At 39.9% G+C, this 72,089-nt stretch overlaps 1 protein-coding gene across 3 annotated transcripts; it reads right to left on the reverse strand.

Annotated features, from left to right (window-relative positions):
* Positions 1 to 280: 280 nt before the first annotated feature.
* Positions 281 to 56,460, reverse strand: KDM3A (lysine demethylase 3A). Of its 3 annotated transcripts, none has more exons than XM_036076171.2 (26): positions 56,335 to 56,460; positions 55,510 to 55,725; positions 48,858 to 49,013; positions 47,617 to 47,727; positions 44,201 to 44,303; positions 43,353 to 43,477; positions 43,029 to 43,101; positions 42,828 to 42,916; positions 36,255 to 36,418; positions 33,834 to 34,351; positions 27,973 to 28,177; positions 24,422 to 24,593; positions 21,227 to 21,374; positions 20,991 to 21,086; positions 20,476 to 20,603; positions 18,479 to 18,674; positions 16,563 to 16,735; positions 15,947 to 16,183; positions 14,505 to 14,676; positions 12,142 to 12,229; positions 11,348 to 11,478; positions 6,293 to 6,412; positions 6,074 to 6,213; positions 4,476 to 4,652; positions 4,258 to 4,392; positions 281 to 3,300 (listed from the first exon to the last, which is right to left on the reverse strand). In XM_036076171.2, exons 2-26 carry the CDS (start codon positions 55,693 to 55,695, stop codon positions 3,220 to 3,222), a joined length of 3,924 nt encoding a protein of 1,307 aa, XP_035932064.1. In that variant the 5' UTR covers positions 55,696 to 55,725; positions 56,335 to 56,460; the 3' UTR covers positions 281 to 3,219. The 3 variants fall into 3 exon arrangements, with proteins under 3 accessions (XP_035932064.1, XP_035932062.1, XP_035932063.1); XM_036076169.2 differs by having other exon boundaries at positions 21,227 to 21,379; positions 24,379 to 24,593; XM_036076170.2 differs by lacking the exon at positions 56,335 to 56,460 and having other exon boundaries at positions 21,227 to 21,379; positions 24,379 to 24,593; positions 55,510 to 56,304.
* Positions 56,461 to 72,089: the final 15,629 nt, after the last annotated feature.

The following is a 72,089-nucleotide window of genomic DNA, read 5'->3' on the forward strand; positions in this document are numbered from 1 at the left end:
AACCAAACAAAAAACACTTCCTCTCTGGTAATACTCTTCATCTTAAAATCTTAAAATTGGAATCAATATAGCCATACTTACTTTCATATGACTAGTGTTTACATGGTATAATTTGTTCTGTACTTTTAACCTACAGTCAAACCGTATCTTTCATAAGCAGCAAACAGTCGAGTCTTTTATTACAGCCGGACCATCTTTATCTTGTATTTGGAATATTCAGAAAAGTCCCATTTGTTCCTTCTTTCCTGACTTTCTAATCAGTTTTTAAAAAACAAAAATGTCATTTTCTCATTCAACTCCAAAGGTTTTCCCTACTTGGGAGTTGATTTTTATTTTGGTAAAATATACATAATAAAAAATTGAGCATTTTAACCATTTTTAAGTGTACAATTCAGTGGTATTAAGTACATTTACAATGTTGTGCAACCATCACCACCATCCATCTCCAGAACTTCATCCCAGACAGATACACTCTGTACCCATTAAACAGGAATTCCCATTACCCCTTCCTCCCAGCCCTGGCGACACCATTCTACTTTGTCTCTATGAAATTTGTCTAAGATTATGATTATTTCTCATATAAGTGGAATCATGTATTTATCCTTTTGGGTCTTATTCATCCATGTTGTAGCACATGCCAGAATTTCCTTTGTTTTTAAGACCGAAAAATGCTCCATTGTATGTATATGCCACATCTTGTTTATCCCTTCATCTGTGATGCACTCTTGGGCTGGGTCTTGTGAATAACGCTGCTATGAACATGCACGTACAGGTATCTGAATCCTTGCTTTCAATCCTTTTGAGTAAACCTAGGTGTGGAGTTGCTGGATCATAATTCTGTTTAACTTTTTAAGAAAAATTATCCTGACTTCTAAAAATATTGTTTAATGCCATTATTGCTTAAATGTATCCAGGAGTTTGTAATTTCCCTTGTCCTCCATTTTTTCTTGCATGCTGTGGGTTTTCTTTCCTAAGGATATCCTTAAAATTTCCTTCAGTAAGGGCCTGAAAATAAACTCTGGTTTTTGTCTGAAAGTTTCCATAAAGAACAGGGAAAGAATTTGGCTGTGTCTGTGTTGCTGTTTCAGGCTCTGGTCTTCAGCACAGTGAGAAAAGCGTTTACTTTCTTCTGACCTGCACTGTTGACGTGGAGAAGTCACCTGTTAGTCTGTCACTTCTTTGAGGATCATGTTTTCTCCACTCTGGCTGCCTTTCTTTTAATTTATTATTATATGTGGATTTTTTATTTACTTTGCTTGATTTAGATGGGCTTCTCCAATCTGATGACTTCATGAGTACCGGGAAACTCTTGTCTCTGGACAGCATCCCCCACCCCCCATCCCTCTAGGCTTTCAGCCCCTGATTACCAAATCTGTATTTTTTGGCATTCTGCTTATCAGTTAACACCTCTTTATAGAATCCTGTTGTTCAATGCTGTATTCTGTATTTTTACCAATCTCCCAGTTCATAGAAGAACTTTTTTTGTTGTTTAACTCATCTGCTAAGTTTCTAATTTTAAACATCATGTCTCATTTCTTCCGTATCTTGTCATTTCTAGAAATCACATTCTTCATATTCCTATACTCTCATTTCTTTTAACAGAGAAAACATTTCAGAATATAAAATAATACAGGATCATTTCAGTCTATAAACCTCTGCAGGTTTAATATGGCAATCTGAAGGTCCTTGCTGATCTTGTTCATGGTGGCTTTCAGTTTTCATATTTGTTTTTACAATCTATTTGATTGTGAATAACAGTCTTGGAACTGTCACTCCCTTGAGGCCTGGCTTGAAGCTGATTTCCTCTACAGAGGATCCAAGTTTTCCTATTTCAGCTGAGGGAGATTTCTAAGTAGCAGTGCCAATTTGAGAGCCAAACCTGTATAAAGGAGCTTCTGATAAATTCCCAGGGAAGATGTTTCCCACTGATGTGGGCAGATAGGTCTACTTATTTTTTCCAGGAAATTTATGTTTTACAGGTTTTGGCTTGAAGAGGGGGCTGGCATTAGGCAGGGATCTTTGACCTCCTACCTGAGCACATAGGAAAAAACTCTAGGCCTTGTCTCTACTACTTGATTTCAACTTCATTCCTTTTATTTAGTATAACGATAGCTGTCTAAGAGAATCAGGGAGATACAGAAAGGTGGCTTCTTGATGAATTTCTTCCATCAGAAAGGACTATTTTAGATACTACTACTCTAAAACTTCTAGTAATTTCCTTTTCCTTTGTAAACTTACTTTATGAAAGGCCAGAAAACAATGTATTTCGATCTCTCTGAAATACCTTTTTAGAAGAACCATTTAACCAGTCACTATTTGTTTTTTGTTGTTGTTGTTGTTAACTTCCACTCTGAATTTAGCTAATTGGTGATGTTTCTTTGTAGAGGTGTGACAAGGTTTCCACTTGGCTGGGAAGAAACTTATTTCCATGTTAGCATTATAATAACCACAAATCACTATAGCATCTAATTTCTTTGCTTTTAAGATGAGCTCCTGCAGCAACCTTACACTTGTAACATTTGAGAAAAGTCTGTTGAACCTACAACCAGAGGATAACAATGCCAATAAGTGGAGTCAAAGTATTATATGAATACTTTAATGCAAAATGCTTAACACTTAAAATTAGCAAAGCTTCATTTAAATTAAAACTCCATTGAACTAAATAAAGATGGTTAAACCCAAGAATTGTACAGTAGTTGATTTCTGCTATATAATGCCAGTCCTAATGCAACACAGCAGGAACTGCATCATTAGCTGTCACTTCCTCCGTCGCTCACCTGAGCCCTACAGGCTGAGGGAGAGGGTACTCAGACACACACAAAACAAAATACAACCAAATAAACTGCGCAGTGATTCCTAATAGTTATAAACCCATTCTGACTAAGCTGTCCAACCCCACAGCTGGGGAGTAACTGCAGGTATTATTCCAGAGCGGACAAGAGGTTTTGTTTTTACAGAATATGGTAGAAGTTCTGCACTAGGTGAAAAGTCACAGTTTAAGGATGCATGTTCTGTAAATAGTTCCTACATATACACATTTAGTGTGTGTAAACACTAGAAATATACATTAGACAGAGTACCCTTACCAGTTGGGTACAGTTTAAAAAAGAAGCTGAGGTAACATGAATCTCAAAGTCCACAGGAATCCTGCCTGAAGAGTTTGATCAGCTGCCAGGAATTCACTTCCAATGTACAGGGGTTAAGGCGTCTCTGGGACCCCTAGGGTTTGCCAAAACTGGATTCACTGGCTTTCAGCATAGCAACTGCATCTTTCACTGCATGGTAGATAACATTCTTCACCTAAAAGAACGGGAGAAATTATGGTCAGTTTACCACTATATCTAAAATCTGTCACTAAGACCAAACATTTCCCCTGTCAGTTTTACTACCATTCTCTCTAAAGTTAAAACTTGGTATTCAAAATGTCGGTACTTAAAAGGCACCTAGACTCCTTTAGGCCAGTATGTCATACACATTTTAAACCCATGCCTCCTTTTCCCCCTTCCACAGGTTTTGATGTCCCATAAACCTGAGCCTGGTGAGTACAGGGAGAGGCAAGCCCCAAGGTACAATTTTTCAAAACTTTTATGTTCCCTTAGTTTTCCAAACATGAAACTATGTTACGTAATTCACTACTGAAAGCATCTTTAAACCCACTCTCCGAGATCTTCTTTGGATCCCAGAGATTCTGTGCTGCTCTACTCAAGGATGAGAACACAGCACTACAAGTCTTTGTTCAAGACCAATGTCTGGCAGTTGAGCCAGGATCAGAAGTCAGATCTATTTATTCTCTTTCCTTCTTTCTTTTTTAAAGATCTGAGAGAGAGAGAGCATGTGCACTCAAGCATAAGCGGGATAGATAGAGGGAGAGGGAGAGAGGGATTCCCAAGCCGACTCTGCACTCAGTGTAGATCGGGCTCAATCTCACAACCCTGAGATCATGACCTGAACTGAAACCAAGAGTCGGACACTCGACCGACTGCACCACCCAGGCCCCTCAAAGATCTATTCATTTTCAGTACTAAAGTCTTTCTCTTGGGGCATAGTCCTTTAGAGTATAAACAATAACAAACCAAGGTGAGACTTCCTCTATGTTCATTCCTCCTTGGCCTAAGTAGACAGTGAAACTACACATGAAGCCAGTTTATCAACTCACTGTACCAACTGTGACATGGCCAAGTTCACTGACTCTCTTTAGGTCAGTAATGGGCCATGAAGCCAGAGAGAGAGAATGCCAAGAATCAGTGCTATTTTTACCTGTAATTTATCTTCATGATTGGTATGAGTCTGTGACAGATAACGGAATTCCTGAGTAAGCCAGAAACAGTGTTTAACATGCTCTGGAGAAACAAAATCTTCAGCCACTTTAATACAGCTATATAAGTTATGAACCTGGAAAACACAGGTTATATCAGTAACACATATGCAAAAGTTCTCAGTGTAAAGAGAATAAAGAATAAAGTAATGTTTCTTGCCTGATGTGGAGCTCCTGCTGGAATAAATACCACATCCCCAAGAAACTGTACAATAGCCCAGCCTTGAACTCCATACTCTTGATGAAGACGCTTTCTTAGTGATCGGTCTAAATACCAGCTCTGATCATGAATGGGATCATGGTCTGCTGGGTTTTCTTGACCTTGCTCTTCTGATACCTAGAACACATTTGAAATATTATGAAACTGAGCAACACAGTGAGGCACAATGAGGGCATTCCGCCACCCCACCCCCAGGCCCCCGAATAGTGTGGACAGTCAGTAGATGTCAGGCCTTCCTTAACAGGTACCCCGCTGACAGAAAGAGACAGGTGATACTCAAAGACATTAACTGAAAGAACCAAGAGAAAACTGAAAGAAAATGTGGTTTTCCTTCTGTCATTTCCAATAATCTCTGACTGGCAGTCTGCATATTTTTCTAGATACTATGTTTGGACAATATTTTGGTCTAGACTTTTGAATGTAAGTAGACTCGAGTTCCTTAGAAACAGACTGTTGTACTGCCGTTATTAAAAATCTATATTCATTTAACAATCCGAGTTACAGAGCAGTCCCAAAGACAGCTATAAATTAAATCGGTTTATTCTAGACAACAGTATTTGGCAGCAATATGGAGACCAGGAGGTTTTGGAAGAGTCAAATGATCCTAAGTCAGAAATAGCTTGATTCAAACCAATGCTGGTTAAGGACCTACTTGGCACCAGGAAACAGGCTAGGGGTGTTCACATCTAATCCTTATGAACTGAAGAGTATCAGCCACAGATACTGGATGCACCCATCTTTCCAGTTGCCTAGAACTTCCACACACAGCCCTTGCTGAACAACCTGACAACCACTGGAAACTTGGAATCTTAAAAGCCCCTGTATCCTGGGGCGCCTGGGTGGCTCAGTCGTTCAGTGTCTGCCTCCGGCTCAGGTCATGATCCCAGGGTCCTGGGATCGAGCCCCGCATCAGGCACCTTGCTCAGGGGGAAGCCTGCTTCTCCCTCTCCCACTCCCCCTGCTTGTGTTCCCTCTCTCGCTGTGTCTCTCTCTGTCAAATAAATAAATAAAATCTTCAAAAAAAAAAAAAAAAAAAAGCCCCGTATCCCTTTCCAATGGCCCTTTGCAAGCTAAGGGCCACAAGTAATACCTGAGGCTTTCCTGACCTACTACTAAATGAGGGTGGACAAAACCCACAGGGCCCTAAGTAACTCACTCAGAACACAGGTATCAAGGGCCAAGGAATTACACATGAACTTCTGAGGTACTTAGATTTTTAAGGCAATAAAAACAAATAGATGCTAAACAATCAGAGGAATGGTTCGGACCTGAAGGGAGAGCACAAAAATCTCCAAATGCACTATAATGTAAAACACAGACATAACACAAGGCCTCCTCTTTTCAGAGGTGTGAGCCTGATCATTTTGAAATCTTTGTTCCTCAGCAACCAGCTTCAGCCTAGTCAATCTGATACGCAAAGATTAAACTTCTGAGGTTATGATTATTGCCTAGTAGCCAGTCAGTTCTCAACATGGAGTAATTTCTAACAGTGCTATTCTCCACGCCTCTCTTCACAAGCCATAGGATAGAAAGCACACCTTTTTAAGGAATTCTCGTATTTTCTCTGTGTCCTTTGCAGCATATATGTGCCAGAGGGCTCCTGGCTTCTCTTTTCCTTCAATAAATCGCTTTATTGTGAGTTCATCAGAATCTCCATCTTGGATGGTTTTAAGGACTTCTAGAGCAAGAGAAAGCAAATATCAGACCCCAGTCTCCAACTCAGAGAGTAAGCCTCACTTCTACACTTAGCACCCTACCTTCTTCTTGGTCACACTGTCCTTTGGGAATTCCCACGTACACCATGACATTAGCTGCATCAGATACGTCTAAGTGAAGATTTGTGGTTCCGTATTTCCTGTCTTCTGGAGTAATTAATCCTGCCAACAGAAAACACCTTAAATTTACGGAGATGACGAAGGCTGCCACTGTCTCTCCCACTCCCTGTGAGATACCTGGTCACAAGATTTAAAAGCTGCCTCTTATATAAATCATGTAAAAGTAAGAGAACAATATTTAATATTAAGTTCTGTTAACCTTTCAACTTTGAAAGAAAATAATCTCATCAAATATTTAATTATAAAAATAAAAAACCAAGTCCTACCACTAGGACTTGTTTATGATGATAGGCAAAGTAGGTCCCTGATAGACCCTCCTGTGAAGAGCAACTAAAAGTCCAGGATGAAATTATTGAAAAAAATTTTTTTAATGAAACAATGTGCTGGCGAGAGAAGAAGAAATACTCCTAAGCCAAAAAACAAGAAAGCAGGACTCGGGAATGGTAAAGTGGCTCCTAGAGCTGGAATTTGCCAAAAGGACATGTGCTCGACCAGTTCTCAAGCTTTGGTTGTCACAGCCTAGAGTACTCTGGGGCAAAACAAAAGGCCCAGGACCCACTCAAGATGGATAGTCTAACAGAAAGCCCCCTCACATACACATAAAGCTGGGACCTCAAATGGCTATACACTTAGAACAAGACAGAACACTGCCCAACGCATTCCTTGGTTCCTTCAACTGTAAAAAAAAAAAAAAAAAAGAAAGAAAGAAAGAAAGAAAAGTGGGGAGTGGGGGTAGTGAGCCACAGCATGAAGTCCTGGTTGGTGCTCATAGTCTGAAACTTTCATCTCTTACCCCCAGAAAAAGACTCGCCTTCTTGGCAGTCACGCTGAGGCTCACCGAGCCCTGTGCTCACCGTGGATGGCCCGCCCTGATGTGAAGACCCTTGAATGGGCAGTAGAGAGAAGCATGGCTCATAGGGGGCAGGCAGAGGCTGTCTGCTAACCCACCAGCCCCTGAAACAGCTCTGTTTTGTTTGGAGGAGGCCAAGGGACTTCCCTCCAGCTTGCCAGAGCCTTGCAGTTTGAGGAGCAGCTCGACACAGGAGAGGGCACCCCATAACTTCAACCTGGGACGGTAGCCCTAAGAGCCCTGTACTGTAGCGATTTCCTTTCCATTTAGCTGAACTATCAGCCCTAAGAGAGGGCTGAACATTTAAGTATTTAGGCAAAATCAAAGGATAGGCTTTAAAGGAGTTATCAAAGGAGATTTGCTTTATTTTTTGTTGTTGTTGTTTTTATTTTACTTATTTACTTGACACAGAAAGAGAGAGACAGCAAGCACAAGCAGGGGGAACGGCAGGCCGGGGAGAAGCAGGCTCCCCGCTGAGCAAGGAGCCCGATGCGGGACTCGATCCCAGAACCCCGGGATCATGACTTGAGCCGAAGACAGCCGCTTAACCAACTGAGCCACCCAGGCGCCCCAAGATTTGCTTTAAAATGGTAAAGGAAAAACAGAACGGGAGGGAATAATGAAATCATGGCAAAAAATTGATAGCTGCTATAACTGGGGGGTAAGTACATGGGGAGTCACTGTATTAGACTTTCAAGTTCTGAGTGCATTTGGAAACTCTTTCTGTAATAAAAAGTAAAAAAAGTTAAAATGTAAGAAGAAAAAGCAATTAATAGAATAGAAAGAAAACGAATGAAATGGACAGTTATAAATGATAGCATGGATGATGATCCAAAAGTCTGATTCTATTTATATAAAGCTCAAACACAGGTTAAAACTGAAAGAATATTCTGCGGGAATACAAACACATACAGCGGCGTTACAAACGTACAAACTGCAGGACAGCAGGCAACCCTGCGGGAGGAAGGAAGGACATGTGATGGGAGAAGGGGGGGAAGGGCGAACAGGTCTCAGAGCTCTGTCAGGCTGCCTGCTCCTTGGCCAGTGCCAAACGGAGGAAAAGAGTTGTGCCAAACAAGGGAGGAAGCGACACCTACCCAGCTATCAGCCCCACACTCATCCACAGGCAGCTACGGGCCACTGCAAGCTGATAAAACGGTCTCTGAATGAAGAGAGCCTGAGCCTAAACGGAAGCAAGATTATAAAAACATAAAGGTCCCAGGGAAAGGATTCCCAGAATAGAGAAATTCCTGGAACATAACACCATGGACAGTTATGAAGAGCACGCGAGCTGACACAACAGGGACTGCTGGGTGACAGCACTGGGGCTGCAGGGAGAGCAGCAGAACTAGCCTGGAAATCAGGAGACCCAACGTCCTAGTCCCAGACCTGCTACTGACTGCCCCTCATACATCCTGAGCAGGTCACTGTCCCTGCCACTGTCCTGAAGTCCTGGCCCCCATGGGTAAAACTGGTGGTGGTACGGGGGATGGAGAGATGCGGACTCTCTCTCTCTAAAGAGCCTTTTCACCCTACTCTGCCTGAGGAGTCCCAGCTCAATCAATCATCCAACCTTTCAAAATGACTGCTCTTTACTGTTTATGATAAGGTGTAAGATATTTGAAAATGAACACATTTTCATTATTTTCAATCCCTAACCGCTGACTCCGGATGGGAACAATTCTGTCAGAGGTAAAGCTTGTACAGAGTAACACTGCCATCTATCTGTTGGTGTCTATGCTACCAAGCTATTTAAACCAAGCAATTTATTCTGAAACTTCTCAGGTAACCACTTCTACCCCATAGAGCTTCATGAGACCTACAAGGCATGGATAATCACTATGCAACACTACACCATTTACTCTAGTGGAAAAATACTTTCATTCACATAGGTTCATCGCAAATCTCCGCTGGGAGCAGAGTACATCCTGAGACCCCAACCAACTAGCTGCTCCGAAGGGCTTGAGGGAAGGAAACTCAGCAGCCCCACAGCGTGTGCAGGGCTCTCTAAACTGAGACCTGAAAAGTAAAGGGAATAGGCTGGGGGCTTCGCCTGCTGTGTCCTCTCTCTCACAGACCATTTCTCACCCTACCCTGGCAGAATGCTCTCGGGCATCTAGGCTATGGGAGCTTCCCCATATAAACTCCCTTCTCGAAATGTTCCCTGACCCCATTCCAGGTGGATACCCGGACTGACACCATAACAGAAAAACTGTGGGGCTGAGATGCAAGCCCTTGCTCCTCTCATCCCCCAACAGTCTCTGGAGAACACGGCAAAGATGCCAAAGGGTTCTGTCCTTTCTTCAGGAGGGCTGCCACCCTCAGGTCTGAGAGACTGGACGTCAGAGTAATTATGGGAGGATGGAATAAAATCAAAGAAGTAATTCTAGAGGACTGGAAAAATGGGGTCCAAATAGTATAAAAGACTAAAGCAAAGTCAATAAATGATCCAAACAACTGAAACTTCATTCATCAATCAATCAGTAAACAATTCCTTCAAAACAGCCAACTATAATCAAGATCTAAATAAAGACCCAACAGAAAACTGGTCAAGGTCACAGCAATAATGATAAAAGACAACTCTGGAACATTCCAAGGAAATCATTCTCTATCCTGTGCAATCCTCCGTGTTGGGTAGTTTACTGAGTCATGTCTAAACAATGAAGATCCAATTCAGAGAGTGCTTCTGATACTAACTTAAGTAACAAACTACTACCCCCAACACGGGGGTATTTAAGTGTGGCAGATGTTAAAACCAGCTAGCAGACTGACTTTAAAATGAGTAACAACAAATCAAAACCATGATGAGATACGATCTCACACTTGTCAGAATCACTAAGGTTGGCAACAGAGGAAACAACAGGTGTTGGCGAGGATGCGGAGAAAGGGGAACCCTCTTGCACTGTTAGTGGGAATGCAGGCTGGAGCAGCCACTCTGGAACACAGTATGGAGGCGTCTCAAAAAGTGAAAAATAGAGTTGCCTTGTGACCCATCAATTGCACTAGTGGGTATGTATCCAAAGGATACAAACATACTGTTTCGGAGGGGCACATACACCCCAATTTTATAGCAGCAATGTCCACAATAGCCAAACTATGGAAGGAGCCCAGATGTCCATCAACAGATGAATGGATAAAGAAGTTGTGGTGGGGCACCTGGATGGCTCAGTCGTTAAGCGTCTGCCTTTGGCTCAGGTCATGATCCCAGGGTCCTGGGATCGAGCCCCGCATCGGGCTCCCTGCTCCGTGAAGGGCCTGCTTCTCCCTCCCACACTCCCCCTGCTTGTGTTCCCTCTCTCGCTATGTCTCTCTCTGTCGAATAAATAAATAAAATCTTTAAAAAAAAAAAAAGAAGATGTGGTAATATATATACAATGGAATATTATTCAGCCATCAAAAAAATGAAATCCTGCCATTTGCAATGACATGGATGGAGCTAGAGGGTGTTTTGCTAGGTGAAACAAAGTCAGACAAAGACAAATACCACATGATCTCATATGTGGAATTTAAGAAACAAATGCTTGAACATATGGCAGGGGAAGAAAAAGAGAGGGAAACAAATCATGAGGCTTTTAACTACAGAGGAAAAAACAAACGGTGTTGGAGAGAGGCGGGTGGGGGATGGGATAGATGGGTTGTAGGTATTAAGGAGGGCACTTGTTATGATGAGTGCCGGGTGTTATATGTAAGTGACGAATCACTGGATTCTATTCCCGAAACACATAGCACTATATGTTAACTACCTGAAATTTCAATAATAAAAAAATAATAAAAATTTTTAAAAATAATGAGTAACAAAATTAATTTAATGATGTACCATACAACCACTAAAAAATTATCACACTAAAAACTATTAAGCAACACAAAGATTTTACGATAGAACATAAGATGTAGAAAAGAGAAAAATAAAAAATCACACACGCCCTATAACTGCAACTATGAAAAGGAAATACACCTACACATGAAAAGGAATGAAAGGAAATATGTGAAACTGAAGCCCACTGCTGTGTGAAGTGTTAGGACTATAAAGGTCTTCCATCTCCAACTCCCCCAAAAGCAATTTTCTAAACATTCTGACATGCTCTATTTCCATTAAAATTTTTTCAAATTAGCCATTTCTTCCTCACCGTAAGCATTATACATCTTGGGACCGAGATCTGGCCTCACGAAGTAGTTTGGCAGCCTGGAGGCCAAATTTAGTTTGCCATCTCTCCGTGTGTACTCAGGCAGTGGAATATTGGCCATCAGATCATCAAACCTAGGACAAGAGAACCAACCATCATTGTGTGATCTATTTTGTTCCTTCTTACCAAAAGGAACAAATAAAAATATCTGTGCTTGTAAAAATGGAGAAAGCTTTCCTTGAACAATATTTAAGAGTAGAATTATAGTAGTTATGAACAAAGATATCTTCTTTCTCTCCCATAGCACTCATCTTTATCAAAATGATCTGAAATACGTCAGTAACTTCCTGATAAGAAGTGACACTCAGGGATGTACTATCCATTAGTTCTAAGGATCCTTTCCAAGGTTCAAGCTCAAATCAGGAAAATGGATCTACCAATTCAGCTGTCTTGCTATCTAATGCAATATCATTACACTGAACCCTGAGAGGTCCAATCCCAATACTGCCTCCAAGTCGGAGGCTGCACAGCTCATGTGGCCTCTCTCTGGCCGAGCACTACAGTGGAAATGTGTGAAGATTCCATCAGTCAGCCAAATCTCAAAGTCAGTAACCTCTTTATCTCATTTAAAACACATATATCCAAAGACTGTAGTCTAAAAATAAAATATCAGCACCAGTAAAACTATTCCGTATTTCATCTTTCCCTTTTGAAAACTCTTTTCTCACCACCTCAAGAAGAATTTATCCTACCAAGTCAAGGACAGAATCATCCCTCCCCCCTGCCAATAATCATACCTAGAAGGCATCATATCTCTAAAATCCTCTCCTGGTGGCCAGTCCTTAAGTTTCAACACCATTGGTTCTTTTTCATTTTTCAAGCGGTCTGAAAGGTAACCAGAATTACTGAATTTTACTATTCATAACTCAGAAACAGACCACCTAGTACACAAATATTATTTTCTTTAATATTCCCCTCCTGCCAACTGTTTTATTTTTACATTGCCAAGAAATCCATTCATACCCAGGAGGCAGCACGGGGGTAGCAAAATAAAAATTACCAACTAATCTTTTCTAGATGCTTCTTAAAATTGCGGCTCATTCTTTGAGATTTCAGCCACCCCCTTTGCCCATTACACATAGTTGGTGTTTTGACAGTTGTCTGTCTCAGATCCAGTATCTTCCGTCTATATAGTGTTCTGGAAGAAGTGAGCAGCTCCTTAACTAATAAACAGCAATGAACTTTAACAGTAAGAGGTCACAGATGTTTAGTAGCCCAGGTTTCCTAAGGCTACCATGAAATAAAAATGACTTGTTTTGTTCAGAGACTGAAACCACCTGACGTTCTGTCCAGGGACAAGTAGGGCCAATAGCACCATGTAGTTCAGTCAGAACTGTTACCCGTTGCAGGTCATGGCAAGGAACCAAGAACCAAGGAACTCTAATCGAAAAAGATGTTGGTAATTATGATCAACGGCAATGACAACTATTATTTCATTTCTTGCTGTGTTCCAGTCTCTGCCAAGTGTCTTAACCATTTAATCCTTACAACTAAACCCAGTATCTCAATGAGATTAGACACCATTTAATATTCCCATTTGGGGACGAGGAAACTGACAGACACACCCAAGGTCATCCAGCTACTAAGTGGCAGAATTGGGACTGGAACCCAGGTTTGACTTCAGACCTGGTACTCTTGAGGACTAACATCTGTATAATGTTTTGTAGTCAACCAAGTACTGTGCCATAACCTAGTTTCAATAAGTGCACACTCCAGGAGGAAACAGAAAAACACAGGGTGACAGGGTATGTTCAGAATACCAGCAGTACGTTAGTGTGGGTGGTGTGCTGGGGGTGTGTGCGACAGAATCGTCAGTATAGAACGGGCAGGCTATAGTTGACTTGGAGCTGTTTTCACCATCTGCCAGCATGAGGAAGTTTGAGTCCCAGGAAAATTAAGTTACCAAGCTCCTATACACAACAAGGACATATCAAGAGACAGGATTTGAACTCAGGCCTCACTGGAAAGCTTCAAAAGACTTGTTGCCCAGACACAGAGTTTAGGGTCAGCTGCACAGCATGGCCTTGCCAGGTCAGGTCCCTTCTCAGGGCACCAGTATCTAGAGACTGAGGGAGGCAGGGGGACAAAGGCCCTGACATTTCTAACTTTAGCCCAACCTGAGACAACGAAGGGCAATACGTGTTTCAGAACTCCCTGCAAGACTGGCCGAGGCTTTGTTGAGTCTGCACTGTGGCTGACTCCTTTTCCTGCTCTCTCCTCTGTTTCGCAGATGCTGATCCCTAAGTAACCATCTTCTGTCTGAAACTCCATTCTCAGCATCTACTTGTGGAAAACCCCATCATGCCTTGTATTAAAAAGTCAGCTACAACTTTGTTATAAAGTTTGTTGAAAGTATGAGCTATAATCTATAAATGTGGGTAAAATGAAATAAGAAAGCAATAGATTAAAAGATGTGTGTCTAAAAAAATGAGAGTGATGAATGAGTGAATCTGAATTACGGAGAGTCTGATGAATGAACTGGCCAAACCCTCCAGTGGGGATGGGGGCCTGTGCTGATGTGAATCCCCAGGGCCCAACATGAACATCAATTTACTGACTGGCCAATACACAGAAAGGGCCAAGCCTCAGCACTAGACACACAAACCTTCTTACTGCAACGGCCCCTAGCCCAGATGCAGTAGGCAGTGATCAGGATACCCCGTGTTAAATGCATTCACATTCCCTGGCATCTTCAGGTCTACTTATCTTGTTAAACAGTAGTTAAAATTTTTAAAAGCAAAAAGGATGTATGAGGGTGAGACACACATAAAACCACCAGCCTTGAGTCCCAGGCCCCAGCTTTGTGCTCCCCTCCCCCTGGGCACAAGTGAAAGCACAGAATTTCTGTCATGGGACAGACGTGGAGCCACCTCGAGTACAGATGACCAAAACCTCACCTCTCTAGGGAACTACAAGGTGAATGTTGCCTTGGTTTGAAAGCATAACTTTTAAAAAGAAAGGGGAAGAAGAGATAAGACACGAATTTTAAACTCCAAGATCACGGACAATGCTGTTGTTGCCACTGAGGGGCTTCAGACTCCTGCTACTCCCGTGCCCTCCTTCCACATTCTAACTCCCTTAAAAGGGCTTTAATACATACTTGGAACATCTTCAAATCCATCCCAGAAGTCTCCTACTGTGGCTCCTGTGATGATTTCATTGGTCCTACAGTTAACTAGGTCGACTTCCTGATTCCCAAACTCTTTCCTGAAGGATTCAGGTTTCCAAAGGTCAGTGTTCAATTTATGATGCACTCCTGACACCATCACTGGCTAAAAGAGAATGAAGACTTTAGTTTGAACTCCTCCAGCTCTGGTCCCCAAACCAGTGGCAGCCCCTTTTCAAACGGCTGCTTGTTTGTTTCTCTGTGGCTGGTCCTCAGTGGCAGATCCCGAGGTGACAGCTTAGTGCTCTGAGCTCCCATACCACTTCTTGTTTTCATGTGCTCCTTGCTCTCAAACTACATTAGTAAGCTTCCAGAAGCAAGGATCCTATCTTATGACTCAGAGGCCATTACTCACAGAATACCAACAGCAAGTCTCAGGACCAGGCAGGGAATGTAAAGGAGAGACAAAGGTGGTAGGAGTGTCCTGTCCAAAAGGGGTGCTGCCATTGGTCTCCAGCCTGTTGCTGCCAGGCAGGAACATGGACCTGCGGTTGCCAAGCCAACCATCCCAATCTTTATGTGCAACAGCCTAACTAAAATATTGAGAAGTTCAATTTTTTTAAACATTATGGAATCCAAACAAAACTTGGCTGGTGGATTATACTCAGCCTGTCGTTGTCACCATGAGCAAATCTTATTAGTTAGTTATACAGGGCTGAAAAAAAATGCAGGAACTTTTTTTTGGTTAAATACATACATTTCTCTATTTGGCAATTCCCCAAGTCCTGGCCTTGTCCAAGAACATAGTGTCCCTTTAGCGAGGACTCCATGTGGCCCCAAAGAGAAGCCAAAGATCCAGAATACAAAAACCAAAACAAGAAAGCAGAGGAGCAGGTCCACAAAGCCATGCATCTCCCAAACCATCAACCAAAATGTAAGCTGGAACAATGCAGGCCCCTGGGAGACCACACACCAGCTCCAAGAGGACAGCACATGGCTCTGGCACACCTAAAATTGCCTTCAGGATAAGTGTTTTAATTCAGGGAAGAGGGACACGTGATTTTGATTGTATTCTGTCTAATCCCCCAAGCCCCATCAGCCTCTTAGTCTTGCTCGCACTCCTCCTGTTGAGGTTTATCACCCAAGAATCACATAGCCCAGAAAGCATTCATTAAAAACCCAAAGATAACTGGTTTAGAAGCAGTCAAAACCTCACTGGAAGAGAGCTCAGGAATGTCTGCTGTAAAAAATAAGACTCAGAGCTACAGTGCCTTAATTATATTCACCCTAAACGATAAAGTACAAAAAGAGCAAATAAGATATATACCACTTACAAATGAAGGGTGGTGGGGTGGGGGGCGGGACTGTCAGAAGCCTACTAAAAGAACTGAGAAAGGGGCTCTGAACTGGATTGGGGGAGCAGAGGCCCCTCTTACCTGCCCTTGTTTCCAGCACTCCCTAAACACATTCCAGTTGCTCTTGTTGTTGGGATCCTGGAGGCAGAGCAAGCGATTATCACATAGCCAATAGTGAGGAGTGTCAAAGCCCAGAATGCTGGGCTTAATAGTCAGTCCTTGAGGCCTCTTAGATAAATCAGAGGAAGTTTTATTTTGCACCAAAGAGGCAAAGATGTCATCAAGGATTTTTGGTGTATTCTTCAATCCATTTTCTGTCTGAATTTGAGAAAGAACACAAGTCTTTAAATAGGTCATTGCCTACCATCAAAAAAACCCATTCCTATAATGCTAGGATAAAGATCAAATATCCAGAAGAGTCCAAGTCAGGACCCTAAGACAAATAGGTAAATTCCCTTCCCCCACTTGACATTACAACTCACAGAAGTAGGTACAGAAAAAATTTAACGAAAAAATGGCCCAGCTCGGTACTATAACCCTGTGAAGCCCACCTGCCAATGAAACCTTCTGTACTTAGGTGGAAAGCCTAAGATTCATATCTTCTTTCTACTGTCTGTTTCAATTTCTCTAGTCTCTTCCTGTTCTGACTCTATTCATTTTTACAAGACGAAATACAAACAATAAGGCAAATGTATACCTTTCCTGTAGAGGAATTCAAGAGATTTCGGAGGAAACCAGAATTGTTGTTGCTTACAGGTGTTAAAATTGTGCTGTTAAAGGTGTGGAGGACTGTGCTGGATTTGCTCAAAGGGGGGAGGGGTGGAAGGCATTTGATTTCATTCTTTAGAATTGGCATCGTCGGTTGTTTTTCTAGAAACAAAACCAAAAACATCCAGATGGAAAAGCATTCTGAAAGGCAAATCCCTTACTTGTCTTCTATTAGTAGAATTACTTTGGAACTTGGTTTTCATTTACTTTAGAACCAAAAAACTTAAGAGGATAAATCCTAATGAAATCATTGATTTAGACAAGGATTTCCCACTGGTATTAAAACAGTAAGTACCCAACATTCAAGGTGATATTGTTTTTTTTGTTTTAATTTTTTTCCCCCAGTATAGCTGACAATGTTCCTTTAGTTTCAGGTGTACAACATCGTGATTCAACTTCTCTGTTATACTGTGCTCACTCAAGTGTAGCTCCCATCTGTCACCATAGGACACTGTTACAAGACCATGGACAGTAATTCCTATTGCTGTGCCTTTTATTCCCATGTCACCTTCATTCCATAACTGGAAGCATCTCCCACTCCCCTTCACCCACCCCTCCACCCCACACCCCCCTTTGGCAATCATAGGTCTGATTTTTTTATTCATTTGTTTTTTTAGATTCCACATGCATGAAATCATATGGTGCAAATGGTATTTTTTAAACTTCCATTTTCTATTTGTTTGCTCCTGGTATATAAAATAAAATTTTTATAAATTAACATTGTAACTAGCAAACTTGATAGATATGTGTTTATTAAATATAGATATTTTAGATTTTTCACAGGTATAATCAGATTGTCTAAAATATCAACAGCTTTATCACTTTCTTTCCAATCCTAACATCTTTTTTTTGTTTGCCTTACTGCAATAGCCAGGACTTCCAGTACATTGTTTAATAAAATAGTGATGGCAGGTAACCTCTTATTCCTGAATAGAGGCACACTGTTAAAAATACTCAACCAATTAAAAAAAAAAAAAATCAATCATTATGATGTTTGCTGTCAGTTTTATTGTAGAAACTAATTAGACTGAGAATGTTCCCTTTTGTTCCTAATTTAAAAGTTATTTTTTTTTTAAATCGTGAATAGGTATTGAATTTTACTACTTTGTGTCTTGGCACATGACTTTTCTTCTGAAGCCCTGCTTGGTCATACTGTAGAATTCCTTTATCTAGAGTACTGAAACTTTGTTTAGGATCTTTGCATGAAAGAAATTAACCTCCAATTTTTCTTTCTTATAGCTAAAAAAAGCAGAATCACATAAATTCTAATTTAACTACCTGACTCTAAAGCCTGTATTCTTTATACTGTCATCAGTATCCTAAGACAACAGCACAAATGAGAAAAATAAAACTGAAGCCAGAACATTCCAATTAGACAAAACAGGAACAACAGGGTAAGGACAGAAAAGTAGAAATCATTTATTAAAACAAACAAGTCTCAGCCCACTCCTTTCTTGCCAAACACAATCTCAGCCTAGAGTCCTACTGTCAGCAGAAGTTCTCCCTTTTGGGACTGCATTTTTCTTTTCTTTTCTTTTTTTTAACATAGGCTCCAAACTCAGTGTGGAGTCCAAGACGGGGCTTGAACTCACAACCCTGAGATCAAGAACTGAGCTGAAGTCAAGAGTTGGATGCTTAACCAACAGAGCCACCCAAGTGCCCCTTGGGGCTGCATTTTAAAAATACTTGAATTTCGGTCCGGTCTCCCTGGTGACTATAGGGAACCACTCCTTTCCATTCCACACACTTCTAATCACACTGTCCTCACAGCAACTGAGGCTGCCAACCCCCTCCGAGAATGGACTCAAGTTCTCAGGAACGCACAGGAAAGCAGGAAACCCTCACCCTTGTTTTCCTTGTTGACATTCCCACTGGTCAGGTCCGCCAGCCAGTTTAAGGGAGAGGTGCTGGCTGGACAAGCAGGCTTCATGCTACTGGCTGGCTTGGAAGCGGCTTCCCCAGCCACAGGCACAGGCTCCAACACCAAGGGATTCTGCTGGAACACGGCACCAAGAGTAGGTTTTTCCCCAGCGAAAGAAGTCTGTGTTGAATTTAAAAAGAGAATTTTCCACAAGCTGAAACATTACATTTCCTTTTCCTTATCTTCTCCCCTAACAGCTCACCAGTAAGAGAGAAATATCCCAAACAAAACCACCTAACAGCCCTGGACATCACCACAATTGCAGTAATCTTATACTAATAGAGCAAAACTATTAAAGTAGAAGAGATTTTAATTTTTTTTAGCTTTTAAGTATTACTGGTGAAAACAAAATACAGCAAGATATCCCTCCCTAACCCTTAATCAACCATTTCCTGCTCATACATATTTCTATCACTCCACCTATCATGTTGCTTTAAAAGGACCAGTTTGTGCCTACCTCCCCTGCGAATTCACAGTATCCTGAATAAGCACTCACAACATGGTTGCTGAATGAATGAATGAGTGAGTGAATGAGTGAGGCAGGGTAGGAAAGGTACAGCTATGATTTCAGAAGGAAATGAGATGCAGAGAAAAACAATGTTCTTTTGTTTTAGCACAGCATAGTAGGCTTTAAAAATGAGATGAACAGCTCTTAAAAGAACTCAAAACATTTAAAAAACTAGACAGGGCACCCCACTTATTTTTGTGTTACTTAACTGCCTTGACTTAGCTGATGAGTTTATACAAACATAAGAAGGAAAAACAGTCAAATTTCTGCTGTGGTCCCAGCCTTTCTTTTACGTGTGATGGATTTCTGTGATACTCAATTATCAGTATTATTTATTATTCCTCTGTTACTTATTTTTTTTTAAAGGAGGCTCCATGCCTAGCGCAGAGTCCAGTGTAGGGCTGGAACCCATGACCCTGAGATCAAGACCTGAGCTGCTGAGATCAAGAACCAGACACTTAACCAACTGAGCCACCCAGGTGCCCCAATTCCTCTGTTACTGATGAGGACGCGGAAGCATATGTAAATCAGCTGATGTCATGCAACTAGAAAATGGCAGAAGAATTCAAATTCAGCTCTGAATCTAAAAAGCACAGCTCTTCTACCTCTACTGCCTTTCACACCACAGCTTTATGAAAATGTGGAATTCTGCTATCAAATACAACATGGGAGAAGACAGTGGGGTGAAGGGGAAGAAGGGAGAGAGAGCAGGGCAGACATGATGGTGGAGGTGAAGGGAAGCTACCAGGAAGAGGCATATGAGCACCATGGAAATGAACATTTTTTATGGTGAGTGATGGGTATTTAAAGTTCATTTCAATATTATTTCCTTTAACCCTTCAAATATAAATATATTTTTAAAGATTTTATTTATTTATTTGACAGAGAGACAGAGAGAGCAGGAACACAAGCAGGGGAGTGGGAGAGGGAGAAGTGGGATTCCTGCCGAGCAGGGAGCCCGATGCGGGGCTCGATCCCAGGACCCCGGGATCATGACCTGAGCCGAAAGCAGACGCTTAATGACTGAGCCACCCAGGCGCCCCCAAATATATATCTTATATAGATAATATATACTCAATAATTTTAAAAGATTATCTTAACTCTGTAAAACATGAGTTTTTTAAAAACCCACATAAAATTCAACAGCAACTCATTAAGTAAACTAAAATAGAAGACATTTTTGCTTTTTTAAGGAACAAAAATTAAAACCTACTAAAAGAGGCTACAGATGAGGTCCACAAAAATGTGAAAAGTGAGAATGGGTCCATGAAGTGTCACATAAAATGTAGAAGTTGTCTATTTCCACTGAACACTGTCCCCATGTTCCTTTCAAATATACTACAGAAATCCTTGGGTTATTTGAAAAGACAGACAATAATCTCAAGGATGGTGAATCTAGCATAAATAGTATACCTGTTTTATGTCTTCCTTTGAGGCTGGCTTTGAAAAGAGTTTGAATTGCCTGTTTGAACAGGGACAATTTGCTTTTATTCCCCATTTTGCTCTCACAGAATGAACAATGTCTCCAACATCATAGAGGGCTAAAAAAAGGGCAGAGACAAACATCTCAACAAGGGTATCAGGTACTTTCAACCTCAACATTACAAAGCAGAAATTGGTATTTCCAACAGAATTACTTTTTTTTTTTTTTTTTTTTTTTAAGCAACATGGTGCTTAGATTCTCTCCTTTTCTTCCTAAGTATGCCTTCCCCCGCAAATGCATCATTTTCCTTCCTTCTACAAAACTATTCACAAGACCTTAATCAAAAAGTTTTTGGGGCATGATTTAATATATCTTTGAACAATTTATGGTACATACTAAGATAAATCATCAAGTAATTATACTATATAAAATAAAACCAAACGACCAGCCCCTATGAGCTAACCAAAACAAGGGGGAAAGAAAATCAATGCACCACACGAAATACCTTTCCCAGGAATGATTTGCGTAGGCATTAGGTTCTCTGGTTCATGTATCTGACTCTTCACACATCTTAGCCAAGAGAAAGTCTTGTAGGAAGCACCTGCAAATAAATGACTTATAGTAACTGCTCCTCATGGACTCTGGCCCCAAATATTTCAGAAACCCATTTACCACAAATCAATAAAAAGCTTAATTTAAGAGTGTAAGAGGGGCTTGGAGGAGAATCAAGTCATTTCTCACCTTGTTGGCAATTCTTCCTCTTCATCCGGTAGCAATCCACACACACTCCAAACCCACACCTAGGACACACCCAGTGCAGGTTGAAGATGGTGGTGTCACACACATCACACATTTCCCGAACACCTTTGACAGCTCGCTTCCAAGCAACCTGTCCTACAGAAATCAATAAATCACTTAGTCTTGGGGGAGGAGAGGGTTTTTGAAATAAAACATGAAAGGGGAGGGAAACTGATGTCATTCCTCCCTCTTCTTGGAGTTCCCATCAACTCTGTTCAGCCTTCAAAGACCATCTCAAATGCCCCCCCTTCCCAACCTCTCCACCTCCACCATGAAGCTCTCCTGGATTCCTTCAGCACTCTCATCAACTTGTATTTGTACTTCAGACTCAGGTTTCTTCACACTGTATGCAGTCAGGTGTGGTTTTACCTCTCCCTAGGAAACGAAGCTCTGTACAAGCAGAATCCCTCTTGAAGGGCTGAGCCTGGTCCCCACCCACTCTGCACAGGGATGGTACATACTCAGTACTGCAGAATAAATCACTGAAAAAAGCAGCAGTAATTACAGAAGCTGCAGTTCAGACACAGGTATTACACAGCAGTGGTTCTTTCACCTTTCAGATCATGAGCCCTTTTCAGAATCTGAAGACAGCATGGACCATGCTTTCTCCAAAGGAAAAAAAATGACTCAGATACACAAAGCCAACACAGATTGTCAGATTATTCACACAGGCCCTGAATCCACTCACACACAGCCTATGAAGAACTCCAGGGGGTTAGGGAACCTGGAGGGAGCAGCACATTAACTTAACAATAGTACAAAGTTGGTTTCTTCATGGGCCAGAGTCAGAAACTTGATTTTTTTTAGTGTCAGTAGTGATGCAGGCATCCAGGACTGACTCACACTAACCAAATAACCAACAGGTTGAGGCATAATCCAAGATTCTACAAACTGGTATCTTCTGTAGCAGTGGCCAAGCCCCGGTAACTAGATGGAGGGGCCTTCCAGGACTGGGTAAGACATCAGACCCCTTCCCCCAGTATGGAGGAATGCCAAATCAGGAATCAGAAAGCTTCAAGGAGTATGTGCAAAGCGAAGACATTTTCCTGGGTCACAGAAAAGCCCAATGTTTGTTAACCAGAAAGCTCTTTTCTGTCTCTCTCTCTCGAACAAGACTGGATCAATACTGTCACATTCTTGTTTTATGGAAAATACCTTTTTCCTAATCCAATTTGTGGTTTATTCATTCTTTCTTCCAACTGACCAAAACACAAATGATCAACTTCAGTTTTTACCAAATTAATCCAACTGCTAAATGAACTTCTGCCATTTCATTATAATGTAATAGCTCAGCGTACAATACACAGAGCTTTAGGCATTTTATAAATGAGGTTTTATGAACTTTTCCTTGGTCACTTGGATTAGACTATTTTATTAGAGAGTATTTAGATCTCTTAGCCACCCATTTAATGATTATTTGTCATTGAAAAGACAGGACAAATGTATAAAGGTTGACACCTGCTTCCTAATATTAGGATCAGAGGGTAAGCCCTCTAGGAACATCTTATGGTGCATTTGTCAATACCATTCACAGTGAGTTCCTCTCTTCAACTGACCAGCTTGTCACAGAGGAAAGAGAGGAACAGGATAATCAAAAAGGCAAGGAGGAAAAGTTAATCCTATTTAAACCTTCAAGGACAGAGTTTCTTAATTATACTCTTAAATGACAGCTATCTGTACCTTTTTCTGTACCATTATTCAGATGACTTCTCTTGAGCAAAGAAAAAAACATCAGTTGCTTTTAACAAGTCCTGCTAATTCAGGAGTGAAATTACTAATATATTTCAAAGAAGTGTTTCTACATTCCAGTCATTTATATACCTACCTAAATAACCTCTAGATCAGTTACTTAAGAATTTTTCTTTAACCTCACTACTTTTACTTAAATGTATGTAATTAGGAAACTCTTTATCTCTACTAAAATTAGAAACCAGTGCCACTCATCCTAAATAGAAGATTACAGAAAAACAACTTCAATAAGATCCTTGATTTTTAAGAGTCTCTACTACTCCAACAAATGGAGTGATTCTACAGTGATTTACTTTGGCCGAGTACTCTGGCTCATGACTTTGGCTGCACCCCAGAGCTCACGATCCCATTCTCTTTCTAGCTCTGAATTCCTGCTCCTCAGAATGCCTCAGTTCCCATTCCATGGACTTGGAAATTTAACAGTATCCGTACTTATCCAATAAATTATTTTTGTGAAGCTAGCTTCAATTAGTTTCTGGTACCTACAACCAAATTTCTCAAGACTGGTATGTGTGGATGCTTGTATCGAAACATATTTGGTTATGCAAAGTCTGAAAAGATATCTCTACAAGAAATGAAAGGCTTCACTTTTAAGTTTCAATCATTTGGGAAAGATAAAATGATGGAAGGAAGCGTGAGACTTTAAAAACAGCTGTTCCTGGGTGCTTCTGGCTGGATACCTCACTTTTACAGAAGCATAAAAAACAGAGGTGTGCTGTCCTCCCAGATATCATACGGTTCTCATGTGTCACTCACAGTGATCCCTATGGTTTACTGGGCTGCCAGATCAGTGTTAGAGTGCTCTTAGAGAGGAGAAGACATCGGCATTCACCCAGCTGGAACCTCCAAGTATCCTGTTAAAACCTTGACTCTAACAGAATCCTTTTCACCTGAGCTTATGCCCATTCTCATGCCTGGGACCCAGCCCCCCAGATTCTGATTTAGTAGGTATAGAACAGAGCCTGTCCGTTCTTATTTTCTTTGAAATGCATTCCTGATTATGAACCTTTGTCTTAAAAATAACCCAACCTGAGGCCTCATCCCCTTTTGATGAGCCCACACTGCTGATAAAGGCTGTGCAAATTCTACCATTACCTCACCTTCACCTTTCTTTAAAAAAAGGAGTTTCACTCCTTTGATACCTGCCCCAAAATAAACCCCAGAGATAGGTGACTGACTGTGATGAAACCAACAGGCAGTTATAAAAGGGAAAATGCAACTTCATTATACCAAAGTCATCCAAACTTCTGGGTGAAGATGAAACCCATGCAATTAGAACTTAGGTGTCATTTAGGAACAAAATCAAGTTGGACTCAAAAATCCTACCCCCTAAGAGATGCTCTTACTGTGTGGCTCAATAGTTGACATAGCTTCCTTTTCAGAAATCACCATTTGACAGAAGTGGTCTCCAATGTTGGCCAGGATATACTTCGCAGTGTCCAAATCAGTCCCCACAACGTTTTTGGTTAAAGGCAACCATAAGCCAATTGCTTCACTGTCGTACTTGTTTGGTGTTAAGAAGCCTTCTACCCGCAATACACCATGTTTGTTGAACTGTAACCTAGAGGAAGTGGAGGAAAAAAAGTGTGTTACACACACACACAAAATTGGATTTACATCTTGTAGTTACTATTTAAGATCAACGAATTCCTTCCCAGTTTTCTATAATCTCAATGGCTAATTATAGCCAATTGTTACTTGGCAATGTCAGGGGAAAGATTTAAAAGATTTAAAAATTTCCAAGTTTTCCCTCGGAGGACATGGGGAGGGAGGCAGGGGAGAGGTGTTTTGCACTTCAACCAAGATCTAATCATACCGCCTCCAGGGGCAGCTGTTGAACCTTCCAGACTTGGGACTTAACAGCAAGGACAATCACAAGTCACCAGAGAAGAAAACGGAAAACAACAGAAGGTGATAGATAATCTGATCAGATTTGAATACAACCACTCCTTCAAGAATAATGCTCAGCAAAGGAAGGCTAATCCTAGACAGTCACTGAAGCCATGACCACGTAGATCCATGAGGAATTCAGCACCCATATGAATCCTAGCTGCAAATTATTGTGTAAGCTTCTGGAATGAGAGGCAGTGTTAAGACGGACCTAAGTACCTGAAGTGGAGCAAAAAGGCAGAATACTTTCTCAAGATTCTCTTTCAATATCTTTGACACCTGTTTTTCCTAAGCTACATATTAGTTTTGAATTTTTTCAAAATTCATTCGAAATGACATATGTCAATCTAGTTGGAGACACAGAAGTAGACATAAAATACACAGTGAAGTAGGTAGGATGTCGTAACAATCATTAAATCTTATAGGAGCCCGAGGAGGAAGTACTGACTATGAGTTTTGTAGGACTAATACAAAAGTTTTGTACGACTTCATGGTAGAGATAGTGATTAAGATTGGCCTTACCAGAAAAGGCAGACATTAGCTAAGAGAAGCATGTCAAGGAAATGGTATCTCATACAAAAGAAAGAAAAATGCAGGGTCTTGATTTCTCCATTGGTCACTGGCCAGCTACCAAGTCTTCGAGCCCATGAGATACACCTAAAGTTGTATTTTAGAAAAACCATTTGTCCAGAAGAGTGTAGAATGAACTGGAAGGACACTGGGAGTTGCTTAACAGATGAGAATTAATTTCAAGTGGTCCAAAGGAGAGATGCAAATTTTTAATTGACAGCCCAAATTAAGAGACAGTTTCAATACTAAAAAACGAATTGAAAGCTATTTCAAAGGGGGAGATGGCAAATAGGCTTTGGCAATTGGGCTTTATTTAGTACTGAGACCCTAACCCTCCTATTTTATCTGCAGGAGAGTGTAATTAAGAAACAAATTTGGGGAAGAGGCTAATGACAGCCTTAATCTTCTCTTTAAACATCGGGGGAAAAAAAAAAGGCTCTATTCTTTAAATTATTACATTCTTTTTTTTTTTTTTTAAGATTTTATTTATTTATTTGACAGAGAGAGACACAGCAAGAGAGGGAACACAAGCAGGAGGAATGGGAGAGGTAGAAGCAGGCTTCCCGCAGAGCAGGGAGCCTGATGCGGGGCTCGATCCCAGGACCCTGGGATCATGACCTGAGCCGAAGGCAGATGCTTAACGACTGAGCCACCCAGGTGCCCCTAAATTATGACATTCTTTTTACCCAAGAAATGAATTTGTTCTAATTTCCATTAGACTGGCTTCTACTATGCAACATTAAGCAAAGGCACTTTCCTCTTCAAAGAAGTCAAAAATGGGAAAACAGCTAAGTCATAAAATCAGTGATTTCTAGATGGTTACAAAATAGTGGTTTAAAAAAAAGCTCTAGTAATATTCAAAAGAAAAAGTAATTGTCTCCTCATTAAAAGGCCTCTGCCACTTAAAACCAAAATCAAACAATCTCTCCCCTCCAGTCCACTTATACCTTTCAGAGCAAAGGAACCATAATGAGACTAAGTGTGTAATAGGAATACATAGATCTGTACAAAGCGTTAACATTTTGTGCTCTCTTCAAAACATATGTCAGAACCCATGGCATATGCATCTTAACACACCTACCTGTGTAAAAAATTCTCCGGAGAGGAAGTGGAACTAACCTTTATTAAGAACTTATTCTGGGCCACGTGTTATTCAAGATATGTTAATATAAGGCTACACTAACATGCTAGCAATTATTACAGCTCTAAATACTAGACACATACTTCATCATGGTACATTTGCAATTTACTCAGGAACAAATGGGGCAAGCTACCATCTAAAAGACTCTATAGAGTTCATTAAAATAAGCCCAAATCTAAAAGTTACCAGAACTGATATAATCAATGACCTAAAATACCTGTGCATTTAATTCAGTTCTTCAGCAACTCTTTAATCTTGATAAAACTAAAGGGGTGGAGGTGAATAGGAAGAAATTCAGGTCAACGCTTGTGTTTATGATTAGGACTAGTCGAGCCTGAAAGTATCTACATTTCTGAGAAAGTGAAACATACTTAAAGTTAACCTATACCCAGAATAACACTGCTCATTTATCAAAAAGTAGATGACAACAAAAAAGAAGAAACAGCTTTTTTCTTCACTAAGGATAGAAAAATTTAGAGAAAATTTGACTTAACAAAATACAGTATAAAAATGAAAGTTTTTGCCTATAAAATTAGGAAAGATTTTTTAAAAAAACATATGCCTCTTTCTGCTGGCAAAAGTACACAGAGACAAGGAATGCTTAAACAGGAATGCTGCCTGAGGGCCTGGCCACAGGTGCAAGCTTCCTGTAGGGCAATTTGGCAGAACATATATATCAATGCCTTAAAACACACAAGGCTTCTGACCTGGTAATGCCACTTCCAGTAATCCTTCCAAAGTCAACAATGAGAGACGGGGACAGGATGATCGTGTATTATTTTTAGTGACAAACCCCACAAAATAATCTTAACACCAGTAAGAAAATTGGTTAAGTGAACTTTCAAATACTATTATGGGTTCCTACCTAGGTAATCAAAGTTTTTGCAGAAAAAAAGCTACCATGACCAAGGGGTTCCTACTATGTACTGAGAAGGTAAGATTCAACACAGTATATACTATATACCCAAATAGGTATGCTTGAATATATTTTATGACCATACAAACACTAAAATGCACTGCAAAGTTAAGTGTTTATTTGTAGGGGGTGGTTGTTTTTTTGTTGTTTTTTGGTTTTTTTTAGAAATTTTAGCATTTTTCTATAATGTTTATTAGTTTTAAGAAGAGAAGGTTGTATGTTTAGGCTTCTCTCCTTTAAAAACAAACTGAAAGGGAGATCGAGAAGGAAACAACATGGGATAAGATCTAGACATTCAAAGCCAGAGATTAAAGATGCAATCCTCACCCTCTGTAAGTTCTAGATTTACTGTTGATAGAAGAGGAGGGGGGAAAAGTATGCTATGGGGCCCAGATTACCTGAGCTTTTCCCCGAATGCCTCACCTCCTGAAGTGAAAGAAGCGACAAAACACAGGCGAGTCTTTCTGCTGCTCCTTATCCTTGCGGAGGCTGTCCAAGCGACACTCCCTGCACTTGGGCAGCTGGGCGACAATGTTGACACAGGAGTCATCCTGCACAAAGGCCTCACCGCTCTGCTGCAGCTTCCTGAGCTTAGCTGGGTCTGTCAAAACTGACTTCCGGGAGGGGGCTAAGAAAACAGAAGATTAAAGAAATGAGACCTCAAATTTTTAAGTCACCCCAACATTTGACTGAATTCTTTTCCGAAGGCCAGCTTTCCCAAAGGGAGAACTCCTTAAATACTGATTCAACTGTAATTTCTAAAACTGGCTTAACATAAAACAACCAACAGAATAATTGGAAAGCTTTACTAGCTTTATAGAATAATTCTCATTTGGTAATATCCTTTTGGCAAGGCAACTTAAAACCCCAAATTCAACAACTAGACTCATAATTCCGAGGTAGCGTGTACTTCTATTCACAACCCTAGATAAGAAAAATATTTTAGGAAGACTCTTCCAAATCAGATACTTAAACTCACTGCAACATTAACAATGTCCAGAGATAGATTCACCTCAACAGAGATCTATCTGTGTGCAAGTCAATTCTGTCACTTTTCAAAGACTGTGTTTCAAAGCACACAAGTGTGTTTTCTAGAGCACTGTGCAAAAGCTAACCATTCTAAATATAGTAACAGCCAAATAGTTTTCCCACACAGGCCCCTGGGTCTATAAAATAAGAACTATCTTCTAAATGCTTCCAAGAAGTGTCACTCGACCCTTGATACTTCTTCAATTTCCTTCACACATATGTTCCATTCAGGATGAAGGGAGTGACTAAAGATAGGATTATGATTTTAAGTAAAGGCATGTTTTAAGTCTTAACGTGTAATGGGCAGGAGAACTTCAAAGGAAATGTTAACACAGTTTCTAAAGAAAAAGGGGAGAAAAAGTAGAGTTTTGACAGGGAAGAGTGATCTTTGCGTCAATTGCATCAACCCAAATAACACAGAAATGAATCTATTTATAAATAGATTTATTTATTTATTTATTTATTTATAATAGTCAGGAGCCTTGAGGAGTATTTCACATGAAAACAACAGAAAAGACCTTCCCTTGGGGTCCAAGGGAGCAAGGATGTAGATTCTTTGGCAAACAAACAAAAAACAAAAACAAAACCCAAGAAACAACTTTTGCGGAACCAGCTGAGAGACAGTTGGGAGAGGTTAGTAGTTGTGGAGGAAAAGTGAAAGATCTCAAAGCAAAGAAGGCTTTAAATAAAATAAGCATCTTTAATAATGACCTTAGCGGTATTCTAATCTTACCTTTTATTTTTTTAAAGATTTATTTATTTGTCAGAGAGAAAGAGAGAGTGAGAGAGCACAAGCAGGGGAGGCAGCAGGCAGAGGGAGAAGCAGGCTCCCCGCTAAGCAGGGAGCTCGATGTGGGACTCGATCCCAGGACCCTGGGTTCATGACCTGAGCTGAAGGCAAATCCTTGACTGAGCCACCCAGGCATCCCATCTTACCTCTCTTTTAAAGTAGAGCCAGAGCACACTGCAAAATGCTAAACGGATGCTGACTGTCAGGCCGTGATCCCTTAAGCATTCTTATTCAGTTATAGTGAAAGAAAAGGTACAGCAAGAACAGAAAATAAAAGTGATCAACAGTTCAAGGATGTAATTTTATCACTCAGATACTGAAATAAACATCACCCTCCAGGTTGGACCAGGTTTTCACAGACCATGGGCAAAGAGTCCAAAGGTTATGTGTTCTGCCCTCACTTACAAGAGGAAATACCTATAAATAAGCAAGCTGAACTACCTAAATCTAGCTCTTTAGCGAGGAGAGCAATAGTTGACCCAATCAATGATTCTCACAAATTTGGAGGAGAGCCAGGAGAAAAAAGATATGCCAACTTCTAAGAAGTCACACATTTACCTAACAGAAAAAAGACAGCTGTTCTTCGACTCAGCCTGCTTTTGTTTTCTAGCCCCAAACTGGAGAAGGACGCAGGGGACAAAATAGCCTCCAGTCGAGTCTTTCCATACCCACAAGCAGTACCAGTGGACACAGCGCAGAGATCCTGATCACACTCTCTCGCTCTTCAACCAGACGTCCCAGTAGACAGCATGCACCAGGACATTTAATTAGGTTTTTCATTTCTCTAAAAATCACTTTAGCTGGTGTACAGTTGTACAACACATAAAGAGACAAAGCAAGACTCCGTAACTCATTTATAGACCTATAATGTGCTTATCGATACAGAATTTTTACTGTTTCTTTACACAACATTAATTTGCCTCCAAAAACTATCTGAATGTAAGGCCTGATGACTCAAAAAGAAAAAAAAAAATAGAACAGAAATATGGTTATGAATATTCACTTTCTTTGGGGAGTTATATAATTCAAGAGAAACAGTTTAATCTTATGCAATTAATTTTATGCAAATTAACAGCCCTATCAACTTAAGCCCAAGAATGTAGAAGCTGGGCTGGAAGTTATTACTAGGCAAAGACAGGTTTTCCTACTCCTTTAACTCTGCATCCAAAGACCAACAGTCAAATCCATCCATTTTCTCTCTAGCTTCAGAGGCCTGAGGTAAAAGCTAATTGTGCATACATTTCGTTTCCTACTTATCAAAGTGCATAGTGTTTTGTATTAAGTTTTTTAAAAGCTATCAAAATCCATGCTAATTTTCCCACACAGCTGACAATTATCAAAGGTATTTTTAAACTGTAATAGCTCTGAACCTTTTGACATACCGAAGCCATTTAGTTCTACTAATTCTAACAGGAGAACTTGTGTTAACTACCATCAGTGTAATGCATCCTCAAACTTAACAGAAGCAGTATGAAATACAATGTAGCATCTTCTCTAGAGTACAGGCACACCTTGGGGACACAGCAGGTGTGTGGTTCCAGACCACCTCAATAAAGCGAGTATCACAGTAAAGCAAATCAAATGAATATTTGGTTTCCCAATGCATGTAAACATTGTATTTATACTATATTGCAAATCTATTAAGTGTGCAATAGCCTGGATCCACTGAAAAAACATTATCTATGGTAGCTATAGTCTTACAAAACGTATAAGATTTGAAAGTCAAAATTATTCCTTGATCCATGGGCTGCAGAATGGGTGCTGTTAGCTGACATGAAAACATTAATCTTGTGCATCTCCATCAGAGTTCTTGGGTGGAGAGGTACATTGTCAGTGAGCAGTAATATTTTGAAAGGCATTTTTTTTTTCTGAGCAGTAGGCCTCAACAGTGGGCTTAAAATAGTCAGTAAACCATGTTATAAGCAAATGTGCTATCATCCAGGCTTTGTTGTTCTATTTAGGGAGCACAGGCAGCGTGGATTTAGCATAACCTAAAGGCCTTACGGTTTTCAGAATGGTAAATGAGCACGGCTTCACCTTAAAGTCACCAGCTGCATTAGCCCCTAATAAGAGAATCAGCCTGTTCTTTGAAGCTTTGAAGCCAGGCACTGATTTCTCCTCCCTAGCTATGAAAGTCTGAGCTGGCATCTTCCTCCAATTTGTCGTGTAGTGTAGCCACCTTCATGAATAATCTGAGCTAGATCTTTGGCTAACCTGCTGCAGCTTCTCCATCACTCACTGCTTCACCTTGCACTATTATGTTATGGAGGTGCTTCTTTCCTTAAGCCTCATGAACCGACCTCTGATAGCTTCAAACTTTTCTGCAGCTTCCTCACACCTCTCAGCCTTCATAGAATTGAAGAAAGTAATGGCCTTGCTCTGGGCTAGGCTTTGGCTTAAGGATGTTGGAGCTGGTTTGCTCTGCCATCCAGACTGCTAAAACTGTCTCCGTATCAGCAGTAAGGTTGTTCCACTTTCTTATCATTCACGTGTTCACTGGAGTAGTACTCTTTAATTTCCTTCCAGAATTTTTATTTTGGATTCACAGCTTGGCTAACTGTCTGGCGTGACAGGCCTAGCTTTATCTTGGCTTTCAACATGCCTTCCTCACTAAGCCTAATCATTTCTAGCTTTTGATTCAAAGTGAGAGACGTGCAACTCTTCCTTTCACGTGAACACTTAGAAGCCACTGTGGGGTTATTACCTGGCCTAATTTCAGTATTTTTGTGTCTCAGGGAATACGCAGGCCGGAGGAGAGGGAGAGAGATGAGGAAATGGCTGGTTGGTGGAACAGTCAGAACAATGCAACATTTACCAACTAAGTCATTTTAGATGGGTGCGGTCTGTGGCGCCCCAAAATAATTACAATAGTAACATAAAGGTCACCATAATATAATGATAATGAAAGGGCTTGAAATATCACAAGAATTACCAAAACGTCACATAGAGACTACAAGTGAGCAAATATTGTTGGGAAAATGGTGTCAAGAGACTTGCTTGACACAGGGATACCACAAACCTTCAATCTGTCAAAAAAAAAAATGCAGTTATCTGCAAAGTGCAATAAAGCAAAACACAATACAATGAGGTATGCTTGTACACAGTTTTTAAATTGTGAATGCAGTAGGACTTCCCCTTAGGCAAAGAAACTCTGCCTGGTGTTTCAGTCTGTCGTTAAAATCTTTTTTTTTTTAATTTTTTTTTTTTTTAAGATCTTATTTATTTGCGAGAGAGAGAATGAGAGACAGAGAGCATGAGAGGGAGGAGGGTCAGAGGGAGAAGCAGACTCCCTGCTGAGCAGGGAGCCCGATGTGGGACTCGATCCTGGGACTCCAGGATCACGACCTGAGCCGAAGGCAGTCGCTTAACCAACTGAGCCACCCAGGCGCCCTGTCGTTAAAATCTTTAACCAAAAGTCCTTTTATCTAGAGGTGGTGGTATAATTCTGTCTTTAAAAAAAAAAAAAGAAAAGAAAAAGAAAATTGCAGCTCTGAACTACTTGCGTGAGCATAAAGTATCAATCATCTCTTCCATCTCTTTTTTTTTTTTTTTTTTTTTTTAGAGTGAGGGAGGGAATGGGAGTGGGGAAGGGCAGAGGGAGAGGGAGAATCCCAGGCAGGCTCCATGCCCAGCGCAGAGCCTGAACGGAGAGCGATCTCACAACCCTGAGATCATGACCTGGGCCGAAATCAAGAGTTGGATGCTTAACCGACTGAGCCACCCATCACACAAAAATCAGTGATAAGCTGAAGATGAAATAATCATCAGATTACTTTACATTTTGTTTCAAAATTATCTGCTTACAACCAGAAACTGGGAACCACCTAATTACCCATCTAATAGGAACCAATTAAGTCATCTGATAAATGCATACATAATGGAATCCTTGCAGCCTTTAAAATGTTGATAGACACCTACACTAATTCACAGGATAAAACTGTTGGTATAAACCCATTTGTGTAATAGTTTGTCTGTACTTCTAACATACGTGGGACTAGGTACACCAAGATATTAACGGTAATCATTTCTGAGGAGATTTTGGGATGTTACTTTCTCCTTTGAACTTTTCCAATTGTATGGAATTTTTCTTTTCCTTTTTTTTTTAAAGATTTATTTATGAGAGTGCGTGCACACACGCAAGTGTGCGCAAGCCAGGGGAGGGGCAGGGGAGAGGAAGGGGGGGGAGAGGAAGGGGGGGAGAGGAAGAGAGGGAGGGAGAGAGAGAATCCTCAAGCAGACTCCCCACTGAGCAAGGAGCCCAACATGGGACTCAATCCCAGGACCCCAAGATCATGACCTGTGCGGAAATCAAGAGTTGGCTGCTTAACCAACTGAGCCACCCAGGTGCCCCGTATGAACTTTTCTAGAGTCATTTTCATATTATTTTCTCATAAGGTAAGAAAATATATATGTACCCACTACCATCTCTTACCTTCTACCAATAAAGACATGTACAAACACTCACCATTCTGGATTTTATTGTTGCTTCTTGTACAACAGCTTTCATTATCTATTTTTACTGAAGATTCCTTCAAATTCTGTGACTGGCATCCTAAAGTTGAAGGTTCTATCTTCTTTTCCACACAACTATTAGGGCTATTACTATTGACACCTACTTTCTCTTCTGGCTTATTTGAAAGGACATCAGATGTAGAAGGTGCATATTCTAGGTGCTTCTGCAGTTCAGGAGTACTGGCAATTTCCAGTTCTGCTGTAGAAGGCTTTGTAGGTAAGCACTCCCTAGGAAGGCCAGTCGATGATTGAGAAACAGATTCCAATTTGTTTTCCTTATCAGTGTTGGTCTTCAGCTGGGTACAGCTACCTTTTGGTTCACTAAAGGGTTTTAAGTCTCCCGTTCCAATCTGAGAGAACTTTGAAGACAGCAATCCTACTTTGCAGACAACGTCTGGTTTTGTTCTCAGTATTTCAGGCTTTGTATTGAGACAGGAAGAAAGTTCTTCTGGTAAAATCTGTTTATGACATCTGAAACAAAGAAATGAAAAACTAGCATCTAGGTCTCTTCTACCTCTCCTCTACCTTTCAAAAACAATTGTTTGATACCCTAAGGCAACCAGTATGAAAGACAAAAAAATGCTTATGTTATGAGAGAACGTAGGATAGGTTTCTGTGAGCTGGAGTTAAAAATAATCAGTCAATGGCTCTGCAAAAACATCTTAAACATTCAGGAAAATACAACCCTAAATCCTATCTGTATGTTCTTATAAATCCTTCACTACTTCAAGTTAGTTCTATACATTACAGCATAATGAACCTTAGCTTTCCCTCAAAATAAACTGGGTATCATATGGAACCAAAACCACCAGCAGCACGAAACCCGGTCCGGCTACATGGAACAACATGGAACCAGCCCTGACACTGGGTAATTCCATTCTTGTCTGGTTAGTGATCAGGACCCAAAGCAACTGAAGAGCCAATTGATTACTTGCTTGTTCATAGAATGATCTCCCATCCTCTACCCTAAAAGGCGGTATCCTTAAAGAACTTTTGTTTCTCTGAAATTCATCCTAAAGTTGCTTCCCCAGCAAAACACAAAGTCCTTTTTTCCTATTAAACTTTTCTTTCCATGTCTCTAATAAGGGATTTCATCCTTGAGAAGAAAAAAACAACTTTTTTTAAGTAAGCTCTATGCCCAACTTGGGGCTTGAACTAACAATCCTGAGATCAAGAATCACATACCCCACCGACTGATCCAGCTAGGGCATCCCAAGAATTTCTTCATTTAAATACTCACATTAGACTTGGGTAACACTGTACTTCTTATTATTCCCTCCTTCTACTCTGAAGATTGCTCCTCCTTCCGTCTAACTGCTCTGTGGCCACCTTCCAAGCTCATCTCAGACAGCCCACTTTCTTCCCAATGAACCAATGTGCTCAGCCACTCTCCCCTCTTATTGCAGCGCTCTTCCAAACCCACCTTTTTTTTAAGATTTTATTTATTTATTTGAGAAAGAGAGAGAAGGAGAGGGGGCATGAGCAGGGGGAAGGGCAGAAGGAGAAGCAGACTCCCCACTGAGCAGGGAGCCCAATGTGGGGCTCGATCCCGGGACTCCAGGATCATCACCTGAGCCAAAGGCAGATGCTTAACCGACTGAGCCACCCAGGCGCCCCAAGCCCACCTTTCTATACCACTGTCTCTCTGACCTGTATCTTAAGCTTTTATCAACTGCCTGCACAGGCCACCACCTCTTCTAAGAGAGAGCCTTCCCTTAAAAGTCTTGTCTCTGTAACCTTGTAGCCACTTTAAATCTCTGGTTACACTTCACATTTCTTACTCATTTGCTTCACCTACAAATTAGCAACCTGTTCCTCCTACGGCTACTGCATCCTCATTTCCATGACTTATTTTCTCCACAGCCACGTTTCTCACCTATAGTTGAGATCTGGGCTGATAAGAACCACTCACTATCACCATGTCTCTGGGTTCTCCACACTCCCATTGACCTCAGTCTTCTACATACAACCAACATGCTCCCTTTTCCTTAAAGCAGACATTTATTCTACAACTATCTATAGTATTTCAATGGACTCTTCTCACTTTATCAAGTCAAGAAAGTTGCTCTTTTCTCACATCTCCTTCATTTTTTTAAATGTTTTCCACATTGTTCTGTATGCCTATCACCCTTTTTACCTCTGAAGGCAAGTGACCAATTTGAAAACTCTAATGAAAAACCTCCCTGGACAACCTGAGATGTGATGAATGGCTGGTCATTACACCAAACACAGCTATACTAACACTCTCTCTATGAAACACCAAATGCAGGTTAATTCTTGCCACTTGAGCAAAGATAAGCTCACACACGATGAACCATGGCTAAAATCATTTTTCCTCCTATTACAAATGAACACCTTTAACAGCTTTACTTACCCTTGAGGAATTTTTGCCCCAAGATTAGGTGGTGAGTTGGCAGCCTGGGGGGTGCTCTGCTGCCGTGGGTCCTTACTAGGTGGGGTTGCCGCAGTACAGCCGAGCAGGATCTCCTTAAACACTGCTGTGGGGACAGACTGTACAGGACACATACTGGGAGATGCCTAGAAGACACCAAACCAACAGCTATTAAAAGGAAAGTTCCTAGTTGGGCAATTATGAAGCCCTAGCAAGATTCAAATTTATTTGCTTGGTTTAGTACTAAATAAGCACAATACCATTTCCAAATAAAAAGAACAGGACAGTAAAACAAGTGATAAATCACAAAATTAAGGACTTCTATCCAAAGGCTGTTAAATAAATCATGCCAGCTTTTCACAAAATTTGAGTCTTCCTATAAAAGATCACCAGTTGATCTTTTACAGACCTGTGAATCATTATGTCAAGAAAATGCAGGCATGTGGCAATTACTTTAATAATGCAATGCACAAAAGTGAGTTTTCAACGACGGTCTTCAGATGGTAGCAGCTTCACACGCATTCAGTTTAGCATTACTTGAGTGCCTACCACACACTCACTGCATTGGCTGGCAGGAGACCAGACCACGTAGGACTCCTGTAGGCAGTGATACCTACTGGGTACCAAGAGAAGTCTTTACAACGCAATAAAGGTTGAGAACACGGTTCTTGCTCTTATATGGCTCTTCAAGTCACGAAGGCCACCCCAAGCTACAAAAAATATCAAGTCATGACAAGCCTATGGGAGTTGGGACACGTTCTCTTTTCAGGTAGTTTTATCTTCACAAAAATATAAATAATGGACCCCACTTCTTCCCAATTTACAGTTTCCACAAAAGTAAACTTCCCATCAGGGAAAAAGAAGGAAGGGATTAAACTCAACTCCACATGGGCAGTGTCCGGCTAAACAAGGGGAAATCATTCCCCCTTTTCACCAGCCTCTTTGTACACACTTATATTTCAAGTCCCGTGCCCTTCCCAGTTGCAACTCTTTCATTCCACAATGACCTTTACACACAATGACCTTTACATTTATCTTACTACCAAATCTACACTTGAAGAATCTTCAAAGTTTCTTCATCCTCTAGGAATTAGTTTCTAAAATTTGAGGTAGAACCTGACCTTAAAACTTAGCAAGTTTTTAAAACTTCACAATTCTGAGTGTATTTACATGTAGTCCATTCATGAATCTTTTTCTCAGACATTTAACTCTGGCAGCCTTGAAAAGAGTGCCTAATGTATGCTAAACAGAAATATCTGAAAAATAAGAATTTACTTAATCACTATCAAAGTTTTGGCATATCTTCAAACTATTTTAAAATACAAAACTATCAGATTGTGTATTATTTTAGTCAACTCAATTTTGGTTAAATATTAACCTAGTGTTCCCCAGAAAAATTTTTTTGAGGGGGAGACTTTGGTTATTCTAAGAATATCCTTGGGATGGTCAACTTCAGCTTTCTGGCACTCAGTTTCTTAATCCTTAAGCTGAGGTAATTAGAGAAGTTTAGTCCTAAAGTCCTTTTTGACTCTGTTTTAGAATTCTGGTAATCACCTATAAGACAATTACCCTCCCAAAGTTGAATTGCCAAATCATTTCAAAATGCTTACTCGAGGCTCACTTTCACCAAGCATCATCCTTCCTTGTTCCGAATTGTATAGAATTGATGCACTAATACATACATTACCTTTTCTTAAATTACTTTCCTGAGAGTAACTCACTTAAGAAATTTTGATTGAATAAATTTTTTTTCTCCATGAAAGCCACTGTGCTGTAGTCAAAAACCCCTTCATCTCATCTCCTATATCCAATCAATGAACCAGTAAGTCCTGCCTCTATTTCTAAAATATTTATGGAGGGACGCCTAGGTGGCTCAGTCAGTTAAGCATCTGCCTTCAGCTCAGGTCATGATCCCAGGGTCCTGGGATCAAGTCCCACATCGGGCTCCCTGCTTGTGCTCCCTCTCACTCTCTCTCTCTTTCTGACAAATAAATATTAAAAATAAATCAATAAATAAAAAAATAAAGTATTTATGGAATCTAGCCTTCTTTCCATGCCACCACTACCACCAATTTCCCCCTAGACTATCAGGTGTCTCCTAACTGGCCTGACTTCCATTTTTTGCCTAAATGTTCTGCCTCCTACTCAATTTTATTCTACCACAGAGCAATCTTGATAAAACATAAATCAATCAGGGCACCTAAGGGGCTCAGTTGGTTAAGCGTCTGCCTTTAGCTCAGGTCATGATCCTAGGGTCCTGGTATCGAGTCCCACATCAGGCTCCCTGCTCAGCGGAGAACCTGCTTCTCCCTCTCCCTCTGCCTGCCACTCCCCCTGCTTATGCTCTCTGTCAAATAAATAAATAAAATCTTAAAAAAAAAAAATTTATATATATATATTAATCAATCAGATCATGGCACTTCACTGCCTACAAGAATTCTATGTGATCTGGTCACCAACCCTCTCCACTCGTGTTATTCTACTTGTTGACAGAGCTTCCACTACATCGGCTTCCTTTCAGGTCTTCAGATGGTCTAAACTTTTTCTTGCCTGCACCTTTGTACTTGTTATTCCCTCTCTGGATAGTTTTCATGTGGCTGGCTAGTTCTATCCCTTCACTCTTCAAATCTGCTCTATTGGGGCACCTGGGTGGCTCAGTAGTTAAGCATCTGCCTTCGGCTCAGGTCATGATCCCAGGGTCCTGGGATTGAGCCTCGCATTGGGCTCCCTGCTTGGCGGGAAGCTTGCTTCTCCCTCTCCTGCTCCCCCTGCTTGTGTCCCCGCTCTAGCTGTCTCTGTCAAATAAATAAATCTTTAAAAAAAAAAAAAATCTGCTCTATTGTCACCTCCTCAGAATCTCTGATTACTCTTTCCAAAGCAGTGCCCCACAAGGCACCCCCTTACTCTTTATCATATTACTATGTTTATAACTGTCATCGCACTAGGATACTGTACTTACGCTTTATAAATTACTTTTTTATTATCAGTCTCCTCACAATGAATTGCACACTCCTTTGGGCAGACCCTACTCTTGTGTCCACTGTTAAACCTTATAAAGCAAGGCACATAGCAGATGCTCAAATAAGACTGGTGGAATACATGAATGAATGAATGCTGTTAGCACTCAGTTATTTCAAAATAGCTATGTTAGTCCGATGAGTTACCCTCAAGAGCCAGGCAGTAATGTTCACTAATGTGTCTAGCATATATTTCATATTCAATAAATATTCGTTGGAAAGACGGATGGAAGGACAGAGGAAAGGAAGTAGGAATCTGCTGTTTTTACAATGGTGACTCACCACACCAAGGAAAAGATTTGGAGAGGAGTGGTAACACCAGCACAGTGGTTAAGAGCACTGAGCAGACCTTGGTTGGAATCTGGTCTCTGACACTTCCTAGCACATTATTTAAGCTCTCTGAGTTCAGTTTCCTCAACTGTAAAATGAGAATAATGAAGCATACTTTTTATAGGGCTGTGCTCTGCCACAGTGCCTGGCATATAGATTAGCGGACTCAAAGCAGAGAAATACAAAAATTTTCTCAGTACGGTCACCATGTGTTACAAACAGCATAACTCAGGATGCTTTTCCTTTTAGGAATGAAATATATCACTCTAGAAATTTCTAAGGGTTAGCTCAACAGGGATAGGGCTCCAATTCCAAAACCCATCTTCACGTGCACACCGCTGCCCTGGCCTCTGACTTGACAAGGGTCAAGGTTTCTTCTTACCTGAAGAGTTTTCCCTGAAGGTCTTCTATACCAGTCATGGCAATAGTTCCTCCCTGCCAGCAGACGGAGATAATATAATTGAGTGTATGACGGTATTCTAAAAAGGACACTGCTGGCTCACACTACTCAGCAGACTCTCTCAATTAACCAAGCAATGTCCTAACTCTGAGGAATAGTCTGCTAGGCAGAGAAGACCTTCAAGGAACCAGACGTTACTGGCAAACAGGTTGATTCTACGCAAAAGTATTCACCAAGGCAATCAAGAGTCTTGACTACCTAGTCCCAAACACCTGTCTTCCAAAGACCCTAAAAGTAAACTCCATGCCAGTCCAACATGTCTGGGAAGTGCTAACAGTGAGGTGTGTACCAAGCATGTCACCGTACTCACCTTTCCCTCCCATATTTAAATGAACTTTCTTTCCCCACCTCTTCCTTTAACCTGTCTAGCTCTCTGAATCTAGCCCCAGCCAGTGTTTCCAAAATTTGCCTGATTACAAGAACCACCCAGGATAAAAAAAGAATATTTACTGATACGGAAGAATATTCACAACATACTGGAAAGGAATCAAGGAGGCTATAAAACAGTTTGGTTTTTAGTTTGTTTTTTTAAAAGGCCTCCATGATTATACATGAAAAAAACAAAAACAAAAAAAGACAGGAGGAGGGCAGGTATTCCAAAATGTGAACAGTGAGAGTCTGTGAGAAGTATAATTATAAGTGATGTTTCTTTTGTTCTTCTGGGTTAACTAAAAATTTTAAAATGAGAGTAACATTTTTTTAAGGTGAGAATCTTTATTTGACAAGTAAGTAAAATATAAAGGGGAATAACCTTTACAGTAACCATAACAAAAAGAATTTCTAAAAATGCCAATACCCACCTCCAGCCAAATCTACCATCCCAATTTCCTTTAGAATGAAAATTTGACTACTACAGAGTTTAAGAGCTCAAACACACATTTTAAAAACATCAAATTTAGTTTCTCATTTTAGATGCAGAAATTAAGCTCAAATAGGTTATGGGAACTTATCTCCTAGCCAAAGTTTAGGCTTTTTTCAAAAATAGCCTGTACGGTACCCAATAATCAGTTCAGTAGCACACAAAGCTACTGAGCTGGACAAAATGCTGACAGAGATCAAAAAGACATGCTCCCTGCCCTTGAAGAGTACGAGTCAGGCAGGGAGGATCACTTATGTACGTATATACTACCACAATTTACACATGCCTCCTTGAAGGCTATACATTTACTTGCTCAATTATGTGTCCCATCACTGATACACTTGTCACTGTGAAGAACTGGCACCTTCTTCCATAGGAGTTTCCCTGACCCCAGTCCAGGCTGTACCCCAGGACGATTCTTCAGTGATCCATCCGGATGCCATTTCCTATTCTCTAGCCCCCTCCTCAACACATCATGTGGTGCTCCTTTTCATCTCACCAACTATTTACACTGATGCATTCTCCATGACAGGCTACCCCCAACATCTCCAAACTGGCCTTTATTACCTCTACCCTAGATTGCCAACAATTTATCCAATGTTGAAACCTAACAAGTTATTATTCTACTCTGTTTCTTTCTCAGCTTCTGATACTGTGGAGTACTTGAAAATATCCTCTGTGAGTTTAACTCCGAGATACAAGAATCACTTGCTTGACATCCTCACTTTACAGTCCCTACTACATTACTTCTCCCTTGTAAACTTTAAGGTAAAAATGAAAGTAGTAATATTAATTTCCAATAATAACCTCTTCGTTCTTTCCTGAACAACCTGAGGTGAGGCCTACAGACTTGGAAGGAAGAGAGAGATATATCTTGCTTTACAAAGTTTTTGGTCAAGTGTCAAAGTTCCTGTTGCCTATACACAGGCTTAAGACTCAGGAAAGCCAATCATCTTAGCCAGTTAGATTCTTATATATTTGTGTAGCACAGTGCTTACTTTGGTTCTAGCTGATGTTGTAGTCCAGTCTGCCCCAATCCAGAGCCCTAGGTTCATTAACTGACTCTGCCCCACTCCCATACCATTTCTCCTTGCCTTACTCCCACAAACCCCAAAGTTCCCTCTAAAGTGCTGTCAACAATCTTAACACCAACTTGGTCAATTTTAAAATTCTAAACTCCAGCCTGGAGCAGAGCATCATAAAGGTGTTTCTGTCATGGTAACACAAATGCATCTGGATACCTAAGTTGTAAAAAAGTTATTTGTATTGTAATAGGTCCTAAGGATTCAACTCACCTAAAAGGAGAAACAGCCTTAAGTTTCTTGATCTAAATCCTAACCAATTCAGAATAGAATTAAATCCAGTACTTGAACTCACAGTGGCATTCATACCAAACTATACTGTCCTAGACAGAAATTAGTAATGGTAAACTAACCACTTCCCTTAAAAAACTAATATGTTTGTTTAACCAATCATAAATTATCAATCAAACCTCTCTATTACTGAGGAAGGGGAGTCCCATTTCAATACCTACTCAGATTTCTAAGGTTCTTCCCCTCCTCTCATGCCAGGCTTTCTTCCAGCTTGATACACACAACTAGTTTACCCTCAAAAACACTCCTTATGGGTGAAATTGTCAAATCTATTTTTTCAGCAAATATCAAAAAATAAAACATGTTTTACACAAAAAAAATAGTTAACCAGAAACTTATATTATCTCCATCTGCTTGAGTGTAGAAATTATGGCCAAGATCTGGAACTAGCAAAGAAGAGCAGACAAGACAGCACAGAATAGTAGAGAAGAGAGCTTAATAACCACTAACAAGCTGGCCACGCACCGTTAGAATTAAGGAAACTTTCACATAAGTGACAAACATAAGTCAGGTTACCTCAGAGCAAGATTTTGCTTGTTTGGAAACTAGGCTTCCATTATTCTCAGAAGACTTGCGTTTTACAGCTCCAATTCTTGTAGAATTACCTAAAATATTTAAAAATAGGTAGGTTGGCTTCCCTGTTTCTCTTAACATGAAAAGGAGAAAGAGGAAAGATAGGAAGGAGAACAAAGGCTTTAATCAAATAATATATCTTACCACACGTCACAAAGTTATCATGTACAACTTCAACATGAATCAGTGACGGATCAACAATTTTCAGTGCTGGAATCTAAATAAAACAAAGATACTAGAAAACTTAAAAATGCTCAGAAACATACCAGAAATTAGCTCTGTTAACATACAGCAGAAGCTTCTTACAAATAATTTCTTTTAAAAACAATAGTTCTATTTATTTTTCTGCTCTAATATTTTAATATAAAGATAATAAAGCTGTTTAGCTCCTATAAGATATTATAATTCCTTTTTAGAATTATCTTCCTCTGTCAAGTTATCTTACATGCAATTAGCATCATCTTTTACCTCCTCACAGTTGACTTGCAGAGTTTTTGATGCTGGGTTTCCATTTACAATGGTTGCAGAAAACCACTGAGTAGATGGGTCCAAGCTATAAATTTTTACTTCTGAACCAACTAGGTTTTTGTCACCTGGAAAAAAAAAAATCCTTAGAGCAATTTGCATTATTTCCCAACATACCATCATCCAGGATAATATTTTCTCAAGTCTTTAAAAAAAGCAGTAAGCAAAAATAAACATTAAAAGATACTGCTATAAACATGAGAAGATGACATTTCAGCAAAGCCAGGAGAAAATTTAAGCTTTTTATTTTAAACTTTTAGGTAGATTAATAGGAAAATGGAATAAAAAAAACCAATATATTTATTCCAGCGTTTGTATAAGACCAAGTAGTACCAGATAACTCATTGAGCCCTAACTCACTGTCCTGTGCAGTTTTAGCGGATCCAGATTCAGGAACCCCAACAGAACTGGTAAGTCTTCTAAAATCCTTAGGACTGTGGAACTGACCAGGAAACTCAGTAATATACTGGAGGATCAGGATTATCAAATTCATGTTTCACCGATTTTTTAAGACTGAAATTTCAAACATATCAAATTCCATGTCAAAATACAGCTGAGCTTTTTTAATATTTACCTTACTAGTTTTCACATAAGCCCTGAGCTTTCCAAATTTCAGAGGCTTCAGAATATATAAAGTCCTTCAATCATCTAGCTGCATGAGGAAAGCAAAAGGAAATCTCTAAAAAATTAGAAATCTCATCATGAGAGAATGAGTGAGGACTAAAATGTACCTTCTTACAAGCTAATCATTGGTCAACTCATGAACTGTCACCAACAAATAAGCTACATACCTTGTAAAAGATGGCTTTCATCCAAATGTTTCACAATCAAAGCTTGAAATTCTTTACTGACATTCTGATTATCCATAAGGGAAAGTCGAAGATTGTTTACATCCTGAAAAATGGAAGAGCATTACATTTTAAAGTAACAAATAAGAGCTGTTTAAACTCCAGTGGACATTTCAACCAGCTTAATGTCAAAGTACTGTCATTAGCCATTTGATGGCACCAAACCACTGCAACTCCAATGAACTTAATAGGTCAAATAGTAGGAATCCATTAAATAATCACACATATAGGGGAGACTAAAGTGAAGTCACCCCAAGCTAAGAGCATGACAAATACTAAGAGTGGCTCAAAGCATAATTTTAAATATGACACAACTTTGACTATGGGAAATATAATAAGGAAACAAAGAAGCTGGTCAACCCATGGGAATTCCCAGGGGCAAAACACACACACATAGAAGCACATAGATATGTAGTGTCAATTCATCGAAACTGTTTTTAACAAATCACTTCACATAGACTGATTTAACCTAACTGAATTCCAAATGCATTCTTGTTTACAAATGGTAAAGGGGGGATGGGGAGGGACACAATCTGAATGAACAGCCTAAGTTTTCAGCAAGCCAGTTTTGAAACACTCAATTCTTGGCAGCAGCTCCATTTTGGGCACTATTCCATAGTCTTTTGGCTTTGTGTGCACACTAAGTTACGATAAACATATACAGAAACTGTCAATAGGAATAACCTGCCAAACACAAACTTAAAAGCACAGAAGCCCTTCTAATATCAGGCCTTCATGCTTTTCGGACACTGTGAAATGGATACATAGTAGCCAAAAATAGTTCATCCATCTCTCCCACTGGGAATAACTAGTCTTTCAGAGAGGCCATGCTGGAAAAATGCATTTCTTAAGCCAAATAACATTAGACTTAATCCAGGGTCTTCAGAAGAGCTCAACATTAATTATCAGAATGGGCCATGTGTGGGGGCTTTTTATTTCTTCATGCTGCTGCAATTTCAAAATAATGTAAATGTGTGCTCCAATTCCTACTAAAAGATAAATAGCACATTAATGGGGAAAGCCACAAATGGCTCTTAAAACAAGGTAGAAAAATTCTACTCTGCCTAGGAGAGTTTGAATGCCAGACAGTTGACCTGGGTATTTTGTCTTTTTTCTTACCCACACGTGGATAAGTCAAATTCAATCCAAAAAACAGACCTTAAGCTTCAAATCCAACTTCTATATATGCCAAATGATTTTCAGGTTCTCTGTGCATTATTTAGGACAAGCATTCTACTACAGTAATCACAGTCCTCAACATAGTTTCATACAGTAGAAGCCTAATATAATCATATCTATAAGAGAATGCCCCGAGCACTGAACTTTGGCCACTATTATCATCAGTAAAAGTCAAGAGCACACATCATAATCTCCCTCAATTAATATTAATATTCATACTGATAGCCACAGTGCATCTCACTGAGAACAAATAAAAACTAACTGATCTAGACCTTGCATTTCCAATCTCAAGAAACAAAAGTTCCTACTTTGTTTCTACAAGTTCTACTTTGACTGAAAAGCTTGGACACACAAAAGATGTAAAGCAGAACTGTCCAGAAAACAATGCTGAGAAGTAAAAACTACTCTATCACTAAGTAAAGCAAGGTATCCAAAGCCCCTCCTGTATCTTCCTTGGTCCTTAAGAGCAAGTCATTCTTCCTTTTAAGGCAGGAAAAATATCAACATGCCTACTTGACATGACGAAGGTAACTGAAGGTAACCGGCATCTGAAATTAACAAGCAAAAACCCCTTCTTTGTTCTATTTACTTAAACATTAAAAGAAGGTTCAGGGGGCGCCTGGGTGGCTCAGTTGGTTAAGCGGCTGCCTTCGGCTCAGGTCATGATCCTGGAGTCCCCGGGATCGAGTCCCGCATCGGGCTCCCTGCTGAACGGGGAGCCTGCTTCTCCCTCTGACCCTCCCCCCTCTCATGCTCTCTCTATCTCATTCTCTCTCTCAAATAAATAAATAAAATTTAAAAAATAAATAAATAAATAAATAATAAATAAATAAATAAAAGAAGGTTCAGAATGTGGACTTTGTTTTCACTTACTTCCACGATACGAAAATGAGACTTAAGTAGGGAGAAAGCCAGTGCTTTGGGTTTTCCAATACAGGCACATCAATGGCAATGACCATGGGCCCTAAACTGCCTTTTAACAAATAACTGACTTTAATTTTTGTACAGTCCACAGAAACATGTCAGGTCACCAAATCCAAGTGGGTAAAGGAGATTAAGTTTCATAAATGACATCTAGAAGACGAATGTTATTATATGACCAACATTACTCCTAAGGGAGTAAACTAGAGATAATCTGTGTGTTCTTTCCCTCTCTCCCAATATTTTCATAAAGAAAATAATCACATATAACCAAGACCCAAGAGCCTAAATGTTATGAAGGGTGGGAGTTTTGCAAGCTAAGTGGAAACATGCATGTGCTCTCAATTCTCATTATTCATGATAATTATGTTTCACTAAATTACCACAAATGAATAGCGAACCACTGTTCCTAGTGGAAAGATAGGGTTAGGTTCCTTTGAGCCTCTTGGTCAGTTTCATCAACCAACCTATATACAATCATGTTTTAAGTGTGTTTCTGTGGAAGACACATTATTTTATCCCACTGCATTATTAATCTGGAAATCACAGCCAACAGCACTGTAACTCACAGCTGAATGAAACTTATCTAACATATGTATTTCCTCCCTAAGACACATCATGGCCTTCTTGCACTTAGGAACACTAGATAGCACTTCAGCACTACATTTGGTATAGTGAAACCACCAACAAAAAAAAGCACAAAAATTCAGCACTAAAGAGACCTCAAAAAGCACATCAGTTTACAGTATGAGAGATGAAACAAGAAGGCAGAATGTGTCACTTTATCTGACTTCAGCTGGGAAGACTTGTCAGGTAACTCAAATTTTTTACCACTCTGCCAATGTCTGTGAATGACCATGAAAGTGCCTAAGTACTGATTTGGGGGTTATAAATATATTCTAGCAAGCAGGCAACTTCCCACACATAGAATACATAAATAATGACCGCCCTACATGGATATGGATATATGTACATGTATATATATACAAATTTTTAAAAATTATTTTCGTATCACCTAGTGTTTCCAAACATAAACACACACCATCAACTGTACTACCTCTGTCCTTCCAACCCCAAATGGACAGCACCAACCCAATGGTTAACACTGAAGGATGATGTCTAACAACTAACTTCTGATGAGATGGGTCCTTTTCTGTGTTATCTACTAGAATTAGAGCAATCAGAATCAGTATTTTAGTTCTCATATTAAAAAATTTATATTTCTATCTTTAGAGTTTAATATTGTTTTTATCTTTTACCTGTATAGGCTTCAGAAGGTCTTTAGAAAGAAACGCTCTTTGTTGATCTCCTAGAAAGCGAATAGAGGTTATGGATCCCAAACCAGCTTTGTCCAACAGAGACTTATACACCTAGAACAAAACAAAATGTCTTGGCGTCACAATTGCCATCAGCATAACTCTGAATATGGGGACTAGCAATTTTCTACACATGCAGAGAGATAAAACCATTAAGTTTTTTACTTACTGCTGGTATCTCAATAACAACTATTTATAAAACCACAACAAGATTGCACAATTTTCATCCAAAATCAATCATTTAAACCAGACACACATTTGGGAGTCATTAACATATAGGTCTGGGTTAAGAAATACACGGCTTCTCCAAAATTTATGTGAAAAATTGTGTGTATACATTTTTTTGGGGAGACAGGGCTATGTTTTTAGGAAATTCTTAATAGCTGGGGTGGGGATACAAAGAGCAAAATACAACTTTAACCAAAACCCTATACCACTCAAAAACCTCCAGCAGCTCTTCTCACCCACAGGCAAAATCTTAACTTTGCTAGCACAGCATGCTAGACCCTTCACAATCTAGTCAGCCTTTCAGCCACCTTCTAGCTTTTCCAACTGTTTAAACCTGGCACTTCCACTGTTAAGCCCTATGTCTCACAAAACCTGAATTGTCCTCTCCAGACACTGTGAGCACTCTCATCTTCTAACTACACCAGATTTACGATGTGGAAATGGCATAATCATGTACTGACTGCCAGTACCTTCAGAGCCAAAGAATATTATGAGTCAGAGAGAACCTTAGAGATCATTAGGCCAAGACTGGCAACCCCTACAGGAGCCAGGAAACAGCCAGATTTTAAGGTATACTCTCCGTATTTTAAAAGCAAACAACTAATTCAAATTTTCTTAAAACTCTATAAAGGTCAAGTCAAATATACATATATATGTATGCCTATATACATATGCTGATTTCTGACCTCTGACCTAGACATTCCCCACATTACCTCCATCCCCATTTTTCAAGTGAAGAAAATGAGGTGGGAGAAAGTCAGGGGCCCAGAGTAATAGGGTGCCTAGCAGGGCTGACAGGAGATTCTGGGTGCTCTTCTGACTCCTCTACCTTGCCATGTATCTGTACTATTATTCTCCAAAGGCCAAATATTATTCTCTAAAGGCCATATACATTTCCCTTGTTTCACTCATAATGGATTAAATACCCTGTTCTCATAACCCCAAGCTGTACTCACTATTGCAGGCCACTGAACAACTCGTTCAGAAATTTCAGGAGATTTTCGTTCAGCCAAAACCAAGTTATGCTCTACTAAAAATGCTCTCCTTAGAAGGCTGTAGACTTCTATCCATCTTCTCTTCCTCCAAGATTCCCCATCAAACTCCACACACACCTAAACAGAAGTGAAAAAAAGCAGATTCAATTAATGAAAATAAACATGAAAAATGCCAAAGTTGAATTATACCCTTAATTTTCTACTTGAATCTTTATCTAAATGTGCTGTCCCTCTTTCCCACTCTTACTTCCTTTCACAGTCCACAATAAACCAACCTAACAGGTTAATTTAACCATCAAGCTTTGGCTTCCACATCATTTTGGGAAATAGCAGTCAAGGAGGCCAATCTCTGCCCCAAAAGTAACTTCTAGGAAGCCCATACAGCAAAGAACCCCCATGTAGAAGGTTTTTACATATGCCAGACATCAGAGTTTTGAGAATCAAAAGAAAGAAATTTGAAACCCTAAAAAAAAATACCTATTGGGCGTCATTGTGATTCTAAAATGACACTGTGGGCTTAAGATGACCCCCCCACCATCAGCATAATCCACCACTTGTTTTGAATCCCTTTGGTATGCATAGGATTTAGCCTTACAAGGCCTAGTAGACAGCACATCCTCAACATCCCTTTCAGTTGAATAAACTGGGAGTCTGGAGTCAAAGACTACTTTGCTAAATATAGAAACAAATAGTTGATAAACTGACCCTAAACTCCTTCAATATTTGGTGTAAAAATCACTATTTTTACTTGACTTAAAAATCCCTTTTCTTACTAGAGAGGCCTCTCAGTTTTGGCTTCAAAGAATCAGTTAATGAACACATCAGCCCTGTTCATAATTTCATAGACAATCCCATCTCCCTTTCCAAGCTTTAACTTAAAAAAAAGTTTAGTTAACTTCCATTCATCTGTCAGAACTCAAATTAAAAAATCCTTTCTTCAAAGAAGCCTTCCCATACCAATGAGCAACCCCCCCACAAAAAGAGTTCCCCTTGTTAATTGTACCCAAAGCCCTATACTTTTCCTTCCTAGCACTTACCCACACTTTGAATTATTTATTTGTGGCTGATTCACATGAATTTTAATAGGTCGAAATCTATATCTGTATTTACTTACCACTGTATTTCACTGGTATCCAGTCCCCAGTCAGTACTCAAATACTTGTTGAATGAATAAATTTCTCTCTGAATTGGCCTCTTACCTTCTGTTACTCTCAACCATTTAGCAGGTAGGACATTCCCAACTGGTATACCACTAGTCCCAATCCCAAACCTTCTCCAGTTTTATGGCTTTATAATATCAATCTTTAAAAATCAGTGAAATTTAAAACCCATCCTACCCTTCTCCCGCTACAGTAAAATCTGCATCCCTAACTTTCAGGCAACTCCCCCTGAGAAGATGCTCTTCTTGGTATGGCAGGCTTTTAATCTTGCAGTTATCACAGAATCCATACCGATGTGTCAGCACCTATTATGTGACAAGGCCCTGTCACTCTCCTTGGTTCTAGGAATTCCATCCATCACTATATCCAATCCAATGGTCCTTCACAGAACTGTTTAGAGACTGCTCATCTTCCTGCCTTCCCAGTCACAGAATACAGGTCCTATGATAGCTCCCCTAAATTGGGTAGTCTTTCTGCCCCACATCACATCAACCTCAAACCCACACTAGATTTAGATGAGTTTTCCCATCAATGTGGTGTAAGAGGAATGAGCATATACAAACTACAGCACCAAAGAAATCTGGGTTTGAATCCCAGCTATGCTGAAGCTTTTTTAGAATGATTTTACCTGCATAAAACAATATATGTAGCATTACAAAGAAAACCAATTAGCCTGCATGCCAGGTTAAGAACCCCTGCTTAAATCTAAGCTCTTTGAAACTGGTTTTGCTAGCTCCAAAATGAAAATACTAACACCTACCCCTCACTGAATTGTTAGTAAAATCTTAAAACAAGGTATGTAAAGTATCTGGCAAGGAGATTAGGTAGCTTTAAGACTTCCATGGTAATTCAAATCTTACTTTGTATCAGAGTATCAGTTCAGTTAGGAATGGGGGAGAGAAGATCCTAAATATGATTATCCAATATCTATTCAGAAAAAAAAAAAAAGTAAAGGATTAAGATGTTCAGTAGCTTTCCAAAACTTATCACTATATCTATAAAGCTTATGATCAACCCTAAACCAGAATTTAGACACGGCTCCTTCTTCTTTATATCCCAATTTTTGAGTGATTCAAAAATTAAGTTTAGCTCCTTAAAAATAACTTAGTTTATCACTTCGGAGTTTAGGCTGCATTGGTCAAAAACTCACAGTAACTTTACTTTGAAAAAAGGTGACTTTTTAAAAAAATAGAATGAAACCAACAAGTTGTAAGCTCTCTTCACTCTTTCAAAAGTTTCCTATCATAACCACAAATGTCTCTCATTTGTGCCTTGAAGCTTGAGGATCTCTATGTAAGGGACGCCCCCCCCCCCAAGCCTCCTATGCAAAAATTTCTATAAAAAGACACACCAGGGACGTCTGAGTGGCTCAGTGGGTTAAGCATCTGACTCTTGCTTGCTTTCAACTCAGGTCATGATCTCAGGGTTGTGAGATCAAGCCCCACATTGGGCTCACGCGCTAGGCATGGAGCCTGCTTGTGATTCTCTCTCTCTCTGTCCTTCCCTCTCCCTCTGCCCCTCCCCCCCCAGAAAGGGACACCAATAAAAATTCAAATTCAGGGGGAACTAAAGTGACCTGACCAAGCTTCTGCAAGCTTAATGATGTAACTAGTTCTCATTTAAATTGTGTTATTCCCCTCATGTTCCTTTGGCACACAAAGTAGATGTTATTTATGCTGTCTGATTCCAAAGGCCAAAAAGAGGCCGATTAATTATGATTCACTACCTATAATTTCCAAACTTGCTATTTTTTTAATAGGACATTTTGTAAATGTGTACCTTATTAGCCTATTAAATATCTGGACCAGATGTTGAATATTTCAAATTAATTATTTCAAGTTAATTTTTCCCCAACAGAAGATCTTTTTAATACATGAATATTATATCTAATCAAGCTAATCTCAAAACCTCCCGCTCTTAACATACATTAATCTCATCTGAGTATATGATTATGAAAACCATCAGAAAGGCCAAGTAAAATATTTCCAAGTTTAAAAGTAGGCACTTACAGAATGGCATGGTTGTTAGTCAAGTTTTTAATGACATATCTATTCTATGCTCAGCACTAATAATGCAGAATACCACTTATTCCACTCTCCACAAATTAGGAAATTATTACTTTATGCTTCTGCTTATGTCTTCTTACACCTAAATAAAATACTTACCTAAAATCCCAGAGTTTAGCATTCAATTATGGGGGTAAACAGATTTTATTACACTGGTAGGAATTTCTCATTTTACATGGTTTGACTGGCAGCAGAATTCCAATTGCATGTAAGGATGAAAAGGCTAGGCATTGGTCAAAGCACCCAACTGCCAAAAAGGGAATTTTAACAGCAGGAAATAGTACACAGAGATGGCAAGTACTACTCATCTGCTACTTAGGGATATCCCTAAGAACTAAGAAGCAGCAGAAGACTCAAGTATAAGTTAGGTTCGAAGAAAGGAAACTAGAAAAGACCTAGACAGACAAGTTGGGGAAGAAAGACATTCCCAGCATGCACAATGAAGATACTTGTCTCACACTCAAGTAGAAAGAGTAAAATAAAAAGAGGTTCTTATAACCATACTAATAAAGATTTGTTGTTATTCTAGAGCAAGAGAATGCCACTGCTCCATCAGTAGATTATTTCTAAAACTGCTTTTCAATGTAGAATAATTGTGATTCCTTGCATTTATTCATTCAAGTATTTCAGCAAACACTACATGCCAAGCAGTGTTCTAAGTGCTAAAGATATAAAGGCCCACAAAATACAGTGCTTTAATCTCACTCTACCTGAATATTAAAGTCCACTGTTTAAGATCTAAAGACAAACTTAGGCAAGTTTTTTAATTTCTTCAAGCCTCAATTTCTAACACTAAAAAATGTGGTTTACCATCTAGGATGTTTGTGAGAATTAAATAAGGTGCCACATAATAAGCATTTAATCATTACTTGGTCTTCACCCTCTTCGTAAGCAACAACTAGACATATTGTATCTGAGTGAGTGACTGTGTTATAAAGTCTCTCGCGAGGTGAAACAAAGTTAACGAGTCTTGGCCTCATTAACATCATCCTCAGTCTAGACAAACTTGTACTTCTAAAACCAAACCAATTGCATACTACTTGAATTTTATTCATTTATATTCATCTTAGACCCCAGTCCCATTTTACCCCCAAAAACTTAATACATTAAGCCCAACTGTAATCATGGTCTTCATTACTAGCTCCTGCCTGCATTTCCCCAACCAGGATTTGGTTCTAGTATTTTGAAAGTCTATGTTTTTGCTAATACAAGATGCCCTTAAAACTTAAACCATCTGTTACTCAATTAAGGAACATAATGATAAATCATGATTACATAAAAGAAATCCAGTAATTTGCACCTTACATGAAGGCTGAATTACAAAGTCTGCAGGTAAATCAAAAATCAAATATAGTTAAAATTGTTCTTCAAATGAAAAATCCCTGTTTATCTTCAGGTGAGGCACCTTGGTGCAATGGAAAAGACAAAGCCAAATCTAGATTCAAATCCTCTCTCCATCACTGAGTAGCTAATTATGCAAATCTGGACAAAACTCCTTTTCCCAAATCTAGCTTCTCATTCTGAAAACGAAGATATTACCACCACCTCAAAGACTGGGGGTGGCAGAAAAGTGGAGATTAAAAAGAATACCCAAGAAGGACCTCCTAGACTGCCTTCCTAATCCAATGGGTCTATAGCTAGGTCCTGTTGGGGAAGAGAACACCTAGTCTGTCATCATCTGCCAAAGAACTAAAGACTTAAATCTTGTTTCCATTCAAATGAGATAAAAACAAATGCACTAGAGAAAATTCTACTTGGCAGGTGAAATAAACCACAACAACTATGACTGAAATCTGGTACACAAAGCCCACTTTATGGAGAAAGATTAGCCCGAAGCAAATAGGTTGGCCATCTTTGTACCACACTACTTTCTTTCTATAAACAGCAAAATCCACTTTGCTGTGAGGAATGAAAAACCAAACTTCACAGTGTATGACAGGAGTCCTTTTGTGGCACAGGGAGAATAATGGTAAAGACGGTGGGCTCAAGTATCAAAACTTCCTAGGTTAGAACACAGGCTATGCCAATTTCTAGGTATGTGACCTTGGTGAGATACTTAATTCCCCCAACCCCGATATTTTTGTCTGTAAAATGCAGCAACATTAGTACCTACTCCCGAAGAGCTGCTGTAAGGATTAATAAGATCATGGCTAAGAAGTGTTCAGTAGGATGCCTGGCACGTGGCTAAGTGCTCAACAGTCACTCCTTTTCAACATGAAGACAAGGCATGCTGGGAGCTTTAAAAATATATGACCACATATCCTTTTCCAACAACCCTTTGCAGATTAAAACTGGTTTGGGCATGTACTATCACCTTAAAGTGTTCAAATGAGTAGGGTGTCAGAAATCAACATGTATTCAACTGCCAATGCTAAAACTTGCTTTCCAATCTGAACACAGTTTTCAAGAAAAAGCCATAATGATCCAGTGAAGATGCTAAAACATATCCACTATCCAGGGTGGAAATCTCTTCTAACAAGCTTCCTTCAAATTATCACCACTTTGGAGTCTTTGTTAGGGACCTTTCTCCAGTTATTTTTGCACAAAGGAGTCTTTGTTGGTAGAATAGCTTCCTCACTGGTTGTTCCCAGACAATCCTTTGCCACCAATACTTCAATTAGGGAGTACAATTAGAATTCATCTCTTTTTGAAAAGATCTAACTGAAAAAGGTTCTGAGTGTCATTCTGATTAAAAATCACTGTCCACACTTGTTCCCGTTTTCTCCCTCCCCCCCCAACACCAAAGTGGAATATTTCAAAGCCGTTCCTCTAACACACCATATAAGGGTCGGCTCCACCCCTGCCCTCCATATATGGTCAAAGCCCACACCTACCTACAGGCTCATCACAGGCGACCAGGAACCCACTTCCACCCTGACCCACCATATACGGACAAGTACCCACCCTAATATGCCAAACAGAACTAAGCTCCTCCCTCTTCACGCACTTCATTTCTATCAAGTCTGAAAGTTTAACGTTGGGTGAAGAAATTAAGAGGAACACACAAACAAAAAAACCACCTGGAAGCCGTAGCTCTCAATTCTTAATGATTCCTAACATCACCTACCTGACCAATCTAATATTAACAATACTCCCCCTTCGGAAAAATAATCATACAGTCCTACTAAGGCACAGAGCGAGCAGTAACGAAGCGTGTCTGAGCAACCCCAAGGCCGTCATTAAACTCAAGCAACTGGAAACCAAACACACCTCGGTTCTACACAACCATTTCAAAGACTTTCAAGGTCTAGTTTTCTGCACCTTCAGATCAGATGCCAACTTTCTGGTCGCCCTTTTCAGAAGAGGGGAGGGGGGCCCCCACTGGCTGTCTCGTTACCAAGGTAACTACAAAACGCCCGACAGCTGAGGCCCGGGAGCTGATTTTACCTTCAGGTCCTTCTTGGTAACGTCGGTGTGGGAGACAGCTCGAATGGTCCCAGAGAGCCAGGGCCACTCGGCGACGCGCTCCACGTCCCAGCTGTCGTGGCTGCCGTCGCTGCCGTCGGCTGCGGACAGACTGAGGAATCGCTTCCCCACCAATACTGGCCAACTTTCTCCGAGCGTGAGCACCATGGTTTCCACGCCTGCAGGAAGGGCTCCTCCCTGCAAAAATACAAAAACAAAATGCAACCGGGGCTGCCGGTGGGAGGGGGCCGGGAAGAGAGGACGCGGGGGAAGCGGGGACGGAGGGATGGGTCCTAACCCCGCTCGGAGCACCAGACCCTAGGCGGCGGCGGCGGCGGCCGGTGCGAGGGAGGACCCAACACCCGATCTCTACACCGGCGTCCTCCCCCGCCCCCCGGATCCCTCCCCCACCGCAAACACGGGCCCAAGCGCCGCGTGACCCTCGTTCTCCCAAGTTTCGCTTTTCCAAAACCTTAAACCTAAACGCAGAGGGAGTGACGGGAGAATTATTCTGTAGCCTAAGTGGATTTTAAAGTGTTCGCCCCCCACCCTGGGAAAGAAAAGGCCAGAAGCGAGGGCCCGTCCGGGGCGGCCGCGTCCCCGCCCCGGGCGGCCCCGCGGGAGGGGCGAGCCCGCGGTTCCGCACTTGCCCCGCCGCCCCGCCCCGACACAGCGCTCTCCCGGCCGCCGACCCCCGGGCGTCCCTCGCCCCGGCCTGCGCCGCGGGGCGGGGGCGGCAGGGCCGCGGGCTCGGCGCCTTCATCTTTCTTCCTCCTCTCCCCTCAGCCGAGGCCGCGGCGCTCTTACCCCGCCTCCTGCCTCCCTGAGTCACCAGCGGCGGCCGCCGTTTCCAGCCGCCCAGCTCTAGCTCTGACTTGGTTCAAGAGCTCTCACAAGACACGCACAGCCTCTCGGGTCCGCCCCCTCGGAGCCGCTTCCGCCGCTCATTGGCCTAGTCCAAGAAGCTGGGCGAGGCTCGTGGATAAATAGCCCATCTCCATTGGCCGGCCTGGCGCAGGCGGGGCGAGAGAAAAAAACAATTCCTTGGCTGCCTCCTCCCTCTCCCCTCCCCCTCCGACTCCCGGACGACCCCCATTAGGTTAAAGTACACAGAGCGTAAGCGAGAGATCCCTCCGCCACAGCCATTCTTTCCATTTGTTGCCTACGGTATGCAAAAAAGTCCCGCGAAATCGCTTATCAACTTTAGGGCCCAGAGGAAAATTGCAGGGGTGCATAGATAAGACTGAGTGACGAGCCCCAGGGCTGTATGTGCCTATTGGATTGCTCTTCAATTGCGTAGGCTGTCGACCGAAGATGGGTTTTCCACTTGGCGGAAGAATCTCACAGGAAAGGGGTAAGGGCGGTGCAGAGTCAGCGGGGGAGGGAAGGGACGGGAACGTGCGGTTTCAAGCGTACTCAGCTAGGGGGAGGAGCCACTGGGCTCTGGAGGCTCTTGCGCAGGCGCTTCGCGGAGCAGAGGCTGGAGTTTGGGCTGCTGGGCGAAATGGCCGCGGGAGGCGCAGGCGCACGTGGTGTTATTCGTGGAACGTCTAAAGTCCGCCATTTTGAAGGAAAAATGAAGAAAGGCATGGAGTCATTGGGAAATGACGTTCTTTGAATCTAGAGCAAAAGAGGCCATTCAGTACAATGCTGAATGGGATTTTTTTTATGTAAAGGGAAGTTGAGAAGATATTCTGAGTCTTATAGAGAAATTGAAAGACTAGATGAAGGCCATAATGATGCAAGAAATAAGAAGAGGTGACTTTGAAGGACAAAGGAGATAAAAGGCGATTGTGTCTTTTGGACCTGAAGTTTTTTGCTTGAATAAAGACGAAATGGAACGAAGGAATTGAAGACCCCTTACTTAATAAAGACTAGAGCTTGACATGGCATCACATTTAAGCAAATTAAGTGAAGAACGCAAAATCCCAATTTTACAGAAAACTGAGAATCAAAAAAATTTCAGAAAGGGATTATAGGTACAGGTTAATGCCAGGTGTTGAGCTTTAACATATATGTTCTGAATATGTGACATTAAATAAATTTTAAAATCTAAACACTGAAGAATTAAATTGGATTTATAATTTGCAGACCATTAAAAGGGGGGGAATGGAACAAAGAAAACCTATCTAGTCCAACAAAAGTCAGAAACGAGAACAAGAAAAGAAAAAGAAACTTGATGGAAGTACAGTAAATAGAAAAAGATAAGACGAGAAAAATAAGTCCAAACATCAGTATTTACAATAAATGTAAATGGGTTAATTTTACTCATAAATTAAAAAGACAGACTGGATTAAAAACAAAATCCAGCTATAACTTGACCACAGGCAAGCTCCACCAATGACACAGAAACCTTGAAAATATTAGGTTAAAAGATTTACTAACCAAATGGTGATCAAAGGAAAGCAATATAGCAATGTTAATATAATTGAAAAGAAAAGCATCAAAAGAGAAAAGGATTTTATGTTAATAAAGGAAAAAGTCCACAAAGATAATATACACTCTTAAACTATTGTCACTCTGAGAACACAGCTAAGACTGACTATTAGAATTATGGGAAATTTTTGACAATTTGTAATAGAAGCAGAAGATACAAATATATCTACCCCAGAAATAGGCATCTCAGATTTTAAAAATAAGTGGGGGTATGGAGGACTTTGATTACATAATTATTAATTTGAAAAACAAAGGGATAAGTTCTACCAAGGTTCAAAGAACATATAATTCCTATTTGTGGTTCCAGAACATAGGAAAGATATCTGAAGCATTTTTTTTTTTCAAGATTTTATTTCTTTGTTTGACGGAGAGAGAGAGAGCACAAGTAGGGGGAGTAGCAGGCAGAGTGAGAGGGAGAGCAGGCTCCCCGTTGAGGAGGGAGCCCAATGCAGGACTCAATCCCAGGACCCTGGGATCATGACCTGAGCCAAAGGCAGACACTTAACCGACTGAGCCACCCACGTGCCCCTGAAGCACTTTATAAAACTTGCAATACCCTATTATCAAATCTGATCAGGAGAATACAAAAAAGGAAAAGTTTACATCAATGAGGCTCATGAACATAGATGGAAAATTCTTATATAAAATATCAGCAAACTGGGGCTCATGGGTGGCTTAGTTGGTTAAGTGGCTGCCTTCAGCTCGGGTCATGATCTCAGGGTCCTGGGATTGAACCCAGCGTTGAGATCCCTGCTCGGGGGGCGGGGGGGGAGTCTTCTTCTCCCCCTCCCTCTGCCTCTTCCCCAGCTTGTGTGTGCGCTCGCTCTCTCGCTCTCAAATAAATAAATAAAATCTTTTTAAAAAATCAAATCAAATTAAAGTCTTTTTTTAAAAATAATCACCATGATTAATTAGGATTATATGAATACAAGGATATTTCAAGATTAGAAAATTACTATAATTCACCAAAACTGGTTAAAAGAGAAAAAATCATGTGTTCATTTTAGTAGAGGCTAAAAAGACCAAACATTCATATTGAACACTGAACTGCCTAGAATGTTAGGAATGTTAGGAGACACACATATTTAATACTAATTATTTTTTAAAATAATGTTAAACTTCCCAGAAACTTATGAATATAAGATATCTACCCTAGAAAAACATCCACGCATGTGAACTAGGAGGCATCAAGTTTGTTCATTTCAGCATTGTTTGTGGTTGTGAAAGTTCAAAATAATCTAAATGTACTTCAGTTGGGCAATGAATAGATAAAATGAATAAATGGAGTGTAATACATCTAATAGAAAGCTGTAGAGCATTTGAAAATGAGTGAAATATGTTTATATTTTTTGAATGAAATATATTTAGATGTACCAATAAGGATAGGTTAGCAAAACACATTTTGGATGAAAAAGAAAGTTGCATTTGGTAATATTTGAAAATGTACACAAATAACACTATGTATGTTCTATGAAACATACTTAAATTCATGATAATAGTTACTGGTATTGGGGAGGCACAATAGGATTGGGGGTATTGGTCAAAGGTGATTTAGCATTATTTGTAATTCATTTTTATAAGGCAAATGTATTCATATGTTACTATTGAAAGTTAAATTTTTTTTTAAGATTTATTTATTTATTTTAGAGAGAGAGCATGAGCGGGGAGGAGGGGCAGATGCAGAGGAAGAGAGAGAATCCACAAGCAGACTCCCTTGCAATTGTGGAGCCCAACATGGGGCTGGATCCCAGGACCCTGAGATCATGACCTGAGCCAAAACCAAGAGTTGGCCACCCAACTGACTGAGCCAGCCAGGCGTCCCTGAAAGTTAATTTTCAAATCCTGTGAATGGTATCTACTACATTAACACCCAAGAGCATTTGTGCCAAATTGTTAAGGCTAATATAAGAGTCAAAAAGGAGGTGCAATAAAAGATCATACAAAAATTAAAAGAATTCCTATTCCTTAAGCACCAATTAGAATGTACAATAGAAAAAAAGAAACGATCTATGGTCCTGAAAATTGAGACTACGTAAGGAAAAAACATAAGGTGAAATCAATAAAATGTATATGAAGAAAACTGTAAGACTTTACTGACAGGCATAAAAGAAGATTTGAAAAGTTCTGTCTCCTTATATGACTTGGTAAAAATGTCATTTCTTCTTAAAGTAAGCTACAATATCAATGAATGAAAGAACCAAAATAGAAATATAAAATTGTTGAGAATACAGAAACAGATCCATGTATATGTGAAAATTAGTTTATGATTAACACCGTATTTCAAATGAGTGTGAATAAACTATTCAATATATGCTTTAGGGTTTATTGGTTATATGGATCAAAGAGCTAAATAAAAATATAGTAATTAAAATTTCTTTCCCTTTCCCTCCCCCTTCTCTTTCCCTTCCTCTTCCTGAACATTTCAGTCCTAAAGGCAGTAGGAGCACAGAGCAAAGTATATTTTCATAAGGACAGGCTGCCTGGCATGGAATGATTGAACTAGAAAGAATAAGGAGTTGTAGCCTCACATGGGGAGGGAGAGCTCAAGTGGGGTGAGAAGGGTAGACACACAGAAGATGAACCAACAAAGAACATCTAGAGGCCAAGTGAGGTGAGGAGGGCATCCATGAATGGGAGTCACCTAGTGTGGTATGTTAGAGTCCAACCAGGATGAAGAGACTGCCCACATTGGGGGAAAGCCTGGCACAGGGTATTAGAGCCTAAGGAAGGTGAGGAGAGCATTCATACAAGGACCTGCAAAGGACAATGAAAAGACCAAGAGAGATGTTTCAAGCAGGAGGAGAATCAGGAGAGAGGTGCATCCTGGAAAGAAGGCAGGAGAGAATTCCAATTTGGAGAACTATTCAGAGAGATCAAAGGATATGCTAAGGTCAAGGCAGATAAAGAACTGAGCAGCAGGTTATTGACATTTCCAACAAATATATTTTAGCCTAGAGGTATTATCAGAAATCATTTCTACTGGTTAATAAGCTCCAGCATATACCTTCCAGTCAAATCCTGTCACTAACCAGTTGAGTTGAATTTTACCCCAAAGAACATCAGAAGTTTCTAAAAGACTTTAAGAAGGGGCACCCGGGTGGCTCAGTGGTTAAGCATCTGCCTTTGGCTCAGGTAGTGATCCCAGGGTCCTGGGATCGAGCCCCACATCAGGCTCCCTGCTCGGCAGGAAGCCTGCTTCTCCCTCTCCCATTCCCCCTGCTTGTGTTCCCTCTCTCGCTGTCTCTCTGTCAAATAAATAAATAAAATCTTTAAAAAAAAAAGAAAGAAAGAAAGAAAGAAAGAAAAGAAAAGCATCAGACTCTTGATTTCAGCTCAGGTCATGATCTCAGGATCATGAGATCGAGCCCTGCATCAGCTTTTCCCTGGGCATGAGCCTACTACGATTCTCTCTCCCTCTCTCTTCCCCCCCCCCCACACTGTTCATGGGTGTGCACACACTCTCTCTCTCTAAAAAAATAAAAAATAAAAAATATTCTTTCCTTAAATTGCATGAGAATGGTGTATTTGTGTGAAAATGTAAATATCTTATGCTCTTTGTTAATGCAGTGCACCTGTGACAATTAATGAAGCAAGCAGAGCATCAGAATTAAGTAAGCTCCTTGTTTCTTTTTTATAAGGACTTTTTCTGTTCACTTACATCTAGAGAAATGCACAGATCTTAAGCGAACAGTTTCCTTAGTTTTACCAAGGCCTACATCCATATAACCCATACCCAAATGAAATTAGAACACAGCCATACCCATTTGTTTATGTTTTATCTATGACTAATTTCATGCTACAGTGGTAAAGTTGAGCAGTTGCACTAGAGACCGTATGAACCTCAAAGCCTAAAACACCTTCTCTCCATCCCCTTACAGAAAAGGTTTGCCAAACCCTGATAGAGAACATTCCATCACCCCTGAAGGTTTCTAAGTGCTTTTCTCAAGTCAATACTCCTGCCCAGAGTAACCTTTGTTCCAATTTCTATCCATATAAATTGGCTTTGCCTGTTCTTGAATTTTATTTAAATGACATAATACAGTATGTACTCTTGTGCCTAGCTTCCTTTACTCAGCATGTTTTTGAGATCCATCCATGTGATTACATCTGTAACATGTTTATTCCCTTTCATTGTTAGTTAGTATTCCATTGTCTGAATATGCCATTGTTTCCATATCCATTTTTCAGTTCTTGGCTATTACGAATAATATAATTACAAATATGTTTGACTTTAAGTCTACTAAGTTTTATTTTTGTTTGTCTTATCTGTCCTGCCTTTATATTTTCTAATATTTTAACTCTGCTATTCCTCTTTCCCTCCTTCAAAGCCAGCTTTCTATCCAATATAATTTACCTTCAGCCTAATGAACTTTTAAAATGGATTAACAATTTTTTAGTAATTTAGATAGCTTAAGGACCAATCAAAGGAATAATGTAATAATGTTCACTGTGCAATTCTGCCCACCTATAATACTAAGACAAGACTGATATATACTCCATTTAGTTTCATTACATGTTTCCATGTGTAATTTGATCAAGAAGAAAATATGTACACAATGTCAAGCTGTTTTTCTTCTTTGTTTTTAAGAGCAGCTCAATGATTTGGGGAGTATGTACACTATAGAGAACATACGGGGAAAAATACAAAATGGTACTTAACACTGATGTCAGGATTCATCTCATGGTTACAAGTAATAATATTAATTTTTGCATTATTCATTCTGCTTTAGAGCATACATCAAAGCCATCAATTTAGCTTGAGTCATATAAGCAATACATACACAACTGTATAAGGAATACTTTTCACAACAATACATTTAAAAATATTGGAAACTGAGTAACAGTGCTGATTTGTTTTTTGACTTAATGGAATAAGAGAAGGACAACATTCAGCTAGGAAGGATTATACTGATAGTAAAGCTCTTAAATATGTCTTCCTCTCCCTTTGTGCTTACCACAAGCTAAGCAATGTTCTGTGAGGATTCATTATGAGGAAAATGTCAGTCACAGCTTTAAGACCTTACTTTGGAAGGAACTAATAAGAAAGCAAATTTGAAGGTGGGGCTTCATCTTTGTTTTCAAATAAGTGATCTTAATTTTTCTTCTTATAGAAAACGTTTAATTTAGTTTATTATAAATATATCCAAACCATTAATTTCTGCAGCCTTCAGATATAGCCCAGCACTTCTTTTATGCTAATGAACTTCTTTTAGATCTTGCAGTACAGATCTGTAGATAAGTTATTTCAGCTTTTGTCTGTTTAAAAACTCTTAATTTCACCTTCATTTTTGAAGGATATTTTTGCTAGATACAGAATTCAGGATTGACAGGATTTTTTTTTTCATTTAAAATTCATTTAAAAATGCCAATATAGGGGCGCCTGGGTGGCTCAGTTGTTAAGCGTCTGCCTTTGGCTCAGGTCTTGATCCCAGTCCTGGGATCAAGCCCCACATCCGGCTCCCTGCTCAGCTGGAAGCCTGCTTCTCCCTCTCCCACTCCCCCTGCTTGTGTTCCTGCTTCGCTATCTCTCTCTGTGAAATAAATGGATAAAATCTTAAAAAAAAAAAAAAAAGATGCTAATATATTATCTCTTGGTCTCTTTGAATTATTTGAGAGAAGTTCAAGACCAGGACTAAGGTAAAAGACGTGAGGCATTTGCTGAGGCACACAATGAGACAGGATCCATAAATGCTGTGCTGAGCTATTTTGGAACCTGAGGCAGAAGGAAAAATCAGTAATACCATCTCTGTCATTATTTAAAATTTTTAGATTTTGCTTATTATGGATTTTTTCACATAACTTTGAGTTTTGTAAATACTGCATTAAAATATCATTTATTATAATTGCTGAGTTTTTTGGGTACCCCTTTTTTGTGCCAAGGGCAAGTTCTTCATTTGCCTCATTGGTCTCACTCTAGTCCTGACCGTCTGGTGTGAGAACATTTAACAGGACTTCTAATCTGAGTGTCTGGAAGACTCGTCTTCTTTTTCTTCATCTACCCACAGATGTCAGCAGATCCCATGTGACAGTATTTCAGGGGTCCTGTTGAGAGCTTTTCTATCGCCTCCAAGCAGCAGATACTGCCTGATAATCAGTGTAAGGCTGGAAATGCTTGTGGGGTTTCTTCAGGGGGATCTCTCAGCTTGTCTCTCCCCAGTGGGCAACTTCTTGACCTCATACTCAGTGTAAGGCCCAGAGTGATTCTCCATTCTCTCACTTCACCCTCAGACATCAACAGGCCTAACACATCTGCACCCCAGAGAGTGTCTCTCAAATGGCCTGTCTTAACCTTTCTTCTGAGAAGTCAGCGACAAAGTCTATGGAAAAGAGTTGGCAGTTTTGTTCAGACTCCCCTGTGTCTTCACATTCCAGGAATTCTAAACTGTCATTCTAGACCACATCCTGCCTTTAAAATTCATTTAAAATTCAGCTTTGTTCTTCTTGCCTCCATCCACAGATGCTTCCTTCTGCTGTTTCTGCTACTCTACCATGACTGAAATCAGCCATGGGTTCCTTTCTCCTAGGAAGGCTTGCCACTTCATGGATTTTCATTTACTAGGTTTCTTTGAGATGTTCTAATGGACTTAACCATGATTCTGTAGATTACTCAGCTCATTCTCATCATTACAGCGGGAACAACATTCTCTTGAAGATTTCTACACCTAAAGTAGAAAGCAAAAGGTAACTTTGTTTTTTTACTCTTTTGATAACAACTGGGCTGACTCTGATCCACTGTTTGAAACTTCTGGCCCTCAGATCACCATGATCTCTGATACACCTGCCTTTGACTCAGTCTTGACCCCGATCTTTATGCATTCCCTGCATTTAAATTAGGCATGCCTACCTTCTCATTCAAAGATCCTGCCTGGGATTTTTCTATCTTGTCTTGTTTTTCTTTGAAACTATACTTACTAGCACTAGTTACTAGCAGTTGCTCAATAAATATTGAGCTGACCCTTGACAGTTTGAATCTATTGTTCCCAAATTCCTTGCTGATTCCTCTTCCATGTATATTCTGAACCAACTTCCTTCTTTACACAGTTCTCCCCAGATTATCTGAATCCTTCCCTTTTTCTCTGTCATGCCCAGGATCCATTTACAGCTTAGTGGACATGACCAGGCATGGCTGAGAGGAACCAGATACCAGGCAGATCTGTGAGGTCAGCAGATGTGCCAGGCAGATTTCTCAGATGAATACAACATAACCACAGAAAAGTCTGCACAAATACACACAATAGAAAAAAATCAGAGAGGCTTGGCATTCAAATACAGGGCACAAAAACCTGGAAAGAAAAAAGTGAGAAGGCAGGACAATATGCCTAAATGAACCAGGTAGAATTCACCAGGGAAGTCATCTAGTCCTTGGGTTTTCTTTGCTGGTTTTTGATTCCTGATTCAATTGATCTCTACTTATTATAGGTCTGTTCAGGTTTTATATTTCTTCTTCAGTCAATTTTAGTGGTTTGTATGTTTCCAGGAACTTGTCTATTTCACATGTTATCTAATTTGTTGGTGTATTATTGTTCATAGTATTTTCTTATAATTCTTTTTATTTCTATAAGGTTGGTAGTAGTATAGAACTTTCACTATTAATTTTATTAATTGAGTCTTTTTTTCCCCCTTGGTTAGTGCAGCTAAAGGTTTGTCAAATTTGTTGCTGTTTTTTCAAAGAACCAACTTTTGGGGTCATTAACTCTCCCTATTGTTTTTCTAATCTTTAATGATCTCAAATCTTTATTATTTTCTTCCTTCTGCTAGCTTTGGATTTAGTTTGTACTCCTTTTCCTAATTTCTTAAGGTGTACAATTATTGATTTGAGATCTTTTATTTCCCTCTGTGCACAGTTTTTGCTGCATGTCATAAATTTTGGTATGTTGTGTTTTCATTTTCATTTGTCTCAAAATATTTTCTAATTTCCCTTGTGATTTCTTCTTTGACCCAGTGATTATTTAAGAGTGTTGTTTAATTCATACTTCATGAATTTTCTTGTTTTTCTTTTGTTAATGATTTATAATTTTATTCTGCTGTGGTTAAAGAACATGCTTTGTATGGTTTCAATGCTTTTAAATTTATTGAGACATTTTGTGACTGCTGCTGATCTGGGAAGTGGGAGATGGTAGGTATGTAAGTAAAAATGCCAAACAATGCTATATTACAAAAATTTAGCAGCTTAATTCTGCATTTAGCATTCCTCTGGTTGTTATATGTTTTTACTATCTTCTAAAGTTCTGTTAAAGCTCATTCAGACAGCTTTTGTGAACATAGTCATTGCTTTAAAAGAGGAACAGAGTTTTAAACCTCCCTACTCTGCTATTGTCAGTCCTTGATGATATTTTGATTTTCATACATTTTACTTTTACACGTCATAAGCCCCAAAATACATTTTATTATTTTGTTTAAAGTCTATTATCTATTAAAGAGATTAAGATAAAGAGATTATCTGTTAAAGAGATTAAGATAATAAGAAAAATCTTTAATGTTTACCCACATAGTTACCATTTCTGGAGTTTTTCATTCCTTTATGTCTATCGAAGTTTCCATTTGGCATCTTTTTTTTTTTTTTTTTCCCTGACTGTAGAACTTCCCTTAACATTTCTTGTAGTGTGGCTATGCTGGTGAATTTAAGTAATTTGATTATCATGTGCCTCGAGATAGTTTTCTTCATGTTCTTACACTTGAAGTTGTTGAGCTTCTTGGATCTGTAGATTTACAATTTTCAAATAATTTGAAAAAACCGGTCATTACTTCAAATTTTGTTTTGTTTTGTTTTCCTCTCTATCTTCTTTCTCTTACTCCAATTGAACATATATTGGGCCACCTGAAGTTGTCCCACAGCTATATGATGCCCTATTAAATAGTTTTTCAGTCTTCTCACTCTGTTTTATTTTAGATCATTTTTATTGCTATGTCTTCCAGCTTACTAACTTTTCTTCTGAAGTGTCTAGTCTTCTGCTAATCTGTTCCACGGTATTTTTCATGTCAGACATTGGTTTTTATTATCTCTAGAAGTTTAATTTGGGTCTTTTGTGTATTTTCCATGTCTCTCCCTCACATGTTTCTGCTTTCCTCTACCTTCTCAATTATATAGGATATACTGGTTATAACCATTTTAATGTCCTTGTCTACTGATTCTATCACCCATGACATTTATGGGTCTGTTTCAATGGCTTGATTTTTCTTCTCATTGTGAATAGTATGTCTGGTGGTTTTTTATTAGATGCTGGACATTGTGAATTTTGCTTTGCTGGATCCTAGATATTTTTTGTATTCCTACAAATAGTACTGAGCTTTGTTATAGTGTTTCATCACACTACTGAGGCAATTAGTCTAAGGCTTATATTGCTCTTCTGAGAACTTTACCTAACACCCCATGAATGGTGCTATATTCTACTCTGTCTGGTACAGTGATTGGCTATTCCTGGCTCTCTGCAAGCTCTGGTGATAGTGTTCCTTTCAGACAGTTATTTCCCTAGTTTGGGGCAGATCAGTTACTCATATACTCTGAGTATTTAGAGCATTTAGCTAACCACTTGAAGTGAACCTTTTACAATTATCCAGAACTTTTTCTTTGTGCAGCTCTTTCCCCTCTGGTACTCTGCTCTGTGAATTTGAGCTGTCTTGGCCTCCCCAATCTCCTAAGTCTATCTGTTTAGCTCGAGGAAACCCAAGGCTTTGCCTGGGTTCCCGCTCCCTGAACTGTGGCCTAAAAACTCTCAAAAGTCTAAGCTTGGGCAATTGCAGGGCTCATCTCATTTGTTTCCCCTCTTTCAGGAATCATGGCCTTGCGCCACATAATGTTATGTTTGAAACCCATTGTTTCATATATCTTGTCTGTTTTTTTATTTGTTTCAGGCAGGGAGTAAATCTGGTCCCTGATATTTCATTTTTTCAAAAGCAGAATTTCACCAAACATGTAATTCAGATCAGTGGAGAAAAAGATGAATTATTCAATAAATGTAGTCAACACCTCTTAATCAGGGTTCTAATTTGCAATCATAGAATCCATTTGAGATCGTTTTAACAGAAATGTATCAAGCAATATTAAGTAGGTTAAAATTTTTTCTACAAGGGTCATTGAGTTGGGCATCGAGGTGAAGCATTTGAAAACTAAGTCAGGGGGCGCCTGGGTGGCTCAGTCAGTTAAGTGGCTGCCTTCAGCTCAGGTCAGGATCCCAGGGTCCTGGGATCAAGCCCGGCGTTGGGCTCCCTGCTCTGTGGCGGGCCTGCTTCTCCCTCTCCCTCTGCCTGCTGCTCTCCCTGCTTGTGCTCTCTCTCTCTCTCTCTGTGTCAAATAAATAAATAAAATATTTAAAAAAAAAAGAAAAGAAAACTAAGTTAGCCTATTCAACTGCTCACAGGAATGGTCGCACCATTTCTAGTGCTAGCACCACACTTTACAGCATAGGTGTGCTGTTGCTGCTGCTGACTTATCTTTCTGCTGTGCTTCATCACCCTCCTCAGGAACTACATTTGGGTAGTAGTACCTGCCTCCCCATGATGCTCTTTACCAAATCAAGACCTCACTTGTACATGCCTAGATGATGAAGCCTAGGTCATGTGCCTTTCTCCTACCCACAACAGAAGTTCGGGAATTGAATGTTGCCTCATACTTTGAGGAGGCAGGGCACATAACATAAGAGCGGCCCCAAATATAGAAATGAGATTCAAATGATACAAATATGACAAATGATCCCACAGCAAAAACTGGATAGTCATCTGAAAAAAGGTAAAGTTGAATCCTTACCTCATATTTTACACCAGAAGTTGAAAGATTTAAGCAGGAAAAAATAAAACTGAAACAGTACTAAAAGAAAACTAAGAAAATTTTTAAAAAATAACTTATTTTTTTACATCTCTATCTTTTAATCAAATATTTAAGAGCTTATAGATTTAAAATAAACAACATTAAAATAGACCAATGAAATGCTGATGACCTATGAAATGAACATAAATCTAACTCAATGACTCTGCCTTAGGAGTAGCCTGTATTAATAGCATCTGGGAGGTGTTCCAAAGACTCTACAAAGCTTTTCATCTGTATGACAAAGTATCCACAACCAATTGACTGCATTTCTGGGTCCTACCCCCTCAGGTCCCTATTTTTGTCATCACATACATTTCCCATGGAGGCTTTTTAGCTTCTAAGAGCTTTCCGGGGGGTGAAAGGGTCTTTCTTGTGGTGTTATTAAGAGTGCTGCTGAAAGTTCCTAGTTACATTGATCAAACAGCAGACACAAGGGGAGGCACTGTACAGTGGAAGTAACCAGGGCTTTGACTCATGCATAACCCTGAGTCATGCCCTGGCTCCATCATTTACTGGATGACTGAGCACATTATCTAATCTCTATGGGTCTCAGTTTCCTCACAGATAAGATTGCTCCAGTAATACCTACCACACAGAGTTATATATATATATGTTTGTGTCTATCTATCTATATATGTAAATACATATATAAAATAAATTAACTCATATATTTATATATAATGTTATTTTCATTAATTGATGAAAATTATTATTCATTATTATTCACCTTTCATGATTCATTATTAATGAAATTAAGATTATAAATACATATTATTTTCATGAAACAAGGTATGTTTAGTTATGCATATTTTAATGCATACATATGCCCAACATTATTTATAAAATTAATTTCAAGATAGCAAAGTATCATAGCACTTTGGAAAATGAGGAAAATTATCCTAATATGTCAAGGGAGACAGGGTTTGCATTGTGGAATAGGAAACATGTACATAAGGCACAAAGAGTCATACATTTTAAACTATCAAGGACTCACATTGAACTGATGAGATCAAGAGGTTAAGAAAATTAAGATAGTAAAAGGTTTTCACTGTCAGTGATTTTTACCAGTGATAGCCTTTCAGAACTCCATCTCATTTGCCTAAAGTGAGAGAGGCATTCCTCTCATTTCTTATCACAAAGCTCTGGAAAGTAAAACAGGTTTTATCCATTCCATATTTAGGGAAACACAGGTTTCATCCTTGCAGTTCCTGGTTTAACAAGAGCTATAGGGAAGTAATATCTAACCTTGGAAAGTCGAGGAAATGTTTATGAAAAAACCAAATTATTGAATAGACCATCTTAAACATCTTTTCTGTTTAAACATCTTCTTACTTCAAAAAAAAATCATATTTTGGCTTATTTGACTTAGCTGAACGTGCCTGTTAGAACCAATAGTAAGGCAGATTTGAAGACATAGTTGCCATGATGAGAGGCTCTAGAAAAGTGAAATCCTCTCATTGGTCCACTTACCTGCCATGTGGCATCTTCAAAACCATCTTGTATACCACTAAACACCTGCTAGAATGGCCAAAATCCAAAACACTGACAATACCAAATGGTAGTGAAGATGTGGAACAACAGGAATTCTCGTTCATTGCTGGCAGGAATGAAAAACGGTATGGCCACTTTGGAAGACAGTTTGGCAGTTTCTTTAAAAACTAAGCATACTCTTACCATGGGATCCAGCAATTTGCTCCTTGGTATTTCCCGAAGGAGTTGAAAACTTATGTCCACACGAAAACATGCACACAGATGTTTGTATCCGTTTTAATCATAACTGCCCAAACTTAAAAGCCACCAAGATGTCCTTCAGAAGATAAATGGATAAATAAACTGTGGTATATCTAGGCAATCAGTACTTAAAAAGGAATGAGCTATGAAGCCATGAAAAGACATGGAAGATTCTTAAGTGCATATTACTAAGTAAAAGAAGCTAATCTGAAAAGGCTACATTCTGTATGATTCTATCTGTGTGACATTCTGGAAAAGGCATAACTATGGAGACAGTAAAAAGATCAGTGGTTGCTGGGGATTGGGAGGGCAGGGAGAGGGATGAATGGGTAGAGCATATAGGATTTTTAAGGCAGTGAAAATACTCTGTATGATACCATAATGATGGATACATGTCATTCTACAATGTCATATACATTGTACATAAAATGTACAACACCAAGAGCGAACATAATGTAAACTATGGGTGATTTTGTTGTGTCAGTGTAGGTTCATCAGTTGTAACAAATGTACCATGGTTGTGGGGAATGTTAGTAAGGTGGAATAATAATTCCTGTTCACCTTTGAAACACAACTCCAGTGCCACCTCTCTGACCCTCTCAGAGTAGGCTGAGCACCAAGCCTTCATTCTCCTGCCCTCAGAGCTCAGAGATTAGGGTAGGTAGGTGGGGTGGGGGAATAGGCAACAGAGAAGTTGATGAATGCTAGGATGGCGAAGTACAGGCTTCTGTCTGAGCCCCAGGTTTGTGGAAGAAGTGACACTGCAACGTTAGCCAGGCAAAGAGGGGATGGAGAGACAGTTTTTTTGCCAAGGGAAGAGCATATGTAAAGGCCCAGAGAAAGGAGGCTAACGAGTTATACTGACCCAGATAGAAAGGGGATTTAAGCCATGCCAGGGAGTTTGGACTTTATGCTGAGAGCAAACAGCAGCCATTAGATGGTTTAGGCAAGCTTAAGGTGATCCTGAATTATAAAATGGAAGAGATGAGAGCAGCAGCAGAGAGAGAAGTCAGGAGACTGTTCTCTTAATTGAGAGGGGAGATGACCTAGGTTACTGACAGAGGAGGTGGAGGGTAATGGAAGGGCTTGGAAAACAGTAAGGAATAATCAGTAGGACTTGGTGATGCATAGAGAGGGGCTAAAAGTATAGGAGGAATCCAGGATGGTTCCAGTTTTTCTGGCTTGAGCCATGAGGTGGATGGTGACCCTATCCATGAGGTGGGAGACAGGTGAGAAAGCTGGTTTATTGCAGATATGACTTGATCTAAGGACACTTACAGCTTAATTTTTTTTATTTCTCAGCTACAGTGGAGTCATTTAATGTTTCACAAAGATTAGCTGAGTATCTACTATGTGCCAGACCCTGTTCTAGGCACTGGGGTACAGTAAAAAAATAAGGCAGAAAAAAATTCTTGCCCCTCTGGTGCTTTCAGTGGGGAGATAGGGAAAAATAAATTTGTGTATTATACAGAATATCAGAAGATGATAAGTGCTACGAAGGGGAAAAAGAGGCTAGAATGGGGTTCTAAGTAAGAAGGTGACATCTGGATAAAGACCTGAGGATGTGTGGGAACATGCATGTGAGTAACCT

This window comes from Halichoerus grypus, chromosome 10, assembly GCF_964656455.1.
Source record: "Halichoerus grypus chromosome 10, mHalGry1.hap1.1, whole genome shotgun sequence".
Taxonomy (NCBI): domain Eukaryota; kingdom Metazoa; phylum Chordata; class Mammalia; order Carnivora; family Phocidae; genus Halichoerus; species Halichoerus grypus.

What these genes read in the sequence shown, in the direction of transcription:
- KDM3A (XM_036076169.2), bottom strand. Translation starts at nt 55,695, where the DNA reads ATGGTGCTCACGCTCGGAGAAAGTTGGCCAGTATTGGTGGGGAAGCGA. An exon ending in TTACCAAGAAGGACCTGAAG is followed by an intron (nt 49,014 to 55,509) that starts GTAAAATCAGCT and finishes ACTTCTGTTTAG; the next exon opens with GTGTGTGTGGAGTTTGATGG. An exon ending in ATCATGAAGATAAATTACAG is followed by an intron (nt 3,301 to 4,257) that starts GTAAAAATAGCA and finishes CCGTTCTTTTAG; the next exon opens with GTGAAGAATGTTATCTACCA.